Raw genomic sequence first — 57,846 nt, 5'->3', positions numbered from 1 at the left:
GTCTCGCCCGTGGATTGGTAACTACCACGAAGTGTTCTGACTCGCCCTTCTTCCCATTAGCCATGCGGTAGAGTACACAGGGCATCACTGTAAAACTATTTGTTGTATGCCATAGTTCAGGATCGGCATTTTTCCCTTAAGCGGGCGCTCTTTTTCTGTTACCTCTTACACTGACAGCTTTGTTAGCGCTCGGCACCAACCGCGCCGGGCCGGGGGTCTGAACTCCCCCCGTCTAACTCAGCCCCTAGGCCACGTAGCGACACGTGGTAGGCGGCATTCGCAAGAGAGTCGAAAATAATGAAGATAACACTCGGTTATCTTTTATGTCAGGTCCAAGGTCAGGTCGCCAGAGATCATTACATTGACCTCAGCACATTCTTACGCACCTCACTATCATCACACCACACGGGCACACCCTGCTGCCTTAACACCTCTGAGGGCACCGTGCCGGTTCTGCTCGCCTGACCAAGCCGGGGCGGTACACGGCTGTTACCGCCCCGGCCCCGGGGAGAGCTGTCCGTCCAGGGGAGGCCGTAAGCTTCCCCGGCGCCCCAGACGGGCCGCCGCGCTGGCCCCCGCCCGCGCCACCTCGCGTCTCAATCTGCCATCTCGCGAGGCGGCGCCCCTTGTAACTCGGGAACACAGCGCCGCAGTAAATCGTATTCGATAGCTTTTATAACGCTCTTTCGCCCAAATGTCCTCAAATTTGACCTTAGGTCAACGGTTTATCCTCCAAAGGGCAAAGACAAAAAATAGCCGTTTTCATAAAAAACGCCTTTCTGAAATAACTTTCGACTCAAGAAAATGACATTTTTGCCAGCATCGTGTTCCTCTTGTCAAGACGCGTCGGATAGGTCGGAGAACTACAATTTGACCTTGAAAGGTCATTTTAAAGATTTGACCTCAGATCAAGGTCATGACATGACCAGAAAATGTCATGCTGCATATCCGTCGATCCGCATCGTCGAGCTGAACACATCTGACGTGTTTTCAACGCTCTAGCATGTCTCTATCAGAAGTTATTGTCAAATTGCTAGGGACCTTTCATGACCTGATATGACCTAAGGGATATAGGGAGAGGTCACGGGTGCCATTTTCGGTTCACCTTGTCAGGTTTACGTATAACCCGATGTTTGAGACTGTTAAGAATGACGTTCGTCAAAAAGAGGCGCCTTTCAATTTCCTCCCATTGACTTAAAATCGAGAGGTCTCAAAATTGATCTGGCCTTAGGTCACCGATATCAACATTCCGAGACATACATTTTGTACGTACTGTTACTCTCATCAATCGCTGAAAGTTTCAAGGCGATCGTTCAGTCGGTGTAGCTATGACGAGGATTTTGTTTTTTTTTCTGAGGTGAGGTCACTTGACGTGACCTGGTGACCTTAACTTGAGAGACCTGGGTCTGAAATTTTTACATGTGCTAAAAAGGTGCATGCCTGTACAGATGTGCCAAAAACTGCAAGGGGTGTTCAAACCAGAGTATAGGTTCAAACACCCCCTCCCCCGGCCCGTAGCGGGTTGAGGTGTTACCAAGTTTCCTGGCATTCCTCTTTTCAAATTCATTGTGACTAGAGAACACTGAGGGTCATTGATTATAAAGCCATAAGATATCTTATGTATAATGTATAGGACATAAATACAATGCATACCTATTGTATATGGTGAAAATGTCAACGGAACCCAGACATTTTCTTCTCAGCATGCTACATACCTAGGTATATTTATATCTTTTCCTTTTTCTTTTTTATTCCTTTTTTAAACATTGAGCCAATCATAGAGCCAACATCTTTCCTTATCAGACGCTTCATAGAACGGATAACATTGATGACGTGAGGTCGCGATAAGCCGATAAGTCGTCAGCTATAGCCGCCTGCCGCTCCACCGACCCGGCCAGTCGGTCTCGGCCGCAGCAGCCCGCGGACCGTCTCGTCGCCCCCGACCAGCCCCGGACATGACCCGACTCGCCCCGCTGCTGCCGCCGCTGATGACGGTGGCGGCCGTCTTGGTGGCGGTGACGGCGGCGGCCGGCAGCGGTGACGCCGCCCTCGACGGACGCCTGTTCAACCTGGTGCCGCGGCCGCGCCTGCAGGAGCTGACCCTCGCCGACCTGGATGCCACCCTGGACGTGCTGACCGACCTGCTGGAGGAGAGGACGCTGCCCTCCGGCGGCAAGGGCTTCGTCTCTCGGATGGCGGCGCCGACGCTGTACTCGGACAGTGCTCTCTGTCAGAGACACACACAGATCTACTGGGAGCAGTTCTCGACCGGAGCGCCGACCGGGTGGCCGCAACTCAGTAAGTATTTCTTACATACATGTAGTGTGCTGCTTCCAAGACATACGCAAATATTGTTGTCTGGTTGCGGTGTCTTTAGGTTGTGTTTCCAGTAGTCTAGATGTTTTTACATATCATTGTTTAGACATCAATTTATGTGTTTATTGTTTGTTCCATTTTATTGGTAATGTTATTCGCAACAAAAGTAGTTCTTCATTATTTTAATGCCTCTCCATGAAATATTACTATCAAGCATTCTGGCATTCTGCATTCTGCTTCTGCATCAAGCATTCTGGTTGGTGATGTTTGCTCAAGTTTAATTTCTTAACTTATTTTAAGTTCCGAACTAAAGATTCAAACAAATTGAGCATTCAAAAGACAAATTACATAGTTTTGAGAATGGTTCTTGGGTGTTGAGGACGTAGGAATGTAGCTTACCACTTCTACGGTTAACGCCCACCACATTTTTGCACGAATTCCCTTCGGTGTAGTTTTGATAGCTTAGCACTACCACGGTGAGGGGTGTGGGGGTCATCATAAGCTCCTATTATACTATCAAACTCCCAGTTTGGTAGTACGGACGGTGAGGTTTGGAAAGAGTCCATGCATACGGTGATGGGTGGGAAGGGTCCGTACGGACGGTGAGGGGTGGGACGGGTCCGTACGGACGGTGAGGGGTGGGACGGGTTCGTACGGACGGTGAGGGGTGGGGACGGGTCCGTACGTACGGTGAGGGGTGGGGACGGGTTCGTACGGACGGTGAGGGGTGGGACGGGTCCGTTCCGCCACACCTCTCACCGTGCGTTCTAATTAGACTGGCTCAATTCCTTCGTCTGTATGTGTGACAATGTGCCCACAGCCGCCTATGTGCGAATAAGCATTGGCTATCCAGCTAGCTTACGTGTCATCTCGAACACTCGAACAGCTGTGTGATGTGCATTCTGAAAGAAATTTCTTTTCGCAGTGTTTGATGCCAGCGGCAAGCTCCCAGACGGCATTTTGGTGGGTAACCTGAACGTGTTCGGCAGCAGAGACGAGTGTTTTCTGGTGAAGGCGAGCCTGGACAACGACACGTACCCAGATCTGGACGACCAGGAGCTCCAGTTCACCGGTCGGTATGTGCCAGTGACGGTGGCACCGGCCCCTGTGTCGTCGGTTGGTGACGAGGAGGTCGGCAGATGGCGGCAGGAAAAGGATGACGGCCTTGGTACCATCTTCATCCTCCCCACCCTGGGAATACCTACCGGGGTGATCGGCCTGTGTGTGCCGTCCAGCTGCTCCAGCGCCGATGTGCAGACGGGTCTCCAGAGCATGCTGGGGGACAACGTCACGGTGGTGGCCTTCACGTCCGAGGTGGCCGACCAGACGGTGGACCTGCAGCCGGCCGACATCGTGGTCATCACGCTGCTGGCGCTGGTCGGCGTCCTGCTGCTGGTCGGCACGGCGCTGGACGTGTGGCTCGGATACCGGGCCGAGCGGCAGGCCGACAAGCTCAGGATGACGTCCGTCGTGGACAGTCCCAACTCGCGGCTGCCACAGATGCTCCATGTCGTCGAGCCCAAGCCAGCCACGATGCAACAGAGAAAGCCGCCCGCCCTGGCCACCTGGCAAAGAGTCCTGGTCGCATTTTCCCTTTACACCAACACCAAAAAGCTGTTGGATACGTCGACAAGTAAAGGGACGCTGAGGTGTATCCACGGCATTCGGTTCTTTTCCATGACTTGGGTGCTCATGGGACATGCCACACTGCAGTTGCTTAGTTATGATCAGAACATCTCCGTCGCGCTAGACTGGATCAGAACGGTTGCGTTTCAGGTAGTCGTTAATGCGTCACCAAGTGTGGACACATTCTACCTTCTGTCTGGAGTTGTGCTGGCTTACAGCTTCTGTGGAACCTACGAGAAAAGAAGAAAGTTTAACATATTCATGTTTTACCTGCATCGATACTTACGCCTGACACCGCCATTAGCCATCATGATTGCAGTTACTGCTACCATATTTGTATATTTTGGAAACGGTCCTCTTTGGGCTAGAACCGCGGAGCTTCAACAAGACCTCTGTCAGACTGACTGGTGGCGTAACCTGCTTTACATCCAGAATTACACTCCTATTAAGGATGAATGCCTTGCGCAGACCTGGTACTTGGCCACAGATATGCAAATGTTTTTGTTTTCTCCAGTAGTTCTGCTTCCTCTTGTGTGGAAGCCTCTGTGGGGGGCTCTTTGGCTCGGGCTCCTCACTGTCGTCTTCCTAGCTCTTCGCATATCGATATGGAGCGTAAAGAACCTTCCGCCCACCGGCCTCATGCTGAACGTTCCAGATCCCGTAGCGGCTGAAGAGCTGGGGGATCAATACGCCTATACTTGGATGCGCTGCACGGTCTGGCTGACTGGGATCGGTCTCGGCTACCTCCTCCACAGGCTGCGCGGCCGCCAGATCACCCTGAAGCCGTGGCTCTGGCTGTCCGGCTGGGTCGCAGCCTTCGCCATCGGTATCTCGGTGATATTCGGCATGACTGGTTATCAGATGCCCTGGCAGCAGTTCAGCAAAGCTGTGGCCGTGTCCTATGGAGGACTCAACCGCACCGCGTGGGGCGTGGCAGTCGGCTGGGTCATCTTTGCCTGCGTCACCGGCTACGGCGGGCCCATCAACACGTTCCTCTCCTACCCGGGCTTCATTCCGCTCAGCCGGCTCACGTACGCCGGATACCTGATCCACATCAACGTCCTTCTGCTTGTGGAGGGGTCTGTGAAGAGCACTGTTTACCTCGACTCGTACCGTTATACGTACCGCCTCCTTGCCCACGTTATTGTCACTTTCGCTGCAGCCATGCTTCTCTCATTAACATTTGAGGTTCCGTTCATCAACCTCGAGAAAATCATGTTTGAGCCGAAGAAGCCAGCTGTGAGCCTGGGTGGCCCGGCCGTTGCGGCCTCCGAGCCAAAGGCGGACGGCAGTGAAGTGGAGGGGACTGGCCTGGAAACTGACAAGGAGGCAGGTCCGTCGATCAAAGAATAATAGAGTTGTGAAGTTGACCAGGCCTTGATTCAGGTGATTGTCTGGTAGGTCGCCATTTGGATTTCTAGAAATCGAATTCGGCGTTGTGCCCATGTAACTATATGCATTGTACATACGCCTCATGGTATGTGTATCAAAAGACAGCTCGAGTAGGTATATGTTACACCAAATCATGGTGTTCAATTTAATTTGTTATCTTAGAAGATCCAATAGATTCGATATTGTGACACCATTTTTACCACATGAGATGTTGTTTGAGACACGGTAAAGTCAGACTGGTGACGATGTGTTTCATGCTCTAATCCACGGGAGCGAGCTTCACTCTGTCACTTTATACCGAAACACAAACCAGCCATCTTGCCTATATCAAGGTTGTAAGTGCGCATGGAAGTAGGTCTTGAAGGTAACACAAATTACACACAGGCTTGCCTAATATAAGATATCTTTGAACATACATTCCATGAAAGCTGTAAAAACTTGAATGACAACGCTTACTATTTATGTGACAACTGACAAGTAACACAGAACGATGAAGTCACCAATTAACGCTATATCGCCCTATTACAGTTTACTGGAACCAGTCAAGAAAATTGTATCAAAATGCAATGCTTACCTATGTGTGGTGCTCATTACTTTTAGATGTATGATTTTCAGTATGCATGATTTGTATTTAGTCGATGAATGTTTGTTTTGGACACAAATGTGATACTAGCGAAGTTACTAGCATCAATTATGGTGTTAGACTTCTCCATGTAGGTACAGAGAACCCTGTGTGTGTCTAATAAATAGAAATGTAAAAAGTATAATTTATCTTTGTTTATATGTACATAATCAACTTTACAATACAATACAGTACAGGACAATAACAGAAATAGTTCCAACACCGCTGATGGCAGATAGTTACTCGGTGAATGCAGATAGTTAGTCTGCGGGACGCTCCTTGTAAGGAAAGCGACAACCAAACATCTTCGAAATGCATGATGTCTTTGAAAATAACGTGAACCGAAAATCCTTTCCAAGATTTTACCTCATTGATCTGCACTCGGCGATCCGAAAGCTTCTTAAGAGCTGCGCTTTAAGCATACCGTCGAAGACACGCAGAAAATCTAGATAAATGGACCTGTCGGGCCTTAGGGATCGTAAAGGTTTAACGAGCACATTCTTAATTATACAGTGATCCCAGTGCAGAGCTCCCAATCTCCGATATCACGAAACACGCGCGAATGCTTGTCCACGCGCAATATCTTACACACCATCATTGTCAAGTGCTATTTTCGAGCCAAGAGTGTTTCGAGTTATTTTCGAGCTTCGGGGAGAGGAGGTTGAAAACCTTCCTTGGCTTCAGAGCCAAGTTGTGATCTGAGTGGCAAAAGACGACGGCAAGGATGTCAAACTCCATTAGTTAGGTATGTTCTCGGACGCGTGAGGCACAGCGAACCCTATCCAATTGTGGTGTCTCAGGTCCACCGGTGACCCCTGTGATCAGAAAAAAACTTGTTTTTTCATTTACAAAAGATCAACTCGGGTATTCACATCAGGTCAACACGAGGTCAAAACCAAAAGCAGTCAGGTCCAAAACGCAGGAGCTAGGCAACGGACCCAAAAGAAAGGTGAAAAATCACGTTTTGACAGAGCTTGAGATAGTATAAGCTCATTTCTGGCGCTAATTAAGCAACCTTGGAGGTTCAAATATGAGGTCATTGATCGGTCACCTTGACTCTCCTGAACGAGCAATTTGTCTCTAAGTACCGGTTGGAAACAAAGGTCAGGCATGCCGAATTTAAGTTTTTTTTTTCTCTCGAACACATTGCCAGTCTAAAGCACGTCTGAGTGCCTCGCTTCGCCACGACAGCGAAACTTTGAAGCAAAGAAAAACACAAACAGATGGATGAGTGAGAAACTTTGTCGAAACTTTATCAGAATCATAACCATTTTATTTTGAATGATAACTTTCCACAAAATCATGTCCGCGTTAGGCATGTTTAAACGGTTGACCTGTATAATACGAGCAATTTAAAATTTTCATCAGTCACATTTTCGTCCAACCTTGATTTTGCAGTCACGAAAAGTCACCAGTACCTGTTAGACGTGCCTAGGCTCGGTCCCATCAGGTCGCGTCGCTGCCGGCCCCGACGGACAGCGAGGCACGAGCGGGCGACCGCCATCTGTCGGGCCGCACGGCCAGCGCGCCGCCGCACGTCGCAACGGCGCCGTAATTCGCCGCCGCGCTGGCGCACGCGACATTTAGATCGGTGCGGCGCGGCGACCACCTGGACAACGTATCAGCTGATGAGGAAATATCTCTGGATCTGGCGTGGCGCCGGGGACACCTGAATACTGCAGGCTGGTCGGCGGCCAGCGGTTACCGGTGCGGCGCGGCGGGGTCTGGCCGGGGTGACTGTGGGTCAGGGGGGAGCACACCGGAGCCATGTCGATGGACGCAATGTGCTGCGGTTTCCCGGCGTTCAAGCTAAGCTGTTTAGCCATCGTAGCACGACGTGACGGACGGCTATCAAAATTACAAAATTATTTAGTTAATTTAAATATAACAAAATTAATAGTGCGGTACCTAATAGGTAAGAATTTCTGCTTTTTTCGGATGCTCCGACACGCCCTCTCATTCAGCTATTTCAGTAAGTTATTCATTCACAGATAATCAGCTGTCACGAAAACCTCCCCCAATGACCTCGTCCAACTATTGAAACTTCACATAATTATCATTATAAAAATAAAATAAACACTTTACCGAGTCATTTTGCTAATACCAACTTCATAACGTGTATCACTACTTCATTTGTGTCAGATCAGTCAAATTAGGAATGAGAAGGGATTGTGTTGTGTGGGAAGGGAGGGACGGCTGTATAGGCAGAGGGCCAGAGGTCAGATGCATGTGGGAGATGAGGGACAGATGCGGACAGAGAAGGGAAATGTGAGGGCAGAGGAGGGACGAATGTAGGCGGAGGAGGGATGAAATGTGTGGGAGATGAGAGACAGGTGTGGGCAGAGGACGATGGACGGGTGAGGGAGGATGTGCCTCGCCAGTTTGGATTCGTCGCTCTCCTCTCAATCACCTGATGGACGTTGAACATACGGTTAATGTCGAGATGACCGGCCGCCGCCGCTCCTCCGTTACACCCCTCCCCTGTGCTCCGACCGATCCGTCCCGCCACCTTTACGGCCCGTAATCCGTCAAAGTTGCCCGACCTGCCTGCCCCGCGCCGCCGGGCGACCGGCGTCTCATCAAATCAGAGCCAATAACAGGCGCAAAACATAAACAAAAATCAGTAAGCGCTCAGTGGGTTACTTCTTCCGTTACAGGCTTCTATGCACTTATATAAATGCGTGAATAAATAGCGCTGAAATGTATGCTGAACATTTACTTTAGTAGGTATTTCACCCATGAACCTGGCATGTACGATATTTACGTGTCCTCTGGTGCCACCTGAGGACCAGATACAGATACGTCTGGTGATCGATATTGAAATTGTGAATTTTGGACCTGGTCCTGGAGAGTAAAATCTGTCCGGAGAACCGGCCAGCTTTTACATGGAACACTTAACCGGAAAATCATATGCTTGGTCTACTAACTGTGACAGTTGATAAAACGTATTCTTTCAAGTATCAATGCTGTAACTGCATGTTTTAGGCGAAATAATAGCAGTTTTTATCACACAGGCTGGAAATTTCAAAGATTTCAGGTGCCGGAGTATACATTTGTAAAGGAAAACAAAATCGTTTGGACCCGACTGGGACCAGCAAAGGGCCTTATTTCCAACATTGCTAGTGATATATTACACTTTTTGTGAGCGATCGACGAACGAGCCGGAGACCCGAGACGGCGAACATAGCATGCCAATTGAATGATTCATTTAGCACCAGTCAATGTTAAAATGAAAAGCAATAGCCGTTTTCACGACGGACTATCTGGTGAATGCACCTGATTCTAAGCAAATCTGTACCTAATCTCTTTGATGACACATATCTTCAAATAGGTAATGAATTTATTTCACGGTTTATTTATTTCAGACTCTCGTGGGTTAACCCGCGCCCAGATGGGGTCTGCCGAGCAACGCGGTCTGATGGGGGGGGGGGCCATTTTGCCCCCCCCCCTCAGATCTCGAGAACCACGCAACATAGCGACAAGCGGTAAACGGTGTTGGATAGCCCCAACGGGGAACTACCTTGTGACCCAATTTCATTGACCTCGGTCAAACCGATGACGTCACAGGTCAGGTCAAAGGTCGAATTTTCACCGTTTACAGGCATTTCAAGAAATGCGTTGTAAAATCGAGTAAAATGCATTTCATTGAAAATCATCGGTGGAGAAATGTTCTTCAAACACATATTTTGCTATTTGAGGTCACTGATACCAGGTCAGGTCACAGAGGTCAGGTCACTGGGGGGGTCACAATATGAAAGTGTCGTGTGATACATGTTTTATGGTCCATTTTACATGACAAATGCGATGATGTGGGTCAGACAGACTTTAGGGCCAGCTTAGGTCACGTTTTGGTCAAGGTCAGGTCAAGGTCAGGTCAAGGTCAGGTCAAATTAGGTCACAGGGTTGTGCTCGACTCAAAAAATTTTGCCGACTCGACTCATCATTCAACTTCAGAAAGCCCTGACTCAACTCTGACTCAAACAAGGAGCTGATTTTTTCCCTTGACTCGACTCATGACTCAAGCGGCTCAATGAAAATATGAGTTGACTCAAACTTGACTCAAATTTTTTGTTGAGTCAAGTGTGTTGACTCAAAATTGACTCAGATAAAAAAGTTGTTGAGCGGGGGAGGGGGTGAAAAAAATCTGGCAGCAGGGCCAGGCCTAAGTTGTTAAGCGGGGGGAGAACGAAAAGCTTACCTATATATTGTTTCTAGAAAGATGAGTCAGCTGACTCATGTTCCTAAATGTTTTTGACTCAACTCAATGTCAAAAGTTATTTTACTGACTCAACTCTGACTCAACTCAACACCTTAATATTTTTGTCTGACTCAACTCTGACTCAACTCAACAGCTCAACATTTTATCCGACTCGACTCAAACCTGACTCATCTGAGTCAGAGTTGAGTCAAATCTCTGACTCGACTCATGAGTCAAGCACAACCCTGTTAGGTCAACTTTCAAAGTTGATATTTTTGCATAAAATGGGTATCGATTCGATGCAGCTCGTCACGGGGAGTTCAATGGTGGTCTCCGTTTTGCGCTACGAGGTCTAGAATTGCTAAAAATTGAGTTCAAAATTTGACGTCATCAATTTTTAACAGTTTTTTTGCTATAACTTGGCCAAAAAGAGGTATCGATCTAAAATTTGGTATGCATATTGAAGAGCGTAGGGACTATCACAAATATTCCGGTTTTTTCGAAATTCGAAAAAAATTGGAATTTTTTTGACTTTTCTAAAAAAAATCAATTTTTTGATTTTTGGGGGTCAAAATCCCAAAATTTCGAAAATCCGAGATAGCAGTTTTGTAGCGCCGTCTTTTTTCTACACAACCACATAAAGAACTTTAAAATTGCTTGTTAAGTGTAGAATTGGTGAGCGTTTCAAGATGTCATGTTTTTTGCTCATTTTTGCTCGAACATGACCTCAGTTTGACCTCAATAACTCCTGACCTGAGGTGACCTGTGACTTGAAATTTTGTGTGAAGGTGTCAAATTGATGCCCGGTAAGGTACCCAAAATTTGGCGGCGCTGCGCGCCGCCGTTTTCTTGCTATTTAAGAAAAACCACAGGGGGGGGGCCAAAATGCCCCCCCCATCAGGGCTCGGGTTAATCGATGACAATGTCTGTTGATATGACAAGACAAGTACATGTATATAAGCAATTCAAATTAGTGCAACCCTTGCTGATAGCTACTGAGAAATACACTGAACCTGATTTGAACCAAATCCTCACCAAATGTGCACCTAATCTACACCAAATGTGTACCAGATGGCCGTCGTGAAAACGGCTAATACCTAAACGGCTAATACCTTTACTACGTTTGCATCGGTTATTTTTCCTTCGGATAAGAATGTCAGATAAACATAATGGGGAAGTGCGAGCCATTAAATGCGTAAGGTAAGTCTCAGTTGTGTAAGCAAGTTACATTAGTCAATAGTCATTGATTACTTATCACCATGCATAAAAAATCACCTAAACATAGGCATTCATTTTAGTTCAAAAGTTAGTTTTTCCAGGTGAGAAAACAAGCAAAATTCATAAATATCTTGTGCTTCCTCTGAAACTGCCAGTGAATTCCACAAACGCCTGCGTTTTTCAATGTCTTATCTTCTTTTTACGAGTACAATAGAACACTCACCACTCGCACAAACAAGCAGGTAACGTAGATATACAATGACGTTCAATTCGGTCGGTAGCCGCGTTTGCATGACCACAACTTCACATTACGGGCAGCTCAGTTGAGTGGCTGAATCGGGTGTTGTGTGTCTCTGCTAGCCGCTGCTCTCTGCTGTCTGAACCTGTGCGTTATGACGTGCGTCGGTGGCCGTGCGGAGTCGGTTACCGGCCGGACCGGAAGGCTCATTAGGTCGCCGCGCTCCTCCGAGGAATCCCTGCCTAGGGAGCCACCGCGCCGCCAGATCAAACAAAAACGCCGCCCACTCGGGCGCGCAGAATATTCCGGCTGACCGAAATACGCGCCGCAACCGAACAGAGTGCGCCCGTCCGTCGGCGCTTTCATCTCGGATAACTAGGTTTCTCTGACCTTCTGCAGCAGCCGGCTTTGACCGCGACGGTAATCACATCTGCATTATGGGCGGCGGCGGTGGCGCCACGGCGCATATCCAGCGCATGGGCAGGTATTGCTGAGGTGAAGATGCGCCGAAAAACGAGCAGCCAGACTCTTTCCGCGGCCTTGCGTTAATTAACAAACTGCCCATTAGCGTTACCAGCCGGCGATTCGGCAGCCTATTGGACGTCAATCAATAATTTGACGGTGATCGGTGGGAGGTCAGAGGTTAGGTCAGGCAGGCCACCGGCCGCCAGCGCCTGCTAGTCGCTCATTGTGAACAATCGATGTGCACTCAGTAATGAATCTGCAACGGTAGTGTCGGCTCCAGGCCTCCTAAAAATATACCCTGCTTACAATCAAACTTCATGACAAAAGAAACAAAGGAAAAGCACCAATAATACTTGACAAGTTAACAACGTCAACCATCTTATAAATGGAAACCAACAGTTACGCGTTAATGAGCCCTTGATTTAAAGTCACCCAGGTCCCATTCGTAATATTGTCAGGCGAGCGTTGCTCCGCAGCGCCAGCTCGAGCCGCCTCTCCGTGGTTATTCCGCTGGCCGAATGTGCAGCTCCGCTCCTCTCCCGCTCGCCTTTCCCGGTCCTCTGATGCCGTTGACCGGCTCCGGCGGCGCAGCCCAATATCCGCCGCTGAGCTGGCCGCCTTTTTCTGTCAATTATTTCTCGCTGATTTGAAGGGACTTCACGGGCTGACCGGCCGATGGGGCCGCCGGCGGGGGGCGCGGCGCGCAGCCTCTCTGGCGGCCCCCGCGGCACAGCGGTGGACGCTCTCCGGCCCAGATATCATTCAATTGGCCACATTCAAAGGGCTCACAGGCCGCTCTTGATCTCGATAGTGCGTAAAACTAACAACGATGTTTTTCTTGGATGAAGTAGTTCACCGAATGAAAATTTGATTGTTTTTTTGGCCTTTGGGATGCTGATGCTGGAATAGCGCACCTTTATGACGAAAAGCTCGATAATTCACCGTACTGTCATTGGGCATTAATGAGCACACCGGACACCATGGAAAGTGTTCCGGACCAACATAAAAAGCAGCAGCATTGGTGGGTCGTTGTGGGTCCCAGAAAAGTGATGATGAATAACGGGGTTAGGTACTCTCTAAAATATATTTAAAATTCTAAATGTTTTGATACTAGGCAATTCAAGGCAGTTTTGCTGATAAAATTGAAAGATTTATTTTCCATGCGTTAACAACGACAACTTCTTACATATATTAGGTGCTATTGGAAGTTGGAACGGGTTATGGGCATTTACATTTGACATGGTCCGCCAGCGCAAAGATCCAGCAAATGAACTTAAACTCTTACCGTCTCACTTGACCCGCACCCTGATGGGGGCGGGGCATTTTGCCCCACCCCCGTGGTTTTTCTTGAATAGCGAGAAAACGGCGACACGCAGCGGCGCTTAATTTTCAGTACCTTCCTGCTCATCAATTTGGCACCTTCACACAAAATTTTTAGTCACAGGTCACCTTAGGTCAGGAGTTATTGAGGTCAAACTGAGGTCATGTTCGAGCAAAAATAAGCAAAAAACATGACACCTTGAAACGCTCACAAAAATCTACAGTTAACAAGCAATTTCAAAGTTCTTTATGTGGTCGTGTATAGAAAAGATGGCGCTACATAACTGCTATCTCGGATTTTCAAAATTTTAGGATTTTGACCCCCAACAATAATTTTTTTAAAGAAAAACTAAAAAGATTCCCAAAAATTGTTCCAATTTAAAAAACGGAATAAATATGATAGTCCCTGCGCTCTTTTATCTACATACCAAAATTTAAATCGATACCTCCTTTTTGGGCCAAGTTACAGCGAACAAACTGTTCAAAATTGATGACGTTAAATTTTTGAACTCAATTTTAAGCAATTCTAGACCACGTAGCGCAAAACAAAGACCACCATTAGACTCCCCGTGACGAGCTGCATCAAACCAAAACCCATTCTATGCAAAAATATCCAGTTTGAAATTTGACCTTATTTGACCTGACCTTGACCTGACCTTCACCGTTAGGCGGCACGGGCGGACATCGATAGCAGCGCCTCTATCGGTCACTAAGGAAAGCTGGGCTGTAGGCGACGAAATACCGGCTGGGTTGTCACACGTTGAATAGGTTAATAGCCATACGTCTTGTGAAAAAGTTGAACTTTTGCCTTTAATATTTCTACTGGCAATTTTAGAAGTGTCTTCTCATGGATTACAAAACCGTTTAGATTATTGCATTCACTTCAAGCCTTCCCTATTGTTCTTGATGATGCGGGAACTATTTCTAATTAATGTTTCTAGCTTAGTAAAAGAACATACTGTGCAAACGATGAAAAAAGCATAAATGGAAGATTTTAAATGCAATTTTATCTAACAATTAATGATAAATTATCTACATATCAAGGAAAAGGTGCATGCTATTTGATAATTTAAAGTTCTTGGGGCCAGTTGTTTTCTTCTTTTCTTACGTCGCCCCAATGGCCGCGAATACACTTGTGATAACGCCTATCGCAAGAACATAACCTTAACTGGCCCCAAAGGCTGCCTAGCCCACATAATCGCATTAGCATTTATGGACCATAAAACATGCATCACATGATATTTTCATATTTTGACCCTCAGTGACCTGACCTGGTATCGGTGACCTCAGCAAAATATGTGTTTTATGGACAATTCCCCATCGATGATTTTCAATGACATGCATTTTACTCGATTTTACAACGCATTTCTTGAAATACCTGTAAACGGTGAAAATTCGACATTTGACCTGTCATGTGACGTCATCAGTTAGACCGAGGTCAATGAAATTGGGTCACAAGGTAGTTCCCCGTTGGGGCTATCCATCGCCGTTTGCCTCTTGTCGCTATGTTACGTAGTTCTCGAGATCTTAGGAGGGAGGGCCAAAATGCCCCCCCCCCCCCCCCCCATCAGACCGCGTTGCTCGGCAAACCCCATCAGGGCGCGGGTTAAAAAATAACAACAAATAAAAACGGTGAAACGTACTTGTTGATACATTTGATGCAAAACCTCACCGCAAAAATTTGACGAATAATCTTAAAAATAAATTGGGTCAGTGATGCAATAAAGGTGCTTCTTTACATTAGTCTGCGTGGCTCGAGATACCAACTATCTTCCAAGTGTCAGAGTTTATATGTTTGACACTTGGCACACAAACAGAAGCCTGAATTACTTTATTTTGGCTCTTGTGATAGGGGGCTTTGTTGCATTGTATGTATTTACCACTTCTGGCCCATCGGAAAATTTAAGGATTGTCAAATTTAAGGACACATAAACACTACGAGGGGCGTTCAAAAAGTTCCCGGCCCAACCATGAAGGAGTTGGAATTTCGGCCTGCAACGCGGTGTGTTCAATGATGTATTATTGGGATGTCCACTTACGTAGCCATTAACCAATTTGCCCTGTGATTGGTTCAGGCTGCTAATTAATCGTAACATAGTTTGCCATTCCCGGTCAGAATGGGCGACGCCCAGAAGAGAACAGTGATTTGGTTCATGTGTTGCAGAAAAATGCACCAAACGTTATTCACGAAAAGCTAGTGCCAACACATATTGAGGTTTGTCTTTCTTACAGTAGCGTCAAAAAGTGGTTATCTCTGTTCAATTTTGGTCAACAGATCATTAATGGTCATCCCCACACTGGGCAGCCATCAACAGCATTGACTCAAGAAAATATGAAAAATAAGCACTTCTTTGTGAAAAATGACAAATGTTATGGTCTGGAACAACGCAGCAGAAGCGGACGTGTCTATCAGGTTCCTCAAAGCCATTCTTCGACAGCGTACTGCGGGGGGTTGTTTTCAACCCCCCCCCCTCTGGTTTTTTTCGCTGTAACTCAAAAACCAGTGAAGCTACGACTTTGAAACTTTGTATAGCTGTTCATCAAACAGTTTTACATCACCTCTGAAAAAATTAGTGTTAGGTCATGCAAGGTCAGGTCACCAGGTCACGATAAGTGACGTCACCTCATAAAAAGTTTGACGCTGTGCTACATCCACACCATTTGACTGAATGCTATGAAACTTTCAGAAACATATTAGGAGACCATAAGGAACATTTTGTTTATTTCGAAATTTTTCTTTCTGTGACCTTAGGTCAGGTCACATTTTGGGGCCGGCATGCAATTCAACGGTCACCAACGGTTTTTCTTCAATAACTTTTAATTGAATAGAGATAGAGACTCCGTTCGACGTTTATCGTGTTTGTCTCGTCAATGCGGATCGAATGAAATGATATGAAACATGACCTATTTTGGTCAGGTCATGACCTTGACCTGAGGTCAACTCTTGAACTTGACCTTTCGAGGTCATATTGCAGTTCGTGTTCGGCTCAGACCCGCCGCAGTGCGCGTGTTAAGATCTCTGCAAGATGCATCCCCCGTTTGCTGACTCCAGAGGAAAGGCAAACTCGAAAGAAGGCGTAACGCGAAAATTTTGGCCCCTATATCGAAGATACAAAAGAATTCTTTGAACTACTTGTTACCGTGGAGGGATTGTGGGTGTCACACGTTGACCCTAAGGGCGTGACCGAGTTGCACAAGTGGAAGCACGCTGAGTAAAGGCCACCAAATGTGTGCAACGTGTTTAAGTCAGACGGCAAGGTGACAGTGGTTGCATTTTGGGATGCTGGCGGGGCTCTGCTCGTCAACTTTCTAAAACAGGGGCGCACAATTAATGATGAATGCTACACCTCCCTTCGATAACAGTAGCGAGCAGCAGATATCAAGGAGAGACTAGGGAAGCTGACTAAAAGTGTGCGCCTGATCCAGGACGACGCACCAGCACACATGAGCAGGGTGACGATCAGCGAAGCAGTGAGCTGTGGCTTCGAGTTGTTGTCACAGCCAGTTTTTTTTTTCTCCGTACCTTGCACCCTCAGGTTGCCACCTCTTCCCCAACATAAGGAAATTGCTTAGCAGTGGCAACTTCGCTGACAGCAAGGAGACAAAAGCAGCCGTCTTGGACGTGCCAGATGTGTCCGAAACCCACTTGGCTATGGAGACCCAGGGGCCTCTCGCGAAGCGCTGCGCGAAATGTTTTTGTCTTAACGCTGGTTATTTGAATAAATGAACATTTTTGATCTAATAAGTCGACGTCGTATCTCTGCTCCTTCGTGGTCGGGCCGAGAACTTTTTGAACGCCCCTCGTACATCCAAATAATAATCAAAATAAAGAGAAAATAAGATGCAAAATGCAGCCAAACTGTACTGCACAGTCTCCTGTGTCTCGGTGTGCCCGCGGCCCGTCCGCCCCGAGGAGGGGTGCTCGGGCCGGCGGCGGTCCGGCCGTGCCCTGCCATCGATTCCGGTGAGGTATATAGCGGCGGGGCGGCCGGCGGCGAGCTCAGTGGGCCCGCTCGTGTTCGGAGAGTATGTGAGAGGGTCGCGCCAGGCGCCGCGCGCACCACCCGCCGCCACTGAGCGCCGGCCGGCAGACCGGGGACCACGGCCAGTCGGCACCGACACCATGGCGACACGGCTGCTGGCGCGGTGCTACTCTGCTGTTCTGGCCGCCAGTCTCCTGACGGCAGGTGAGCGCCGACGGCGACACGCCGCCGACCGAACCGACCCGGCCGAAAACCCCGACCGCACGCACCCGGACAGACGCGGAGACTCGGAGCCCGAGTGTAACATTACGATTTGAGTTTTGTTGAGTCACCTCATCATTCTACCTTCTGCTCCTGAGTTTGAAATTAAATATCGATGTTATTTACGACATGAATTACTATTCAAGAATAGGATGCAATCTGTCAGAAGAGGAAGACTTCCAGATTCCAGAACTACATGTGTGACATGCTTTGGTTTACTTAGACGGACCGCGGGTAATAGGCCCTTCATAGGCCACGGCCACGGGTACCATACAAACATCATGATTGGTATCAAAATCAGTGAAAAGATAATTACAATTGTTATCTTTAGCTGCCTGTCCTCACGCAATATCAACATTCTGCAGGCTGTTTCGCTATCACAGCACAGTCTGATGTCACTTCACGCTGTCGAGTTCGACAGCGGGCCGATGCGGGACAGGTAGCAATTCGTCCCTTGTCCTTGCTCTTAAGTCTAACATATGCCAACCCTTGCATTTCCGTCGCCTTATAAAATACATACATACCTACCTCTTCATACCAATATACAGAGAAACACCTATGTAAAAAGAGACACTATATGCATAGAAGATATTACATCAGCTTTGACATCCACAAATTTAGCGTTATTCTCGGTGGGGGCTTCTGAAAACCCGGACTTTTCATTTTTAGTACATCTCATTTGAGCTAGGATTATCAAAGTCCGACAGTTTTCCGAAATGCTCATTGCGCGTCGCTGGTGCACTCAGCACTGTTATTGAAGAAACAAGTGCAGCAGGGGCGGCTTCGGACCTTTTTTCGGGGGAGGGTAAGACAATTTCCTCCCTAAGTACGCATTTGATTTTCAACTATAAACTAAGGGGCCCTGACGTTGCTGACGTTGAGTGCAAACATGCTATGCGCCGACTGAAATTTGTTCCACCAGAATAAGTCCATAAGCCATTAAACGTAGAGCACAGGACACAAGCGCCGTATGGCGGTTTAGAAGTTACCTACAGCAAGAAAATGTCTTGTTCTGACCATATACATAACCTCTCACGTTAGATTTGTGTGCATTGTTTAAGGGCTTTAAAATTATCTTCCATGGAGCCGTATTTAATCTCGCTGGTTCCAACAAAACTGGCTGAAAGTCTCTCGAGATATCACGGATGATTCTGATGCACTCTATACACCATAAACAAAACCGTTTGGAGCCCGACAGGAAAAGAGTTGTTTCAGAATGGTATACCTAAGCGAAGAACCGTAAAAATATTTAAACAAAACACAAATATTTTGTCATCACGGACCTGCGCACGGCAGGGTTGGAGGAGGCAGCATAAGTCTCACTGCCGGCGACTGAGCTGGCTCGGCTACAGTTTCAGTAGCTGCTGAAGAAGTGCCCAATTGACGGACGTGCCGCGACTGCCGATGTGGCTGACCATTCTCAGTGATCCGCTTCAAACGGGGAGCACGGCGCGCCGCCTCACCAAAGAAACGCACAGTCAGCCGGCGCTTCCTTATAGAGGCGAAAAGCCAACCAAAAGGATGGTGTTGCCAACAGCAGAGAGACATTCATACGCACTGGCTTTACAATAAATTCAAGCAAACCTTCGACAAACAACAAACGGGAGATGCCGCATCAAGTGCATTATCTGCAATGCATTGTAATTATGTTTTCAAATAAACGATGTGAAAATATTGGTTTGGTTCTACTACGATCTGAAGTAAATATTGGCGGGTGTGCCAGGTATGTACTTGACGACACATCCGGTCAGTTAAAAGTCATCCATTCCTATCCGATCAGTCAGGGTCGCCAGGTGCGGCAGCCAGCCTCAGGTGGTACCTCCCCCCCCCCCCACTGCCGTCGCCACCCCTCTCTTTATCTCCTCACGCTCGTCCGAGCCGAGCCGACCGCTTAACGAGCGGCGCTCACCGCGATTTCACAAGCAATAAAACGCCGCCCTAATGACAGGTCCATTTGTAACCGGCCGCCAATACGAGGTAATAATGTGTCCAGCCGGCGGCCGCCGTCGTCTCCGCGTCGGCCGCGACGCTGGCCGGTCCGACGGAGACCTGGGCCGACGGACCGCCCAGAGACGCGGCGGGACGCGCGAGCAGGGACACCGCGCGGAGAGCTGACATGAACCGGGTGGCTGTGAAACACTGCCTTCCTCCTCAGTCTGTTGTACCGGCGTGCTTTTTATGGGGAAGCATTGTCGAGTCTACATTGTAATAGCGATGATGAAAGATCGGCATTACCAAACAGTTTTAGCGAATCACCGATACATCGATGTGCAGTGATACACTGCTTACATACGTGGGACAAGGGCTAACAAAGTCTGTTAAATTCCTACCGTATGTAGCAAAAAGCCATCTGAGTGCAGTCACGTAACGATCCATTAAAGCAAATTAATGAGATACCCTTATAGTGCAGGTGTCTATCGCATACGAAATTGCTTAATTACATATGTTCACTGAAAGTTACCATGAGTTACCCAAAGGCTCATATACATTATCATTAGAAGGAATTGATTTTTCGATAGGTGGCCATTTAGCGTTCACATTAACGCAGATAATCCTTGGTTGTGCAGCTGGCATCACTGGCATTAGATAACAGACTGCATTAACCCAAATATCGGAGCCAGGTAAGAACGCAAACGCTTGATATAGCCCAACCCTGGTGCTGGTCACAATGCTAAATGTTTTAGGTAAAACACCTACGAAATTCAAACGTCGCCGTTACTTTAGCAGAAAACTATTTTGGTTTCCTCTCGCGCTCAGTTATTATAAAATCTATAAAATAGAGCCGAACGAGTTAGGGTCTGTTCCTTTTCTGAGATGGTGTCTGGAAGGAGCTGGAGCAGACCGAGTATCAAGGCGGTGGGGCAGCTCCGGTGGCAGCTCGTTCAGCCGCCGTTCCAGATTTATCTGCGACTTTTATTCACGCGCTGGGAATGAATTCATCGAGCCTAACGAGACCGGAAAGCCGGTGGGTTCCCTCACCTCCGACCGGGCAGGCTGAGTTTGATCTGCAGAGGAGGGGAGCTCCGAACTGGGGGCGTCAGCCGAGCGAGCACAGACGGCCCGAAGACCAGAGCCATCGCGCCGATTGCCTGTGGATCTGATGAGCGATGCCAAACGGAGGGCCACTCAGAGTAACAGCTCCACTTTCAGTGCGTTCTGCTCTCGGCTGTGTAGTAAAGCGATCAAGCTACTGAGTGATGGAGTCACATAATGCTTCTTGGCTCTTAGTTCACTTGTTTATTACCCTAAAAACAACCAGTTGGACTCGGGACCCACTGATGCGGGCAGTCACACAAGAAAGCCTTTCTACATAGTGCTTCAGATAAATTACCATGCTGCTACAAACTATGCTTCAAAATCATTATTGCTCGCAAACCAAAGTTGAAGGTAGTAGAAAAACAAACATGCGCAAATATGTGCAAGAAAAAGGACTAAAGAGCAAAGCAATTAAAGCTTGCCTCGTTCTTGTTAATTGATAAGCATCCTCCCCATCGACACCATATTCTTCATCCATGCTTTCAACTAGGCACAGCCAATAGTTTTCTACCTCTGAAACATCAATATTTAATGCCTCTAGTGGATCAGGTCCGAGGTTTTCACCTTTTACCTCACAAGCTCAAGTAACGGACATATTTAAGGCCCTATTCAACGATTTTAGTGCTAGATGTGTTTCAAGTGTAAGCTGAAATACAAAGGAAAATTAGGCTGGGAAGAGAGGAATCTGAAGTAGCTCATTTGGCAGTGTTCGTATCCCCTAAAATGATAGAAAATCGTTAGAAAAACACTCAGGAATGGATACTGAACGAACATAAAGGAAACGAAGTGTCGACATGGAGACTGAAGAGTAAAGATCATGTAAGCAGGCAATGCTAACTGAAAAAAAAAACATAATGTTATGCACACTTTGTGTAAATATAGACCAACTGTAAGGCAACCGTTTAGAAACATAAAGAATGGGCCACCCTAAGCCATTATCATCGCTTATTTCGTAACAAAGCATAAATCACGACCAATCAAATAATACAAGAAATACCTGTATGTAGGCCTGAACATATACCGAATCTACTTTTAATTTCTTTCTCTCAAAACATAACAACCAAAGACCCAGCCTACGGGGACTTGTGCTTGTCGTCCGTTCTCATCAGGAGTCGGCCCGGTGTGGGCCGATCCGAAAATTGGCCATTTCGCCAGTGAGCCGTTATCCCATTCTGCGGATTTACGTTGTCCCCATGACCGCTCAATCTCACAAAGGTGCCTTGTAAATCATTGATAGTGCGGTTAAGTGTGACATCCATTCGGCCATTATCACATCGTCGGCGTGAATTTATTGGACGTATGTAAGCTTTGACCATGTGATACTCCTATCTCAGCTACATAACGGATTCCAGACTCGAATAGAGAGCACCATCTCGGTTCCCGGCCTGAAAATTAGTTCCAGTCTCGGCAGACTGTTTATATACTTCATCAGCCGGCCGGCACACGCGGGGATAACATATTTCAGAACACCAGTACTATCTTATGCCGCGGCGGAAAGGATTTCCATTTGCTGGAACAAAAGCAAGGAGAAATGTTCAGTCTCGTTTTGAATTTTTTTGAGGCTTAGGAAGAATCACGAAGCTATGATTCCTGCAAACAGCATTACAACAATTTTATGTGTTATTTGAGCATCCTTAGGGCATCAATCATAAACAAAAGATGCTTCTCATTTACTCTAACAAATAAACGATTTCTTCTGTTGTGCATTAGTTAATTCTGAAATACGAGTGACGACTTTACATAATGGCGATCACACAAAACATGAGTTCAGCACAAGGATATCGAAATTAAATATCCGTCGCCTTTTTGAGACGGTTGGTTGATTACAATTGTCCGTGCTACAATAATAATAATAATAATAATAATAATAATAATAATAATAATAATAATAATAATAATAATAATAATAATAATAATAATAATAATAACGCAGATAAGTGCATACAACAACCATCGCAGGGGTCACTCATGACACCAAAATTTGGCACCATTTATTGTTTGGTATCTGTGCTGAGTTCCCAGTCATTACATTTCCACCCTGTAGGTATCCATCATTTATAAGTTAATCTTTTTCCAATTTTGTGCGTTGAGTCTCCACAGTGCGGTGCCCTGGTCAGTGACTGCCGCCAGTGCGGGGGGGGGGGCTGGGGGCTGGGGCAGGGGGCTAAAAGGAGCGCTAAGCAGGCGCTGACAGTCCGGGCACCGTGTTCGGTCGGTATCCTCTCCTTCCAGGCCTCGGGGACCCATCGGTTTATCGGGCCGCATTAAACCGGCTCAGAGGCGTCCGCGGTTTACTGCCCAGCTCGGCGACAGGAGATATCTCTATCTCGGCCAATATTTCAGACATGATCGCCACGCAGATAGACTGCAACGGGCAAGTTCGCCCGAAAGTGTGCCGATCCCTCTGACGAATTGTGAATCGTCAACGCAAAGACGGGCGCAGACGAAACGATCGCCGGGCGCACCCGTATTTGGTCGGAAAGGCTTCGGTCGGCCGACCGACAACGCAACTGCACGCACTGACCTTCACAAGTAGGTAGGTATACACTGCACATGACCTCACCCCGCACTAGCCGACATTGTCCATTAGTGCGCATAGGGCGCTGCTGATTTCGACGGATTTATGATTTATTTACGGATTAATGGATTACGGAGTTCGACGGATTATTAGGTCGGCAGATTCTTTTGAATCGTTTGGGATAAAAAATAAAACAAAATACAAGTCTTGAAATTTAAAAAAAGCCGAACTATTAGTATGATACAATGGAACTCAGTAGTCCACCGACATGGGTCGATTGGTAAGAAGAGAGTCAACGTCTGGCGTCTGGCGAGGCTGAAGCAAATGTCTTGATATTTGATTAAGTGTCCTCCAGCCACATGGTCCATACTGCGCCATTTTCAACCATTATCGTCCGTTATTGTAGGGCTATAGCAGTGGCCAGAGGAAACATGGTAGTTGTCATGACATAACGCCGCTCCTCCAATAGAATTTATCTGTCAAAGTTTTTGAATAACAATATCTGGACGACTTATCTTTTTATTAACCTCACATCTACCCCACATGAAAACATGGGTAAAATGAATGCATTCCGCCTGCCGAAGCGTCATTATTCTTTTTTCCTCAGCGAAGCCCGTTTTGAAAACAATTAACTTTTTAGAGCATTATGCTTATTAATTGCTGTCTCGTACATGGGTTCATTGACTAAAAAATGGCGTGGTTAAAATTAGTAGATCATTAGATTTTTGTGCCTTGTCATAAAAGTCAATATTCCAAAGAGTAATTACGGAGCGAGCGAAGCGAGCGTAGTCTTTCCTTAGATTAACGGAAATTTCTGAGTATGAGCGGCCGGCCGGCCGGCCGGCCGGCCGGCCGTGGTCACGCTTTTGCGAGGCTTATATCTCAGCAACCACTTGACCGATTTACACGCGGTAATTTTTGTAGGGTAGCTTCATTCCTTCTACCAAGTATTGGACTATTCCTGATGCATGTGGGTGACCCCTTATGCACGTGCCACGTGCAAAACGAAGAGGTGTCCGTTTTGTAATTGTTGCAATATCTCGGTAACTACTTGGCCGATTGCGCTGAAAGTTGGCATGTTGGTAGGCACCCACTAGGCACTGCCTATACATGTGCCAGAGTTGGGGTGCTGCTGCACGTGCGCACGTGCAGGGGTCGTTTCCAGATCTCGGGAACGGCTGGACCGATTGCGCTCAAATTTGGTACACGGTTAGGGACCGGTTAGTAGGGTGCCGTGCACAAGTCAGTTGGGACCCATTTTGCACGTGCGCACGTGCAGGGTGCCGCTTCCAGATCTCGAGAACGGCTGGGCCGATTGTGCCCAAATTTGGCACATCGCTAGAGACCAGTTAGTAGGGTGCCGTGCACAAGTCAGTTGGAGGTACCCCCTCGCAATTTCGCACGTGCAAGGCCCACCCTCTCGCTCGCTCCGTTAGTCGCCCCAAAAGGCGTTATACTGGTATAAATTGTCAATGATTACAATCATTCTCATAGAAATCAGAATGCCAGGGCTCAAATCATGATAAGGTTTGACACTGGCTTGGCCAATTAATCGTTTTCTTGCTGCCGAGTGATGAACGTACCGCCGGGCGATGGAAAAAAAAAACATTGCAAGACTGCATATTTTGATTCATCACAACACCATTATGTTTATGATAACCATATCTGCTGTCTCGGGCGTCCCGGCCATTAGAATTAGCATTGCAGACGGATTCATGGTTCCGCCGCGGAGACCGCCGTTCCGCTGCGGAGACGGCCGCGCGGGCGCCGAGACCGTCTCACCAAGGCCCCGTTTCCGGTCGGCGCCGACACACTGTATCCGCCCTCCGCCTCCCCTCCCCTCCCCTCCGCGAGACGGACAGCATTCTGTGCGGTCTGACAGGCGTTCGGCCGGCCCCTCCCCTCCGGCCACGACCGACACACTGCACCGCCGCCGGCGCCCGGTCGCGTGCCGGGCCACCGGCGGCGGCCCGGGCCGGCGTGGCAATCAGTGGTGAGGCGCCATCTGTCAGCAGCGGATCGCTTCTGGAGACCTCGCCAGCACGGCACATTACAGCCGGCACGGCCGCAAGAAAAGACGAATACGCCGCTCCGTCATCGGCGACGACACGCCCTATCATCGTCGGCGCCCGGGTCGTCTGTCCGGGCGGCGGCGCACCGCCCTGCACCGCCCCGCACCGCCCCGCTCCGCCCCGCTCCGCCCCGCTCCGCCCGCGATCCGGCGCCGCCCGCCCTCCCGCCGCCTATTTGGCCCGCGCCCAGCGCCGCTTCCGCACTGCGATTCCGTTTATGCAGATCGTTTTGATTAAATCGCCGCGCGGTACTGCGCTCTGCTGTTCTTCCAGCAATCGTGGGCCCTGTGCGGTTGAACAAAGAAGGCGGCGACACGGCGAGTGCGGTGCCGCCGCGAGTCAGAGTCGGAGAGTCGCGGGGTCGGCCGACGGTGGCCCGATGAGTCAGCCGCCGACCGTGAGAGTCTCAGACTCTCCAGTCCGGAGAAGAAGGTATAGACCGACCGGCGGCCCGACCGGGCCAGCCGCCAGCCGCCAGAAACAAATGGCGTCGGTCTCATAAAGATTTAAAATCCCCGAGGTGAACCGTGGAAGTTAAAAGATGTTCTCAATTAGCCTTTTCCATTAAGTGGGCGAGGCATTTGGCATATTTTACAAGTAACGCCAGGGAGTAAATTTGTTACCGTTACTTCTGTTTCAGCCATTAGACAAAAGGCCGAGCCCATTTTCCGAGACAAAGCGTCTCCGGGCCGAGTGGTTAGTGCAGTCCACCATGAGAGAATTCCCAGCCGGGCGGCATCTGTTGGCCAGAGTTAAGCGATGACAAATGCCCTCCGGCGCGCCGTCTTCCAGCGGGCGACCGACTGTGATGGGCCGCCATTAGGGCGTGCGATTGATTCGGCCAACACCGGCCAATCTTGATGCATTAACTCTGCTGGAAGTGATTCTCTCGCACGGCAGTCGGCCGGATTCAAATATGAGCCGAATATCGTGATGGATTTCCGGGGCAGCTGACAGCTGAGCTGGCGCCAGCCGACGGCTCCCTCTCGGCGGAGCTAATGGCTGGTGAAGACAGCTCCCGGCACCGCCTGCCAGTCTCGGTCTTCGACAGCCCCCACGGCCTGTGACAGACCCCGCCGTCACCTGTCGCCCTGACGGGCCCGTCGCGTTCGACAGCGCTACCACGGCGCTGCTGGGAGTCGGGAACGTGCCCATCAGCGGCCTACGCCACAGGAGGAGCCGCTCGTGCCCGTATTAGACCGATCAAGATTTGTGCAAGATGGTATATATTGTGGTTGTATGTAGCTTGGCATAAAGACGCATATAAATAGGCACTCCTATAGAGCTTTATCTGGCGAATGATCGTGATTGTTTTCTGCTGCTGCCAACTCCCAAAATAAATTGAGCTAAGCGATCGCTTATTATTTTTGCTTGAGCAGGCTAAGCCATCAATCATCCCAGATTTAATCTTTGACCTTTCCTCCGCAGCCTCTTTTGAAATTTGTTCAGCACTGCCCCAGCTGCTGAGGGCATATGGACTACAGACCGGTTATTTAACGTTAGTCCCATTCAGCGTTAGCGTGCTACTGACCCGACTTTTTCCCGGCAACAATCCATCACAGACCCGGCGTCCACCTATTGAAAACCACCGGTGCTTTAACGCGCCGAGGAGCCAAAAAGTCGCCGTTAGGAAGGCTAATGCAAAACGCCGCCACGTGGAACGCCGGACGATTGCTCACAGGGCTAATGGAACGTGCCCTCGCATCACATACCGTAGTTTGAGCTGCTGTTCTGGGGATATTTCAGGGCAGCGGAGGAATGGCTGCGCACATGTAGAGCCTGATGCCCTGATCGAATGCCATTTTCACCAAAGCACCGTTCAAAGAAGCACATTACCTTCTGAAATATCCCTCTGTTCTCTCACTGACATATTCCAGAGACACACACCAATCTCTCCATCAGCTGAGCGGAATACCCGGCCGATCATTGTCTCATCAGGCTCTGATTTGTCCCGCTGAGCCCTCGGATTGCCCGGTCGGGCTCTGACACTGCCTGAACCGTCCGTCGGCCGTCGAGACCGACTGCCCAGGCCACCCGGCCGCCGAGGGCCGTCCATTCGGCGCGGCCGCCTGTCCCGGTTGACAATCAGCGACGGCCGAGCACATGCATCTACGCCGGGCGCCGAGCCGCCGCCGGCCGATGGCTGGATTTGCGCTGCAGATGACGGGCTGCATTGCCGTCGTGTTGGTGAGTCGGCCCCGATCGGTGGATTACGTCCGGCGCCGCGCCGCCGTACCAGACACGTGTCACAGGCCGGCGACCGCTCGGTTTAAGTCGATGGCCCGGCTATGACGAGAGGAGATGTCTTATGGAGACAGTTCCCGCAGAAGACTCACTCATCCTTTACACGGGTCGATTCACGATCGTCCCTCACATCGAGGTAGATCACAAATCCTCTGCCGAAAACGGTGCGACATTTGGGTTATTTTTGTTGCCATATGTGCGATTTATTCGGGACATAGATCACACTCGAGTAGCGCGCTCTACGTGCGTGGGATGCTTTATGAATGTTTAGAGCAGTGTGCGGGGCGCCGGGCGGCCCGTGGACCATTTACCGCCGACAATCCCGTCAAGTGATGCCGACAGTGTCGCGTCGGGCCGCCTAACTCGGCCGCCGTAAAAATCGAGCAGATATGCGACGGCACAGCTGCCACACCGATGGGGATTCCAGGGCGCCCCTCCCCCTCCCCACACACACACCCGACGCACGGAGGCGCGTGTATGTCACCCAAGTGAGAGCGATGAAGGCGATTTGCTGATGGCGTGGAAGAGCTCAGCGGACTTGGACCAGAAGAGGCCAAGATAAACAAAGCGGGTGTGAGAAAGCCGGAACAAGAGGGCAATTTATCTTTACATATGGGACCAGGAAAGAGGAAGGGAAACGAAGAGATTGAGATAAAGAGAGAGAGAGGAAGAGAGGGGAAACAGATAGTGGAGATGAGGAAGAGAGGGAAAGAGAGAGAGAGAGAGAGAGAGAGAGAGAGAGAGAGAGAGAGGCGGGAGGGAAGACAACAAGCGAGCAATATAGTAATGCAATTGCGCAAAGAAAATAGCCAAATGACTATACATGATTATTATTATTATCATTATTATCATTATTATTATCATTATTATTACTATTTCTAATTTCAGTACACCCGACAACCACAAAGTAGTGGGCATTACGTTGGGTAGTGATGCAATCTTCATACATACACATTACACAACACACATACAACACACATACATACAATGTTCATGCATCAAATTTTTCACACTCAGGCCACAATGATTCGATTTGTCATTAAAATAAAATACAGATCCAGCGATTAAATATTTACTGTTGAACTCATTTACGTTAATCGGTTTCCGTTAAAAGGTAAATCTATTAACGTAAATCTATACGAAAATCTATTAATAGTTAAAACATTTACGAATAACATTTAAGTCAATAGGCATCGAAGACACTTGAATAAGGGCCTGATAAGAAGCTCCTAGTGATCAGCTGCCCGTTACTATGTTTCCTCGTGTGTCTGTTTGCCCGTCTATGTTGTCTGACTTGACCCCGTCACCTTCCGCAGGTGGTTGCGGTCGCAGCCCGTTGGGGAGACCGTCGTTCGCAGTGCCCATCGACAACCAGACCGTGTCTCTACACCGAGATGTCACACTGGCCTGTGTGGTTCACCAGCTCGGCGAGCACAAGGTGGGAAACGGGGATACCGGGAGGAGACGGGGAGACGGCGAGCACAATTTGGAAATGGGGAGACGAGAGACGAGAGACGGGGGAGTAGGGCAGACGGGGAGAAGGGAGGCAGCAGATGAGGAGACATAATAGATAAGAGTGACGGGCAGACGAAAATGTGAGAGACCGAGAGACTGGGAGATCTAGGGAAACGGGGGATAGGGGAGACGGGGAGACGGAGAAACAGAGAAGCGGGGAGGCGGGATACGGGGAGGCGGAGAAAAGGAGACACGGTGGGCAGATGGAATTTGAGGGGGTGGAAATTCGGAGACAACGAAAGGTTGACCCAGATGGGAACGTTATAGGTAAACCAGGTAGACAGCAGGCTAATCAAATACAAAACATTTATAGTTTCCGTACGATCATCAGCAATTACCAAAGTGGCAGTGTACCGCTTGCCACTGCTGGCCAGCAGTGTCAGAACTGCACCTTATACCATCACCCTCGTCATCACATTGCACCAGCCTTCAAAGAGCGTCAGATATTTCAATGAATTTTGGATGAGCCATAACGCGAGACGCTCAATTAAACTCGTCACCACAGCCATGGCTGCGTACAAAAACGTGATGAAGCGGTGCTTATAAACGTCTCCTCAAACGAGTTGAAAGCTATTAACGGCCTGATTTGGATTTGAATTGGCCCACACATCAGCAGGCGCCATAAATCAAATCCTGAAATGAATCCAATCGGGTGCGGCCCGCGCCCGTCGCGCCAGACAGCGTCGCCGTGCGTCCTCCTGTCGGCGTCTACTGGCCCTTTATGGTGTTATAAAGCCGCAGCCGCACTCTCTAATATTGATGACTGGATCCCTTGCCGTCCGCGCCTTGCAATAAACCCAAGAAATGTGCAAACCCGATATCGAGCCGAGATTTCCGCACCCGGTGACCGTCCGGCCGGGCCGCGGCGGCCGGCGATGACGACTCGATCCCCGCCGGAGCCGCCGTTATGTGCCCAACTTGGCCGGCCGGAGTGATAGCTCGCCGGACGAAAAGGCACGGCACGGGCCGCAGTGCAGCGGTCGGCGCCGCGGGGCCGCCCGCGGGTAACGGCCTGACCGGCCACCGCCGGCAGCACTCCGAGACTTCCCAAAATGTGATGAGAAGAGTACGCTTTTCTCCGATGGAGCTCGACCATTGATTCGGTCGGTCGTCTCGCCAGTAAGTTAGAGGCGAGGCCGGGTAGCGAGTTCCGGCTTTCCGAGAACATTTCCGGAACCATCCACATTTCACGTCCTTCTCCTTACGAGTCCGATCCATCTTGTCTGCACAATTCATCCTCGGCGCAATATCCGGATCTTTGCCAAACATGCAGAGAAAGATGAAAGAGCAGAAAAAGCATAGGTGATTGTAAACCACCACGGCTGTGTTTATCTGCACCTTTATCGTCGGACTTTTCATGGCGTTCGGATAAAAAACAAGTTTTCAATCAACGGGATTAATCCGATCAATAGGGGAATCGGCTTGTCTTTCTTCACTTTACTCTCTAGCGCTCGGACATTATTTTTCTACTTTTCAGCTCCTTCTGCAGCTTCCGATCTCATTCCCCTTCCTCACCCTTCCTTTTATCCTTCTCATCCCTCCACTCAGTTCTCAGCATTCTGTCCTTTCCTTTAATTTTCGCTTCTCCCTCCCACTTCTCAGTTTCCCGCCATACTCTTCCGTTCTCGGCTCGCAACAGTTTTGCTTCTCCCTCCCTTCAGTGCATGATCCTCAAGCACCTAGTGTTCCGTCTTTTAGTAATTTGTTTATTTTTATTTTACATTTTTTATCTGTTATACTTCTAACTTCAGCACTGAATCATCCCCCAGTCCCCTGTCCTCAGTCCCCTCAGTCCCCCTCCCTCCGTCAGACCCGCGGTGGGAGATGGTCGCCATTCGGCGCTGCCGCCGGGCCTCGTTCCGCCGCGCTGGCCGCCGCATGCCATTATTTTGAGTCTTTGTGGCGGATCGGAGCGGCGCCGGCGGCGACTCCGGCCGGCTCTGCGGTTAACGGCGACCATTGGACCGCCGACGGGCGGGGAGAGCCGGCCGGGGACAAAACTGGACCCGTTCGGCTGACCACAGACTGAACTGGCTGACCATCGGCTAAACTGGAGCCATACGGCTGACCATGGACTGAACTGGGTAGATTCGGCTGAACATGGACTGAACTGGACCCATACAGCGGACCGGAAACAAAACGGGACCCGTTAGACTGACCATGGACTGCACTGGACTTAAACAGCTGACCAGGGGCCGAATCGGACCCATAGCTGACCAGGGACTGAATTGGACCTACTCAACTGACCATGGTCTGAGCTGAGCCCAAACAGCTGACCATGCATTGAACTTGGCCCATACAGCTGACAATGGACCGCATTGGATCCATCCAGCTGACCATGGACAGAACTGGTAATGAACTTCTTGTAGAAAGAATATGGCAAAGCTATCATATCTGTTTAAACAAAAGAGACGGCCAGTCTGAACAGCCAGAAGATCTGGCTACCTATATCAATTACTCATACATATTCCTTCAATATGTTCTACCACATAAATGCGCTCATTGAAGGAGCCGAGGGCGTTATCACTCTGATTTTCTGCTGTTAAGGTCATTATACGGCTATTCGGGCAGCGTTTGAGCCGAGTGGCTGCAAGATAGGATTACAGACTTGTTGCCCACAGACCGATGATGAAATGACCGTTATGTGGGCGCCTATTATGGGGGTAATAATCGATAATACGGTGTTCGAGGATCTAATCGACACTCGGCGTGATTGAGACTCAAGAATTTACATTTTGTATTTAATGAAAAAAATCCGATCATATAGCTATACCTCAATGATAGCATGGTCACTTCAGGAAAGGTTCACGAATATTATTTTGTTTGATATAATATGTTCATATTATTACATTTAACCGTCAGAATATCATGATGATTATGAACATATCTAATTAACCGAATCCTAAATGTAATCTGAATAAAATGACAAAAATAGCAAAAATCCGGGTATAACCAATCACAGATCTTGGTATCGGTTGACTGATATCGGTCGCTGGTATCGGTTGAGAAAGATCTGAGATCGAATATACCCGAATTTTTGCTATTTTGTCATTTTATTCAGATCATATTGAGGATTCGGTCAATTAAATATGCTCATGATCATCATGATGATTTTCCTCACAACGCTATACTCTCTTCAACGTCCGAATACCACACTACATATCGCAGTAACACCGGCAAATGGGTGACTTGTTTTGTATGTACGCATCACACGTAGCGGTGTTCCACCGCCATATAGTCAGTGGAAGGTGGTCTCGCCAACACACGCTTCTTACTCCACTTATAAGATCTTTGATCGTTTGAGTATAATTCATATACGATTGAATGTTTCTTAGTCATTATGCCATTTTTTATAACCTCACCCAAAGGCAGAGCGTCATATCAGAAGCATGTGTGTCTCATCCCAAACGCATCCCTGCACTCAATGACACGTGCACTGACAGCTACTTTGATCTGCTCGCCCCTGCAGGTGGCCTGGCTGCACTTGGACCGGCAGTCGCTGATCTCGATTGGTGAGCGGCTCATCACGCAGCTGCCCCAGTTCACCGTACACCACGACAGACAGAAGACGTGGACGCTCAAAATCCGCAACGTCAAAAAGGAGGATGGAGGGGTGTACATGTGTCAGGTCAACACAGAGCCTATGCTCACCCAGGAGGGCACCGTCACCGTGGTCGGTGAGTGAGAGGGAACGTGACGTCATTGGTTGGAGAGCGAGAGGGAACGTGACGTCACTGGTAGGTGAGTGAGGGAACGTGACGTCAATGATTGTCGGTGAGTGAGGCAGCGTGACGTCAATGTGGTCGGTGAGTGAAGAAATGTGACATCACTGTAGTGAACGAGTTAAAAAAACTTTTTATCACTGTGGTCGGAGATTGCTAATATGTGATGTTTAAGTAAGTAAGTTAATGAGACATTGGCCGTTTTCACGACGGCCATCTGGTACACATTTGGTGCACATCTGGTACAGATTTGGTGCAGATTTGGTCAAATCAGGTTCAGTGTGTCTCTTAGCAGCTATCAGCTAGGGTTGCACTAATTGCTTATATGCCTTCTTTGTCATATTATCAGAGAGCATCATCGATTAAAACACTGAAATAAATTCATAAAAAGAAGATATTTGCTGTAAAAGAAATTAGGTGCAGATTTGGTCAAATCAGGTGCATTCGCCGGATAGCCCGTCGTGAAAACGGCTAATGTTGTTATCGGCGAGTGTTAAACTGTGACGTCAATGGCCAGTAAGTTCCGTTGAATTCACTTCTGTCGTCGAAAGCAAAACTATCTCTTGTCAATGTCTTCTATCGCTAAACTTGTCAATAGACTCCTGACGTCACTTTTCTCTCCGTGTGACGCGGCCGACTGATAGACATCAATCGGCAGGCCTTAGTCACATGGTTGACGCGTGTTTCCCAGATATGGTGGGCCTATCTTACACACACACACACACACTCATCGATATCTAGCCATATATGCTACGAATCTGTCGGCCTCGGCACCCATCGTAAAGGTTAAGGCGAAGACCCAAGGTCATCTATGACAAGTGTGGTCACTGGTCACTATCCAAACGGCTTATCAGACTGCAATCATTGATGACGTCATCCCTGACAATGTGTTATTGCAGTAAAGGGTGAAACACTGCTCACAATACAGAAAATTGGCGTGATCAGATTTGCTGATAAGGTCAGAAGCGAGAGGAGCATCGTGTGCTTGTTACAGCTTCCTTAAATCGAGACAAGGCCTGGATAAGGTCTAGTCACCATGTGTTGCTGTTCATTGCTATCATCTTGATCTTATCATCATATCATGTATGTACACACATAAACTGAAGTGTGACTGTTGCCTAGCATTGCTCTAAACGGATCAAGCCGAAGAGATCCGAATTCCGAACTCTACAGCAGTAGCAGCATCAATATTCAACAATCCTACATCTGCCTGACTTAACTGGATCACAAAAAGTCAAGCTGAACCAACGATATTACATAAATGAGTGCAGCAGACAATTTGTGGCTCCGGATCAGTCTAAGATCGCATAGGAACACCATTCGCATTTTGAAACAGTTTTGAGCCGCTTGCACATAGGGCAGATTGGTGTCTCTGGGCGGTGCTGCCTCGTTTGTGGCGGTGTTTTTGTGTATGGAGATGGGTCGGAGTGTGTCTCTATCCCGAGTCTCCAGTCGACCCCGCTGGGGGTGGAATGGAACACCACAACAACAGCGCTCGGACATTGTGTATTCGCGCCGGGTCGGCGCTGCGAGGCGGCGTCCCAGAGGCGCCGGAATCACGCCACTCCGAGGCCGGGGGGACCCTCAGCCGGAGCAGCCTGTTTACCGGCGTCCGAGCGTCCCCGCTGCCTCCACCGCCTCCGCCAGCCCACCGCGCGGAGGCTGGCCGCCGCGCTGCAATATGCATCATCAATCCATCGGTGCCGGGGCGCCGCCGAATCCTAAATCGGGGTTAGCGCTCAGCCGTTCAGTTTATGGCCACGCCGATGACCGTAATTGAAACACATGTCGGCGGGGGAGCGTCCCAGCGCGGCGGCGCAAACTAGATGACCGTGGGTCTGTTTGGACAAACAGGCTGCCGTGAGGCTGCACAGTAACCGGCAGCAGCGAGCGGCTGAAGAGGCGACGGGACAGGGCAGAGATGGCAGATACAGCGCAGAGCTCCGGCTGAGACTTACTGCTCAGCAGCGCGCTATCTCGTTCCTCAGTCACGGAGAGTGGCTTAGCAGTCTCGCCTTAGACCAAAGACCCTCGCCAGTCGGTCTTTCGGCACGGAAAGCCCACTTTGTGCAACCATGCCACATCATATAAGCAATATTTCACTGTGAATCGATATGGTTTGTTATACAGGGGCGCGGGAACTTCTTTCAGACTGGGGGAGGGGGGGCAACCATAATAGAGATCAGCCTAAATACTCCCAAATCTTCTTACCGGTTTTAGGCCACTTATTTTTCATCCCTTGACTTTTTCAACCAAAAGAAAACATTTGCATAAAAAGTGCGGTATTCCGTTTCAAAGTTGTGGGACAACCCCCCCCCCCCGGCCCCAGAGTGGGGGGGGGCAGGCTGCCCCCACCGTCCCCCTCCGGTTCCCGCGCCATATGTTGTTGTATGCTCATATAAACCATGCTTGAATGTTTTTCTTTTTAACATTGATAGTTTTTGCCATATTTGTCTGCTCTTTGAGACTTGAGTAAAGGAATCTATCACATTTCAACTCAAAGTCCCATGCCCTAAAAAAAACTCGACAATATATCGACGTTTGAATGAGTACTTGATCTCCTAAGACAAATGAAATAAATAATATCATAATAGATTTTCGTGAACCGCATGACTTACGTCAAGGGCAAAATGCTCTTTCCAAGGGGAAGGACTATTATTTTCATTTAATGAATTGCCTTTCTGGCTTAGGTCCCTGCCCGCAATATCTTCTCATAAAATGCCCATGACGTTTCCTCTGCTGTTTTCTTCCATGCGACTAATTTACGCCCATTCTCAAGCATGGAGTAACATAACCACCTGCAAAATGGAGAATGGTCCATAATCTGCCGATTATTATTATTGACATCTGCGAGTGTCCAACAGAATACACTGCAGGTCCCCGCAGTTTGCTGCACGATGAAAGCTCGGTCGGCTCCCAGCGGGGGCAGCTGCTGCCGATCAGATTATAGCGGGCTGGTCTCTGGAAATGATGACCTCTCATCGCTCACACCAGGCGCAGTCTCTCCCGGGGGACCGCTACTGAACTACGGAGGCACTCGTGAGCAGAGGGTCATGCCGACAAGTGTTTGCAGATTGCTAGCTAGTTAGAGGCTCATTAATATTCGGCTGGACAGAGAGGCTGCTGAAGGTGGCTGCAAGTTTTCGACACGGTAGCTTTCGAGTCCACGGCCACACCAAGATATTCCCAGCTAACGCGAACATTTGTTACTGGAAGATATTCGTGGCTTGCGGGAGCATTTGTTACCGAGAGCACCCGTGTCCGCGGCCGTCCGCTCTATATTCAGCTTTGCGCCGAAACATGAAAGCATAATAGCCGTTTCAGTTCTTGTGCGGTTCTCTGCAAGGCCTGACAGGTTCATAGACCTTGTAAAAATTGTTTCACCTCTTTGTAATGTCATTTATGCGACAGGCTACGAGTCCAATGACAAACAATGTAGTAAGCTAAATGGCCGGAGTACATACTTAGTTGATGCTAAAGGCAAACAAATATATACGTTCCTTAGAAAAATATTCAGACTGTCGTGCAGAATGGCCACTTAATTTTCAAAGAGCATGGGCTTATAGAGCTATTCTGTTCAGCAACAATGGAAGAGGAAAAATATCCGTGTAACCTGTTTTGCTCCTCACGGTGTGAAAGAAATTCTAATAGTTAGGTATACAAAACTTGGGAGCGAGGGAAAAGTCTGTTGTGATCCTCGATTTCATTCCAATAATCCGGGTCCGAGCATTCCATTACATCGTTGCGACTGCCTGCTGCATTCCTATTCAGTTTCCAATTGCAAAAGGTCAACACCTGATTACACAGGCAAGTGTTGTTGTGGTGCGGTGCTCCCGGCGATGGTCCGCTTTATAGTTCCGGGGTTAGGTACGGCGTGTCTCCGGCAGAAATAACGAGCCTCAACTGCCTCAGCAGCCAGCTGTTTAAGCCAACTGCTGCCTGAAATATCTCCCGCCTAATTGTTCACCAGTCAAAGTTTCCACGGAATGAATTTTTCTAACGACTACAAAGGGCATTGGCGTCGTGCAATGTGCCCCAGCTCAGGGGACTTGTGGTGTGAGTTATTCGCCACTTCTCCACAACAATAGACCAATCCCAATGATAAACCGTTTCGTGCTAGATTACGGAAATCCAGCCTTTCAGGGCGGTCCAAAATGTTGCCTCACGCACGCCGCATTTGGCAGAACAGATTGCTCCGGTCAGATATCTGGCAAAAACGGCTCAGAGCTTGTATATAGGGTTTCATATTTTTGGGGTGGATTTGACCCTAATAAGCCTTTCAGAGGAAAACTGAGATATAAGCATCCAAACCGGCTTGTTTTGCTGTTTTATCGACGCGAACTACGTCTGACTAAACTGCTGAGTTCAGTTCGCCGCCTAGTCGTGGTCATCGCGAGGACATTACCTCCATACGTACCGCACAATATAGTCATTTCTTTGGTCAAACATGTGAAGACAAAGAAAATGAATCAATGATGCCCCTAAAACTAAGCATGCGCATATTTTGAGACAGCATTTAACCTCGTATACTTCAGTAGTATACATTTACAGTTGGATTCAAACATCAAATCAATTGCACGCATAATGATGCGCTGATTCTGTCGGCTTAAAATATGTGTTAGTTACTGAACGTTCATTCCTTAATAAATTATCATCGTCGTTTATTCACACCCACGGCTTCGTTATAAATACTTTATTAGAGTTGGGCATGAGCGTCAACGAGCAATTTCAGGTTTAACCCTCGCCCGTATAGGGGGGGGGGGGTCGAACGGACCCCCCCCATGGTTTTTCGCGAATAACTCGCGTAAAAAGCGGCCGATCGCGACGAAACTTTCAGTACCCTCGCGTTAATCAATTTTACACCTACCCTGAAAATTTCATGACCCTGACCCCAATGACCTTTGACCTGTGACCTACTTTTCGAGACCATGTTTGGCCAGAATCGCGATTCGGCGTATGTCGGCTCGCATTAGCCGCGCGTTTGCTGTCTTTTCGTGGTTTCAAGCGTTCAAACATGTGATATGATGTTGCCCCCATGCATTAGGGTGGGTGTTAAGGTCACCTGAAGGTCAGGTCAGGTCATGGACCTTTGGTGACCTCGGTTCACTTTTTCAAGTTTTACATGTTTCTAGGCCAGTTTTTGGAGCTGAATTCGAATTTAGCAACCATATGAACATTTACGAAGTAGTTTTGGTGCCTTCGTAACATGTTACGAAGCTGTCAGAGGTGGTTGACACCTACTAGGAATACCCGGCAGGACCCCTACTGGTTGACCTGACCTGACCTGACCCGACCTGGACTAAATGCATAAAGACATTATCTGTGATCAAAACTAACATGATATTCGTGATCAGCGCCCCGAAAAACCCCATAACAGCCACACTTTACGACCTTCTAACAGGTCCCGATTTTCCCGACTTTTGGGTCATTGACCTGACCTGCAAGGTCAACCAATGACCTAGGACCTTAAAATTAGGTATCATCGGCTTCCTCTCGTCACGGGCAACACGCTCGTTTTTACCGCGAAGCTCTAGCTCGATCAGGGGCGAAATGGCAAGGGGGGGGTCCAACGGACCCCCCCCCCCCCTTATACGTTCGCGGCTGGAAAAACACCAATACGGGCGAGGGTTAAGGACGTCATTTGTGTTCTCGGACATCTTAGCAAAAGTGGGTCTTTTGCACTTACCAAGTCATTCCAATAAGAAGTCTATACAAAGGGAGGATTATCTTTCTCATCATGTAGTGCTTCTTGAGATCATTTCTCTATTCTCACCAGGGTAGTGGGGACACTAAATCTGTCACAAGAGGCACCATTTGATGACATTTTGGAGAGAATTACCGCTGAAATTGGTGGCACGATGGCCTCCACTGTCATTACCCGTGTCATATACGACGTCCACAGGGGTTAAATTAATGTGTTGTAAAGAAGCTTTTAGTTTTTGAACTACTTCTCTGTCTCATTAAATTGCGATGGTGCTATAGATAACTTTGTCAAGAAAGGGCACATCACTAATTAATAATCATCCATAGCTTAATAATTATCCATATCCATTATCCATATATGAAGATCATTGATAAAGGATGCAAAAATATGATTACAATTTCAGCAATAGCCAATAGCCTTCAACAACCGATAAACCCCAATAAGCTCAGCCGCTCATCGGTGTTTTACCGCGTGTTTTCCAGTACCGCCTATAATCGTGGACAACCGTAGCAGTCCTTCTGAGGTGACCGTGCACGAGGGCAAGAGCGTGCGACTGACCTGTCACGCCGAGGGTCAGCCGGCGCCGGCCATCTCCTGGCGGCGAGAGGACAACCGACCCATCTACGTCAACAGGCCAGGTGAGGACAGGGAGGACAACCGACCCATCTACGTCAACAGGCCAGGTGAGGACAGGGAGGACAACCGACCCATCTACGTCAACAGGCCAGGTGAGGACATGGAGGACAACCGACCCATCTACGTCAACAGGTCAGGTGAGGACATGGAGGACAACCGACCCATCTACGTCAACAGGCCAGGTGAGGACAGGGAGGACAACCGACCCATCTACGTCAACAGGCCAGGTGAGGACATGGAGGACAACCGACCCATCTACGTCAACAGGCCAGGTGAGGACATGGAGGACAACCGACCCATCTACGTCAACAGGCCAGGTGAGGACAGGGAGGACAACCGACTTATCTACGTCAACAGGCCAGGTGAGGACAGGGAGGACAACCGACCCATCTACGTCAACAGGCCAGGTGAGGACATGGAGGACAACCGACCCATCTACGTCAACAGGCCAGGTGAGGACATGGAGGACAACCGACCCATCTACGTCAACAGGCCAGGTGAGGACAGGGAGGACAACCGACCCATCTACGTCAACAGGCCAGGTGAGGACATGGAGGACAACCGACCCATCTACGTCAACAGGCCAGGTGAGGACATGGAGGACAACCGACCCATCTACGTCAACAGGCCAGGTGAGGACAGGGAGGACAACCGACTTATCTACGTCAACAGGCCAGGTGAGGACAGGGAGGACAACCGACCCATCTACGTCAACAGGCCAGGTGAGGACATGGAGGACAACCGACCCATCTACGTCAACAGGCCAGGTGAGGACATGGAGGACAACCGACCCATCTACGTCAACAGGCCAGGTGAGGACATGGAGGACAACCGACCCATCTACGTCAACAGGCCAGGTGAGGACAGGGAGGACAACCGACCCATCTACGTCAACAGGCCAGGTGAGGACAGGGAGGACAACCGACTTATCTACGTCAACAGGCCAGGTGAGGACAGGGAGGACAACCGACCCATCTACGTCAACAGGCCAGGTGAGGACATGGAGGAAAACCGACTTATCTATACGTCAACAGGCCAGGGACAGGGAGGATAACCGACCCATCTATGTCAACAGGCCAGGTGAGGACATGGAGGATAACACTTATCTATACGTCAACAGGCCAAGAGAAGACTTGGAGGATAACCGACTTATCTATACGTCAACAGGCCAGATGACGACAGGGACGGGAGGATGTGCCCAGGTACCAGGGTTGAGGAGAGAGAGAGTGCTAGAAAAATTGATAAATTGTTTCAGAAGGCTGAGCACTTAAGAGGGTTTATTTACCTGATGTAATTCACAATTGTTGTCATTCCACCGCTCCGTTGTGGTACAAAAAGTCACATCATTTCTCAGCTGGCAAGTTCTCAGTTGATGCGAAGACACCGAGCACGGCAGTTTGAGATTCAATCAGCGGCGCGGGAGGCGGTGTGAAATTGAGAGATTCGACGCCGGCGCTCTCTGCCGACAGCCGCTGTTGTGGTCCGCACCAGAAGCTCTTCAAAACAGTCACATTAGACGCTGTTAATCTTGTTTAATGGCTGCTGGGGAGGCAGTCGGCCACTGGCGCGCTGCTCCGCTCCGTCCGCCGAGCTGTTTCCTGCGGCCGATGGGACGCAGCCGTGTCGAGTTGTGGGTGCGGGCCGAGCGCGGCTCTGTCTCCCCCGGTCCGAAACGGCCGGGACGGCTCGAACGCTGGCCAAACGGCAGGCCGGCCGCGCGGGTAAACATTTTACTGCCAGCTCGGCACGCAATAACGCCGCGACCCGACGGCTTTTTCCCAGTCTAACTAGCCCGGCTGCAGCTTCCAAATTGATTCTAATAGCGCGGCCAGTTTAAGAAGTTGGCAAGTTAACACGTGCTCTGTCAAATCCATTGTGTTCGCTCCGCCGATAATGTCTCGGCTTTACATCTGTGTAAGTGAGCATGAAAACGGAAAGTCACCGCGCCGGGTGAGCCGGGGACCGATGTTCACGGTAGGACGCGCTGAATGTCTGAAAGTCAAATTGAGATGTTTTGTGCCACAGAAGTATGTATAGAATGCCAGCCGATGAAGTTCTGCAAGCAACTTTGGGATGGCTTTTTCTGTCGTTTCAAGAGAAATAAATAATCAATTAGATACAGGTGCTCAGTACTGGTCTGTTTTGCAGTGATCAGTACAGGATGTCTGCATATCCGAGTAAAATTTCAACACAGTATGGCTAATTTCCCCATTGCACGCTGACCTGTTCTAACATTCACAGACGAATGATCATACGAGCATCGCCATTCATCCCTTTCATAAAACACCAAAGCGCACTATGTCACTCAGTTGACGTTGAAAGCCATGTAACAGTTTTGGTGAACCAGTTGGGAATTGAGCGGAAATTAGGGCGTTTCCTGGCGGGCCGAAGCGGCGGCGGTTCGGCGTCGTTTAGCTGCCGGATATGAGCACAGATCGGCTGTGTGTCTTAATACCATTTCCCGGTCTGTCCGAACCGATCGCACACATCCTGCCCCGCTGCGCTACCGCTCTCAGGCGCGCTACGACACTGTCCAACGGCGACACGTCGCGAGATGAGTGGAGATGGAGTCAGTTGTCACTTGAGATATTTCATAGTGAGTAGAACAGGCAGTGATAATCGAAATAATTTAACGTTCAGGATTGACTTTTTAAGTTGTATTACGGCATTGCACAGCATCGTACAAAAAAAAATGTTATACAATGTTTAACATTTTGTTGAGGTTAGCAAGCGCAGACGACAAAAATTCAAGGATCAGATTCAAAGTGGAAGGTACAATTATCGCTTGTTCTTCCTTACAAAAAAAATACCTTAGTGCTTGCTTCATTTAGATTGTAGAATATGTATTGTCTCGTTTGAGGAGCCTAAAATACACCCACTGCTGGGCAGTTCTGGCCGAACTCCGTACCGAATTTCATTCGACAGACGCTGACCCTTCCGTCTGCATCCTTTGGCGTCATTTTGTCTCATGCTGGTCTTCCTACCCGAGTCTCCTTTGACGCTCTCTGGTGGCCCTAACTGGACCCACTGTGCCGTTTGACGCCGGGCTTACAGTCGAGCCGCCACCCCGACCGACCACTCTCTGACCGGCCACTAATGGCAGCCGCCGTGGTGGGGAGACGGGGGCGGTTTTTGGGCGGCCGAGACTGACGGACTGACAGCTCCCTCCCTCTCCGCTCCGCCGGCAGTGCTGAGGCACAACAGCTCCAGTCTGGAGCTGAAGCACGTCTCCAGGAAGGCCATGGGCGCCTACCTCTGCATCGCCAACAACGGCGTGCCCCCGTCGCCCAGCAAGATGATCACACTCAAGGTGAAATGTGAGTAGCCACTCCATTTGTAACCTAAAGCCAGCCAATCATGCATTTGGGTGATCGCACTTTGCCTACTTACTTGTCCTTTACTTTTTCAAAAGTTTTGTAGCTCAAATTCATGTAGATTTTTTTCTTTGTATAAAGATATCGAAGAACAAAGGCGGTAAAATTATTGTGATGCGTCTCGGTCTCACGGCTCGCCCACTTTCCTTTACTCTGATGATGCACAAAATACCACCCAAACCCCAAGCCCAGTTACCAAAGCCAACCCCTCCCCCGTTCCGCCAGTTCCGCCGTCGATCCGGGTGGAGACGCAGCTGCTGGGCGCGCCGGTGGGCTCCTCCGTGCGGATGGTATGCCACGCCGAGGCGGCGCCCAACGCCATGCACTACTGGGAGCACGAGGACAAGATCCTGCTGCACAACGCCGCCAGGACGCACCACATTGAGGAAATTGTCAACGGCTTCCGGACCACGTGAGTGACGAGCCGGTCGGTCTCGCGGACCGCCGAGGTGCCGTCCGGACCCGGAGTGGCGCGCCGGAGGGGAGGAAAGATCCCGTGGGATGGGTGAACAGAGGATGGATAGTTGAGCGGGAGACAGACGTGGGTGAGCGGAGACAGACGTGGCTCTGTTGCAACACTCACCGAGTCGGTAGACAGAGCGAACAGAGAGCGAACATCAGGCTGCTGTTGATGTCACGTCATCAGATGTCATATCGACAGCTGAAAGGATGCGTGAACAAGTCAGTCAATTGAAAATATCGAGCGCAATGATAGCATTATTCTTGAAGGTCAGCTTTGCGTGGATCAATTCACAAAGTAATGTTTAATATCGTAGAAGAAAAACCGTATGCTCACTAGTTATCTTTAACCCTCGCCCGCACATAGGGGTTGTCACTTGAGATATTCCATAGCGGGTAGAACAGGCAGTGATATCGAAGTAATTTAATGTTCAATACTGAATACTGACATTCGAAGTTATATGAATGCATTGCACGGCATCGTGGAGAAAAGTGTTATACAAAATAGACAGGGGGGGCCACCCCCCCACATAGTCTTTCTGCTCTGCACTTAACATTTTTAGAGCTAGAAGCCTGATGTTTGGTATAGCTGCTCCTCTATCCTTTCTTGATGTCCACTGAAAATTTCAAGTTTCTGTGGTTTTTGGTTTCGGAGATATGACCTTGTTTTTTCAGGTCATGTCATGACCCAAATGACCAATTCTCAACTTCTTGCGTTGGCTATGGGCCTTGTGAGCTTTTGACACCTTCATTTCGGCCTTTTTTGCCAATGTTACCTCCAACCTATCATGGAACATGTTGTTCGACGATGTACAGAGATGTCAAGGTCAGGCTCATGGTCAACCTAGGTCATCTACAATAATTGCGTTTTAGGCAAGCTAAATTTACTTTTCGTGAAGTTTTTTGACTGCATTTTTGAGAGCTTCTCAGATCATGATTTCATGCAATATGGACACATAAACAATCGGTGCACACATCAGTATACACACAGACACACACAGACATACAAACACATATCATTGACCTTGACCTAACTTGACCTGAAATAACCTCAGCGGCAAAAACCTGGTCGGGTAGTGTGACAAAGAGGTTCTAGCTGGCTTGGCACTAGAAAATGGCATCATCATCGGTATATGATAAGCAGCGCACTTGATATCCAACGGAGACCCAAAACAGCAACATTTTTTAGTTTGACCTGACCTGGAAGGTCAATGACTGACCTGAGAAGGTAAAACTGGGTATCATTGGATTCGTCTCTTCCCAAAGAATCTTTTTTATCTTTACCGCGAAGCTCTATCTCCAACAGGAACGAAATGGCGCGGGGGGGTGGCAACCACCCCCCCCCCCCCCATGTGCGTTCTAGGATGGGAAAATGGCATGTGCGGGCGAGGGTTAAACAATCCAAAATTAACCTAATATGAATGAATGTATTTCGGAAACGTTCCTTCTTCAGGTAATTTGTACATTTCTTTGGCTTATATAGTTAACTTTTGAACTGAAGAAGGAACATTTCCGAAATATATTCATTCATATTAGGCTAATTTTGGATTGTTGAAAGATAGTGAGCATACGGTTATTCATCTACGATATTCAATCATGCTGCTCATTTTAGTACCTACTTCGCCACCTTATTACAAGTAATGTTCAATGTTAAATATTACTTCGTTTAACCGTTTACTTAACAATCCTTAAGCATTTTCAGAGGTTCTAGCCTTGCATTACTTAACATTCGACCTAAGGAATCAGAGATGTATTTTAGGATTATTTTAGCATAGGCATGCAAATAGGATGCGGATGCCTCCCTTTGAAAGCATCAGCAACTGCCGCTTTATTTGTAAGCACAGTGTTTTCTTTGGGTGTCCCGAAAACTGTCTGTAGTGGATTGCATTTCAATCTGGCAAATTGCACATTTTATAGAGCATCAAAAGCGGCGGACCACTCCGATAAATTAGTTGAGTGGTACGTCCTGTGGTAAGAACATCAGAAGAGCTGGCCACCGGCTCGCCGATCGGGAAACATCGATCTTCCAATCAAACGTCTCTCTCAGATCGTGCGCTGGAACGCGTTTGTCAAACGGATTGAGATAAAGCATAGCACACTCGTCTCACCACCAAGAATCGAACTGCCCATCACTTCGTATACGCATGTGCCGCCTAATCATCGCACGAATGGATTGCATTTCATATTGAGAGGAAGTTGGACATCAATTCTTATTTTGGTTGTCCACAGAATGACGCTGACAATCGAAAGACTTTCGGAGCCCGACTTTGGTCTATATAAATGTGTCTCCAAGAACCCTTTCGGAGAAGCGGAGGAAACGATACGAGTATACGGTGAGTATTCGTGTTGGTTTGCGAGATGGTATCATTAACTTGCGCTGAGTAGATTCATTGTTAGTGTAGATTCATTCGTTAGTGTAGATTCATTGTTGTTGGTGCCTCATAAAAGTTCAGTGTGCCTACTCTATTCCACGAAGTTGATCAAGTTTATCTGAAGTCATGACAAAACAATGTCAAAACAATTAGTAATTACATCTATTGTGGATGAAATTTATTTTGCAATGCAAAGTGCTGAACGTGAACAAGAACAATCGCGTTGTCCAACAACACATGTGCGAAAATGCGTTGTTTTAGAAGACCCTTTACCGTTCGCGACAATGACCCCACACAATGATGCGTTTCTCCCCATTTTCCTCGACTGTCTGCCTGTCCTCCCCAGAGGATTCCCCAATGTCTATGCCCACCACCCTTCGGCAGGCCCCCGCCTCCCCACCGAGCCCTGCCGGTGCTCCCCTCTCACGGGGCGGCCGTGTGCCGCGGCGTCCGGCTGCCGCGACTCCGTTCCCCTCCCCCGGGAGCGGCTCGCGCGTGACGGACACGTCCGAGAGCAAATCTCCCGGCGCATCTATCTACCGCTTGCTGCCTCATTTCTCGCACTGCTACATTTATTTTCTCCATCTGCGGCGGCCGGCAGTGTGGCCGGCCGGCCGGTCGTGTGGCGATTATATTGGAGAGGTGCCGGCGCGGCCGCGCCCCTGGGGACCGCGCGCGCCCAGAGGTGCAGTTACGCGCGCACCAGTGGCGCCGTTTTTCCCCGCCTCATTCCGTATGCATTCTGGATCGGCCAGGGAGTTGCCGCGATGGAAAATCGTCCCGCAGAATGGGGTAGCGAAATATATGCCGCCATAATTTACCAATGATAGGGCGGGGATGCGCGATGTTAGAGCTGGTCATGTGGGGATGCTACGTTAGCCGGCCAGTTTAGAGACGATCCGTTACCGGCCGGCAAACCGCCGACGGACCTCAACGGGCCCATTGTAAATACAGTGCGGCGCTATTTTTGGAGATGTTGAGATATTGAGACGTACGGCTAGGAACGCAGACTAATTGAATAAGGTTAAAAGAGGCGGTAGTTTCTGCCAAATCGACCGTGACTGGAACAATAATCAGCAGATACGAAAGGCCTGTTTCATTAAGGTGTGAAAAGTGGACAAAGCTCAAAATGAAAGAAAAACTTCGGATACGTGAGCTTTATCAGTTCCAATTCATGCAACCCAAATATAAGCTATATTTTACAAAAAAAAAGTTGATTTCATGAGCAGGGATATATTGAGGTGCGTCCACCTAATCGCAGTTTTTATCGACTTAGTCACGCAGCTTGTTATATTATGACAGCTCATAGATAACCATATATCAAGTGCCAAAAAGTCCATCGATCAGCAAGCATGCTCTGTGCGCCAGAACAACGTCATCTGATAGTAAAATTGCCGTCAATGCCGGCTCATTCTGGTTTGATCTGACCGGCCGCTATCTGAAGTAGCAGCATTCGTCACGGGGGTCATATGGCGGTCATTTGAGTCGCCCAGGGCACGGGCGCCCGTGGGTGGCGCGTCACCCGGGGCGGGGGCGGGGGCGGGGGCGGGGGCGGGGGACACGAGGAGCCCGCTCGGCCGTGCCGCAGCCTGTCATTAGGAGCGTCATTTATAACGGCGGCCGGCCGCGGGGGAGCGTGTCGAGCAAGAAGCTACACCAATACCGCGCTTGATACCGTCACCGGCGCGTTAATTAAGTCGGCAGGTGACGAATGCGCCGCGGCCTGTATGTGAAATGGAACATGGAGATTGGACGCCGGACGAGGTGAAGAGGAGCACCCAGAGAGGAGACTCACTCCGAAGACACCGCCAGACCGACAGAGGCGGTCGGACAGCTGACACCGGCTCGGCGCCGCGCCCGAGCTTTGATCAGGGAGCAAAAGCGTAGCACAGGCTGAATGGACAGCACGTAGCGCCGAGAGCGGCGCACACGCATAGTGCTGAAAATACAAATTAAAAGACTTATATAACAGTTTTATAACTCATGCCACTGCTCCCATTGACCACTTACGCTAAGCAAGACAAATGTCTTAAACTTGAACTCCGTCTCTTCAAACTCGGAAACAAAACGCCCACTTTCGCGGAAAAGTAGCTCTGTCGAGCCGCATACAGTGGCCCAGCTGCGGATAAGTGATGAGAAGTCCAGTCATCATGGCCGCGCTCGTTCCGAATGGGCAAATAACGAGCGCTGGTCGTCCGAGTGGCGGCGCGCGCGCCGATGATGGTACTCTGTGACTGATGGTCAGCCCGGTGGGCGGGGAGTGTGCGTGCCGATGAAGCTGTTGTGGCCTATCAACGTGACAGCGAGGCGCGATTGGTCATAGGTAAAGGGTATGTGTACTGTGTAGGTGTAGGTGATGAGTGGAGGTGTCGCTTTTGGATCCACAGCATTCCGGTTTTGCTAAGTTGCTATGGCGGAGGGAATCATGGACGAAAAGTTTGTACGACTCACGTCGCCGAGACATTTGAGGAAGGGAAATATTCTAAAATCGATTAATGTCATGCCAAATTTCGTGTTATCCATAGGTCAATGATCGTAGTTGCAAGCAATTGATAGCATTTGTCACACGACTGACTCCAAATGCATAAATGTGACGTGCCACTGACACTTTTTGTTCATTTGATTGCGAGCAAATGAAAGAAATTGTGTGAATCCAAATGGATCTTTGACTGAAATTTGGGGTGCGCTGAGCAATGAGCAGCTTTAGTGAAGGTCTCCTCCCCACCTTTACCGGGCCGAAGCCAGGGCCAGCCCGGCGTGCCGGCCCCAGTCCGACGACGGCGGCAGCCAGCCACGAGCGGCCGGCGACGCACGCCGACAGCTATTTCCTGAGCAGATTGATGGATGTCGCTGCGATGGGTGTCGATAATTTTTCCATTTGTCAGTCGACGCGCATCGATACGAAGACAAGTAGTTAGGTGCAAGTGACAGACGTACAAAACAGTGTCAATTATGGATGGTGTTTGTCACCGAGGGACCGCAGGCCGACCGCGGCGACCGTCGCCAGTCGCCCGCTAAACAGGCCATTAATATGACGGAGCTCTGACACCGGCCATCGTGCTGTTCATCTTCCGCCGCCGGGATGGGAAGGAGAGCTGCCCTCTCCGCTGTGCAGGGCAGGGCCACGGGAAAAGGTCGGAGGGGCCGTCTGCTCCCCAGGCCGGTCCGAGAAGGGTGCGCCGATCTCCGGGGACTAGGGATAGCTGAGCAGCAGCTCGGACTGCCGGGATCGGTATCGGCCCGGTGCCGGAGACCGGGAGGGGCCGGGAGAGGGGACGAGTCCTGCTCGCCGGCGCGCGGAAGCCGCGTGGGAGTGTCGCGCTGTGGGTGACGGGTCCCGTGTCGGTGCCGACAGCCACGCGGGCTGCCGAGCGGCCGCTGACCACGCCGCCGCGGCCGCCTCCGCCGGCGCCGGCCGACCGCCGGCCGCAGCGGCAGCACTACAATCGGGATGGTCCGCGCGATAGTGCAGGTAAGCGGAACGCCGCAGCCGGCCCGTGTCGGCAGATAAAGGCGCTGACCGCCGCCCCGGCTCGACCGCCGCTACTGGGAAGTGTCAGAGAGTTTGAAGAGTCATACAGTTAAGTGCCTTCGACGATAAACCGCAGCTCGAGGTCCAGTGGACCGGAGAATAGCATTCGATATTTTGTGTTGATTTGAGATCTGCCGAATGAAGTACCTATGATGTATCAAAGACAGGAGTACATATATGCGCAAGCTTGTTGCACGCACTTACATGAATCTATTGTCGACACTATTTAAGAGCGTTGCCGAAGCATTAACTGTCTGGGGCGAAGCGCAGTGGCGGCGCATAACCTGACTTAGGTTAGATTTTTTTGTAGGACAATTGCCCGTTTTTTCTTTGTGATTGCTGAGTATCGCTGTGCGACCTTTGATAGCGCCATATCGCGTGTCCTTTCTCGTCCACAGAGCGCGCCAGGTCGGAGACACCCGAGAGCTCCCAGCTGCCGCCGCCCTCCGCAGGCGCGCACCGCTCCACAGAGCTCGCTATCGGCGCCGCTCTGTTAGCGACCGCCACAGTACAGCTTTCCCGAACGCTCACCAGATGGCACTAATGCAAATGAACCGCGAACTGCGAACTGACAGCCTGTCGCAGCCGGGTGTTGTGAGCTCCAAATATCGGGTTGAGGTGCGGTCTGCATGTCTGAGGGCGGTGCGGAGATGGCGTTTGTATGTGTGTATGCGTGTGTGCATGTGTTGTTTCCCAAACAGGGTCCTTTGTCGTTTGTGCGCGGCCCTGACTCTGTGCCGCGGCGGACACCGTGACGTCAAAACATGTGGGGCAGGCGCTGGCAGTGGCGGATTCAGAGAGGTGGTAATGAACGCTGTGGGAGAATACCAACTCCCCAACAAGTCTCTGAATTCAAATAACTTCGGTTTTCCTTCCCTCATGCGTTGCTGTGCAAATGAAAGCAAACTGTTTTCGAAAACAAAATTTTGTTGTTTCTTCCTGCACGAATTGAAACACAAATTCAAATTATTTTCAGACGCTGGAGGAAAGCATGACCCTACACTGAAGGTCCCATGCAGACTGGTTATTGTTTCACCTTTTTTGGATTGATTTAGTCATTGATTCATTTGATTTTTTTTCTCGATTCAATCACCATTAAATTCCTTCAAAAAATTGGTGAATCGAATCCTTTTGATTCAGAAAATCAAAAACAAAACAAAAAAGGAATGATTAACGTTTGATTCAGCCAAAGAGTTATTGAACGATTCTTTTTTCAATAAGATATTTTTAATCCCTGATAGATTTTTTTAATCCCTGATCGCTATCCTGATTCAGGGATAGTACCTACATATTTGTTATCAGTGTATAGTACCTACATATTTGTTGTGTTCTTTTTGTTGTCATAATCATCATCACATGGCAGTAGTTTTAACATTTGTTGATAATAAACTACGCTCACCACATTTTTTAAAGTCCATGAATCGTTTTTATTTTTCAATTAACCCTGATTTCCAATACTTTTGATTTCGTCTTGGCTTGTGAATCAAACAATCCTGACCGTAAAGCCTTTTTGCTTCAACAAATTTTGTTAGATTCAATACAATCGATTCAATCACGGGTGAATCGAACACTAGTCTGGCCCCACGGTTTAAGTTATTGAGCGCTTGGCAAGTTATGTTGTTATTACTGATCAATAATGTTTAGTAAGGTGTTGTTTGTTTTCAGTGATCTGTACAAAGTCATGGTGTTACTAATGAAGGTGTTCTTTTAATCTAATATGATGTTACTTCTAGTCACATATTTAAGTGACAGACTCACTCCTTTAAATGAATGTCAATGGAATTTCGTTCAAATTTCCGGAAACTGGTACTTATCGTCACTCATTGAATCATCTCTTAGCTTTATTTTTTAGTGTGTCATTTAGTTCACCTTATGATACCTAACACGCAGCAGAAGGGAGCGATATTTGAGTAGCCCTCGTATCGGTTGACGAATGCCGAAAGGTTTGTCAGTCGCCCTCGTTTGTGACGTATTGCACATGGAGCAGCTGAACCTCTGCACCGCACCAAGTAAAGCAAGGTATTGTTACTGAGTCTGCGAGCGTGCGTCTAATTACAACCTGTTGAGCGTTGAACTGTGGCATTGATCTCACAGCGTGTCTATATGATCCAACGTGTTATTGCCCGTGTAAAGTTGTGTCAAGCATATCCTATTTACAATGCATACGAAGCGTTGTGCGAGCGTACATATTAGCATAGAATACAAAGAGTGGGAAGGAATCTTCTGGCCCTGCGCTTGTTCCAGTGGAGAAGATGGAATAACGGTGCGTTGTGTTGTTTCTTTATTCATTTGTACCTCATGTAGCGTAAGGCAAGAACATCAGCTGAGCCCGGAAAATGAGAAAGAAGCGTGACCAAGTTTAGACCGTCTAGAGCACGGGAGTCACTTTGCCAAGCTTTTTTCATGTGATTTAATGGCGAATTTTAAGATATCGAAGCTACTCTCGCCATGGGATGCGATATGCATATGGCTTAAAATACTAAAATATTTGGCACAGTTCCGGCCCCACCGGACAAAGATATTGATTCGTGCATTTTTTCCAGCATGTTTAGCTATCTGTAACTCGAATGTATTGCATTTGACAGCTTACTTCCCGAGTTTTAATTGACAACCGACTTGCTACAACTGTTAATATTCTATCATAGGACAGTTAAACTTTATTCAACCTTGCTGCCTTCACGTGCATTGGGCCACTCAATATACCGGCTGCACTAGCCAAATTCATGGAATACTTGAATCTTGTCAAGTTTAGATGACATAGCGAGATAGGATGCTCTGCTTAGTTATCATTTACTAGCTTTATACGAAGGTTAAAAAATGACTTACCTCAAAATCAAACAGACACACGTCAGTAATTCAATGCAAGGTTTTTGAAAACTGCGTGGGCCATTAAGGGTTCTTCCGGAAACCACATCACATCAGGTGGCTTTAACACGACAAGCCGCAGAATGTCATTACATAGTTTCAAAGCTGCCATACCTTTCATTGTACAGTCACATTCGTTTATTGAGATAATCCGTGGTGTCTTTTACCCTTCATGCATTGATGTATCTGCATCCGAATATATTAAAGGCCAGGTGGTAGATGGAAGGCTTTATTTGAATCTCATCATGTAAGTTCTTGGAAGAGCTTTACCATGGAAATATCGGAAACAGGTGAACCACACGGCCTCACTATTCCAATGGCGGAACGGTGGTCCATTAAGCGCCGTCTGTTCGGTGCTCCGCTCCATTTTGTCTGTCGGACATAGTGCTGTTCCGAGCGGAGTCCGCCGGACAGCGGCACGTGTGAGCTCCGCCGACGCGCTGGCGGAACACGCGGCGCGACTGTTTGTCAGACCGCCGTGTTCGTCGGACGCGATGATGCATACAGCGACACGGTCCGAGTGTCGGCACCGACGGCGGCGACGGAAAGCGGCTCGGCTCGCCTCGCCCCAATCGGCGCCGCAAGAAACGCCAACATCCCCGGATCAGTATTTTCGTATCCTCGAGAAATGGTCTTTTAAGGCGGCGTCAGCTCAACTATGTCTTGCCACGCCACACACGTACGGCAATTTACACGCTACATTGGTCTCTGATGTTGGCCCGTAAGTGAGAACTGGCCGAGAACTCGAGTAGAATACCATCTGGCCGGCATCTTTGACCTGCTGAGTAAATGCCACGGACTCGGCGGGCCCCAGGTGGCGCGGTGTGAACTGTGTCAGCGACAGTTCGACTCCGAGAAGTTGATCGCCATCGCCAGAGTTTAGCACCGGGAATGAGCTCACCACATATCATTCGACCCCCGTGAGCTACGGCAACCGTAACTGATGTTACGTCGTTGACAGTCAGCATTTATAGATGCCGCCCTTGGCGACGTTTTGTTGATTACGATATGGTAATCAACGTGGTCATCTGCGCAACATTCGCCAAGTCTATGCCAAAATAATGGTGCAACGATGAATGACGATAGATGTTGGCTTAGTCTGACCCGCTATTCGTGCCGTACTCATAACGATTATTACCGCCGATAGCGTAAACTTCAAAGTTCTAACGAAAAGTGTTTGTATAATAGTGAAACAACAACCTGCGGATGAGACCAGCAGTGGCGCATTTCAACAAGCGAAGCAACAGGAGCGTCCTCCAATACATCCCTTTCCAGACTTTGGCCCCATACCTGCGCTCCTCGATCGGACATCACCCATTAGAACCGTTCCCGTCTGTTCGTTCTCAAATCACGTTACTGGCCCGCGACCACTGCACCCCCGGATCGGTCGGCCGCCGGTCCCGGTCAAAGGTCGCCGCAGGACAGTCGAAACCGACCGGCGCGACCGTCCGGCCGCCTAATCCACTCACGTCAAGTTGGCGGAGTAAGTTGACCGACTCCGTGATCGGCATAGGCGCTCCAGTGGCATCTGTTATCTGGAGCCGCGGAAGCTACTCGGTACTGACAGGTGCTGCGAAATATCGCCATGAGGAGGGTGACACTGATATGTCGTGATCGGCTTTTGAGGTATCGTAGGCAGATGCAAGGCGACAATCGATCATCGACTGGAACCTGGATATAAATAGTCATATGTTTTGCAAGAAGAGGGAACTCTTAAAGGGACCATCCCACCTTAACATTAGTTTTGAGTTGAGATAGCCAAGTTTGCGGCCAGGCTCAGAAACCACCATTTATCCTGGTCGCAACCCCCGCAGCTTTATGGTGTTCAAGAAATTTCTTCCCTTTACTTGCAGGGTGGGACCAGCTTAGTCCCTATCTCTTAACCATTAGCGGTTTTTTGATGACGTCAGCAGTCATTTCAACGCCCGCCATTCCTTGAACCCGAGTTTTGCTGACCTTGAGCTCCCTTTTTTATCAACGTGAAATCCGTCGTCGGCGCTGAGAAAGCCTATTGCTTTTCATTTTAATTTGAATATTAGAAGATAGTAGATACCCACCACTGGAACTTGGACTGATATTATACCAAGGCCGAAGATGATCAAGCTGCCTGCTATATCTGGAGCTTGGTGTTCAACTTCAACATGGAATAAAAAACAAAATATCAAAGCAAACTGGATATGGTACTGCAAGTTAAAGTCCAAAGAAATTTGAAGAGCTGACAATTGACATTAATTCTTTCCCTGCAAGGTTTCCATATGGAGATCACAGTCACACCATGAAGAAATATTTTTGATGTTAACAGTTGAAAGGGGATTTATCTTCCAGTTTAGACGAAAGACGCTGCTGACTGTCTTTGGAAAAGGATGTCGGCATGAGGTGCAATTGTGCTTGTGAAGTGGTTATAACTGGTCTTTTCACAGTATTAAATTGAATGTGCCATTGCAGCCAAGTGTGTTATCATGTAAGGTAAAATCAAAACTACAATGTTGGTTTTACGAGCATTGAGAAGGCTGGTAGGTAACACCTGCCTGTGCTCGTAAATCATGCTGCCAGAGTATTCTAAATTAATTTTATCATACACTTTTGTTGTCCAGAATGGTTGCACTATTGTTTGGTATCATATTATTCCATGTAAATATGGTAGTGTAAAGTCCGACCAACATGTTACCAGATTTGAAGCTGTTACGTTACCTAAGTACCTGTTTTTTACTGGCGTGGTGAATGTCACCTGGATTTTGTTTTGAGGTGCAGACCTAGTAACTCTGACTACATGGGTTTGAAGCTATTATCTATTCTGTTTTTACTGGCCTGGTGAATGGCGACTGATGTTGTCCGTGGATGGCACTGAAACAAATTTTGAGTGTTTTGTACAGTGTTTTAATACAATGCTGAGGGCTGAAAGTTGTCTTGTTTAGAGTGGTGAAAGTTCAGGATATGCCAGCCACCATGGTGGGTCAGAGTTAAATGTGTTGCAGTCAGTTCGGCTTCGGCAAGCACACGGATGGGCATACGCATCGAGACCTGCTCTGCCATACTTTCAGCCAATTTTACCTAGGTAAGTCTTTTCTTTTTTCTGCCAAAAGCTATGACATTGTGAATTTCAGCACTGTGGCCTGTGTGTAGCTTTCAGGAAAGCAATTCTAAATAAAGCTCTGATAAAGTGCAAAATCAGCAATGCAGCCCTCTATTACATTTTCTACAACATCTTACTTGTTCCTTGCATGGAGAGAAAAATGCAATGTTATGAATTCGTTTATTCACATAATTTGACAAGCATGCAGTTACCTGCTACTATCACTGCACAAAACAGAGCAGAAAACATCAGTTGATCAAACACAAGACATAACAGAAGTTTACAACATAGGGCTGCCGAACCTGCTTCCTCCCACCACAGTTGATGCCATTTCCTAGCCTGGCTTGATGTGAGCACTGAATAGCTGCTTTGTCTAATTACAGCTCACTACCATTCAACTTAAACTACTCTCTAGTGAGAGCGTTCAGTGTTCATAGCAGCTCGACAGACGACAGACAACAAACATCTTGACAAACCAACCAGTATTTGATTTGGCTAATGATTTATGTGCTTGTTGTATCATGGCCAAACTACTTTAACAGCAATAATCCCTGTTTCATCTTGATCTTGCTTTTATTTCCATTTGAACTCAGATCTTGAAACAATCATCTGAAGTGATATCAGATACTGGCTTCTGTTTCTCTTGAAAGCAAGTTAAAACAACAATGATAAACTAAGGCAGGAGATGTGAGTTGTGGCAGTAGATTTTTGATCCAACATATGTCAACCTTATATTGCTTGAGACCTCTGTGACAGACAAACAAATATTTATAGTTTTTTGATAGCTTGGATTCTTGGCTTGATTTAGCAGATCAGCTGTGAACCTTGACTTTGAAATCACATAAATGTCATGGTACCCGAACGAATCCTCGCATGACATTTCTTCGTAGCACAATTTTTCGTCCGCATTTCTTCGTCTACAAATCTTCGTCGGTGTATTTATTTGTCCCTCAATGCTTACTCTTGCATATATTTGCGTTGAAGAAGAAATGCGAGCCGATTTTCATATACCCTGGTGCGAGACAAAGTAATGCGATAGGTACGAATAAATGCCCTGACGAAGATTTGCAGACGAAGAATTGCGATACGAAGAAATGCCATAAGAATTGTCCTGGAATCCTTTATTGGCCATCATATATTGACCTTGATAAGATAAACGCATCATTCGCGCAATATTTGTCGCACTTTGATACCAAACTATTGCTTCCAAATGCCGACGTAAAGAAAACCTTTATGTGACGTCATAGAAACAGCGGATTTCCCTAAAAGTAAACAAAAATAAAAGTCTTATATCTCGAAAACGGGTGAATATTTTCCGGTAAAATTTGGTAGATGTTCATTTTCGCTCTTTGTGATTCACGCTACATCACTTTTATGCCAATTCATTAACTTTTTTGAAGGTGGGAGGGTCCCTTTAAAGTAAAAGAAGACCTTTGTTTACTAGACAGTGCTGCATTGCGCAATATGCATTAGTTGATTTTGCAATTTTTTTTTTTTAGTATTTCACCCGTCCCCGTCATGTTCGTCGCTGCAGTTGAACGATGCCGTTCTGTGAGGTCGATCATCCCTCCCTCTAAATCCGACAGCCGGTGGGACTGACCGAGATCTAGGGAAGACGGTTCCAGGCCAGTCGTTCTGCGCTCGCTCTCCACGTCGCTCGCTCACCGCTCGCCGCCGTCCCGGTCCTGGCAGCCGAGTCTTGTTTTCTCCCGGTGCCGCCACCCGTAAAACGGGTGAAATATCAAGTGAAATAAAATGAAGAAATCTGTCTGCGGCCAGACAAGGGAGCTGTCAGCGGCAAAACGGACGGAAAATTAGCGGTCAGCGGCGGCCGCACTGGAATACGCCGGTGGTTGGTCCGGAACGGCGACGGGGTGGCCGGGGAGGTGGGACGCGTGGTCTACCGGCACGGCGGAGCGGAGCGGTGGGTGGGTCGGTGGGTATCGTATTGACTACGGCGGGTCAGTCGGTGGACCTCGTGCCGCGACAACCGACGGCCGTGCGCGATAAATACTCCTCCACACAATCCGAACAACTTCGAATTCGAAGAAAGCTAAATATGGCAACTCGGCCCAAAATCAGCAGCATGACTCAAAACACCCCTCACTATGTAACTGGTCTTATAAGGCAAAGATTCCCTATCAGTTGCTACAACTTCAGAATTGCCCACTCGAAAGGGATTCGATTGGCTTTGTTCAGGCGAGGCCACTCAAGTGAATAAATGGTAAGGCAGCTGATACAACTTTTCATTGAAACATTGAGGAGTTCTGAGAGTGGCCATGACTTTGACTCTTGACTTATCGCATAAGCTTATTATGAAGTAATTCAAAAAGTCAAGGCGAAGGCTCGGAAGGGTAGCGATTACTCAAGTTTGCGTACCAGCCAGGTAAGGGATGTCGCATCTTCAGAAACACACGAATGAATACACGTTGGCAAAAAAGGTGTGTCAAGATGCATCCCCTGTTGCATATGTCCCGACCCGATGTAAAAAGTACCTCAGCTGAAAATGAAAGTGCAGACGTTCGTTCCTATTATTCGGACATATCTTCTTAAAACCGGCAGGTGACATGTTAAAATGCTAAGCTCAAACTTCGACGTCTCCAGGTTAAAGGGACATAGAAGGGAGGGAGGGTACAGCGAGTAGTAAAGGAATCTTGGGTACAGCCATCAACGGTAATATAGGGTCACCTGATTGCTGATTATCCATGTATTTCCGTGCGACAAAATGTAAAAAAGGAGTGTTTAAGGACAGTAATATTACTCATGCCTTAGTCTTCAAAGCAGACGTGGCTACATAACCCCTTAGGCCGAAAGAGAGCTCAAATGCATGCAAGATAATAATAATCAAATTTCATCGAATAAGTAATAAGTATTTACCTGACACGATTGTGCCAAGTGCAGTGACATATGCATGATTAGCTTTGAAATTAATGCACGAAGCAGTTATTATTGAAGCGCAATGAGCCAGGCTCATATTGACATTAGACAGAAATCAAATGAAGCCAGAAGGAAATTAGAAGTCAATGTTATGTCAGACAAGTCGCCATTGCTATATTCACCGTATATCAAACCGAGGTTTACAAGC

General features: G+C 48.5%; 2 protein-coding genes across 2 annotated transcripts; both read left to right on the top strand.

The window, feature by feature from the left end:
• The first annotated feature begins 1,885 nt into the window (after nt 1–1,885).
• On the top strand, nt 1,886–6,101 carry LOC122380135 (nose resistant to fluoxetine protein 6-like). Its single transcript, XM_043362985.1, has 2 exons — nt 1,886–2,298; nt 3,242–6,101. The coding sequence occupies exons 1-2, from the start codon at nt 1,956–1,958 to the stop codon at nt 5,293–5,295; spliced, it is 2,397 nt and encodes a 798-aa protein (XP_043218920.1). The 5' UTR covers nt 1,886–1,955; the 3' UTR covers nt 5,296–6,101.
• Nucleotides 6,102–17,394: 11,293 nt separating this feature from the next.
• Nucleotides 17,395–51,042, top strand: LOC122380144 (lachesin-like). The gene is made up of 9 exons (XM_043362999.1): nt 17,395–17,582; nt 28,826–28,947; nt 32,494–32,701; nt 38,933–39,088; nt 42,275–42,403; nt 42,686–42,872; nt 45,149–45,252; nt 48,647–48,763; nt 49,222–51,042. Exons 1-9 carry the CDS (start codon nt 17,519–17,521, stop codon nt 49,365–49,367), a joined length of 1,233 nt encoding a protein of 410 aa, XP_043218934.1. The 5' UTR covers nt 17,395–17,518; the 3' UTR covers nt 49,368–51,042.
• The last annotated feature ends 6,804 nt before the right edge of the window (nt 51,043–57,846 follow it).

This window comes from Amphibalanus amphitrite, unplaced genomic scaffold (genome assembly GCF_019059575.1).
Source record: "Amphibalanus amphitrite isolate SeventyFive unplaced genomic scaffold, NRLGWU_Aamphi_draft 000009F_arrow, whole genome shotgun sequence".
Classification (NCBI taxonomy): Eukaryota; Metazoa; Arthropoda; class Thecostraca; order Balanomorpha; family Balanidae; genus Amphibalanus; species Amphibalanus amphitrite.
The sequence above is the reverse complement of the archived record's forward strand: the minus strand, read 5'-3'. Positions and strand labels throughout refer to the sequence as shown.

Coding starts and splice junctions, on each gene's coding strand:
- LOC122380135 (XM_043362985.1), top strand. CDS start 1,956: ATGACCCGACTCGCCCCGCTGCTGCCGCCGCTGATGACGGTGGCGGCC. Junction 2,299..3,241: donor GACCGGGTGGCCGCAACTCA/GTAAGTATTTCT, acceptor TTCTTTTCGCAG/TGTTTGATGCCAGCGGCAAG.
- LOC122380144 (XM_043362999.1), top strand. CDS start 17,519: ATGGCGACACGGCTGCTGGCGCGGTGCTACTCTGCTGTTCTGGCCGCC. Junction 42,404..42,685: donor GATCACACTCAAGGTGAAAT/GTGAGTAGCCAC, acceptor CCGTTCCGCCAG/TTCCGCCGTCGATCCGGGTG. Junction 48,764..49,221: donor TGGTCCGCGCGATAGTGCAG/GTAAGCGGAACG, acceptor TCTCGTCCACAG/AGCGCGCCAGGTCGGAGACA.